This window comes from Drosophila virilis, unplaced genomic scaffold (assembly GCF_030788295.1).
Source record: "Drosophila virilis strain 15010-1051.87 unplaced genomic scaffold, Dvir_AGI_RSII-ME tig00001590, whole genome shotgun sequence".
Taxonomy (NCBI): Eukaryota; Metazoa; Arthropoda; class Insecta; order Diptera; family Drosophilidae; genus Drosophila; species Drosophila virilis.
In genome coordinates, this window is record NW_027212847.1 from 17,380 (window position 1) to 89,468 (window position 72,089).

General features: G+C 40.7%; 1 protein-coding gene and 1 long non-coding RNA gene across 2 annotated transcripts in view; both read right to left on the bottom strand.

Annotated features, from left to right (window-relative positions):
• The window catches only part of LOC138911562 (uncharacterized), a 2,312-nt gene extending 354 nt beyond the window's left edge, over positions 1-1,958 (bottom strand). Inside the window, exons 1-2 of the long non-coding RNA XR_011417304.1 lie at positions 58-1,958; positions 1-4 (exon numbers count right to left, since the gene is read on the bottom strand). The exon at positions 1-4 is cut by the window's left edge and continues 354 nt beyond it. This is a non-coding gene — a long non-coding RNA (uncharacterized lncRNA). The remainder of the gene's footprint in view (positions 5-57) is intronic.
• Positions 1,959-27,050: 25,092 nt separating this feature from the next.
• LOC116649975 (uncharacterized) lies at positions 27,051-33,027 on the bottom strand. The gene is made up of 2 exons (XM_032433301.2): positions 27,856-33,027; positions 27,051-27,795 (listed from the first exon to the last, which is right to left on the bottom strand). The coding sequence occupies exons 1-2, from the start codon at positions 32,642-32,644 to the stop codon at positions 27,344-27,346; spliced, it is 5,241 nt and encodes a 1,746-aa protein (XP_032289192.2). The 5' UTR covers positions 32,645-33,027; the 3' UTR covers positions 27,051-27,343.
• Between the last annotated feature and the right edge of the window lie 39,062 nt (positions 33,028-72,089).

A 72,089-nucleotide genomic window follows, 5' to 3' on the forward strand; every position in this document is an offset into this window, starting at 1 on the left:
CTTCCTATGGTAAATGATATTTACTTCTTGAGTTTAATTTTGCGTTTGCGGACCAACCTTATCTAGCTGGCTTCAGAATTAAAACGGTAATAAAAGCTATGGTAAATGATATTTATTTCTTGAGTTAAATTTTGCGTTTGCGGACCAACCTTATCTAGCTGGCTTCAGAATTAAAATGGTAATAACAGCTCGGAGTGAATATTCCGCTCTTTATCTATTTATTACTTCTTGAACTCATGCGAAGCACACCGCTTGTAAATAAGAAGTAAGGGCATTTTTGGTACACCGAAGATTTAATGCTCTTATAGACTTTGGCGTCTTCTGGCTTACGGATTTCCAGATATGTGAGAATAGGGAAGTTAGTCACCTCAAAGGTTGTCGCTTTTGCACTGAAATTGACTCTGATTCCGGAAGCATAACAAATACACACACACACTAAACATTGTAACACACGATCAGTAAATATAGACGAATGGGAATTCAAGCCAGAACAACGTGTTTTTTCTAAGTGAATACAAATTATATTATTTCAATGAAGAAAAGAGCCCACCATAGGAGCAGGAAATCGACGAAATGTGAACTGGAAGCTTAGTGGACGTCCTATTACAGCACATTCAAAAACTAATTTCAATAGTACTATAGATATGCCATATTGAAAACCGATTACTCATATGTAAGCAGCATTTATTCCGGCCTCGGTCTACATACATGTATATTGATAAACAAAACTGTTCTTTATACCCTGAACCCATTAAAAATGGGTATAAGGGTATATCGACTCGGCTATTGGTGCTGATCAAGAATATATATACTTTATGTGGTCGGAGATGCTTCCTTTTACCTGTAACATACATTTGCATTTTACACAAATACAATTTGCCCTTTTTACCCATTTTCAATGGGCTTAGGATATAAACACGCTTTTTAAATTACTTTTGTGTTTCGTTACCAAACTGAATGAACTTTTCAGCAGTAGTTTATTGTTTAGTAGAATGTTCTTATATTGTCAAAAAGACAAACGCATATAAATGGCTGCTCTATTATTTATAGCTAAGGGGTGGGACCACAAGAATATGTATCATGTATGGGGTCGGTGATGCTTTCTTTTGGCCGTTACTCACATCGCAGTTTAAGAATTTCTTATGAAATTGCTCTTGATTCTGGCAAAAAGTTTAACTTCGCTTTAAATTGGGTTATATATAATTTCTTTAGCATCCACATTCAATTTGTTGTCTTTTGTTACATTAGCTGTCATTAAATTGGTTTTTGCGACGTTATCCATTTTTATCTTTACGGTAACAATTGAATTGTTTAGTATATGTACTAGATGTGTAACTATCAAGAAAGAATATTCAAAACAAGTTACGAATAAGTTCATAAAGCTCTGAACCCGACAAATTTTCAAAAATTGCAATGGTACAACCAATAGTTTCACGTACGATAGCGGGCGTAAGAATTCTTCCCCATACCATATACAGAGATAATAAGGCATTCTTTAAATACCAAACTATCACCACACTACTATAAAATAAGTTCGAGATAAATTTTGTAAGCTCACTACAAATCCATAGTCCTTCAAATTGCCATGTAGAACGTTTGAATAGCACCCTACTAAAAAACGCATGATACCTTAAGATTGAGTGGAGGCTATACGACACAGTTGAACTAATCTTACACGCTACCTTAGAATAGAACCGATTCCTGCACTCCGTAACGGAGAAGGAAACAATCGAGATAGAACACAGTGCAAATAAGATAAGATAAAACTCAATCGACACAATTAGATACAAACAACCCAACAGAAGAGAAGAGTATTTGATGTGGGAGAAAAGGTATAGGTCAACACCTACAAAAGAATATGCAACAAACTGACTCCTTTGTGTATATGGAGTCAACTATTCAAGCAGACATATAAACGTCTGTTCTCATGAAGGGAAGGTCGGCCACACAGAAAAGGGTTGTTTCATCATACCTTAAAAAAAATTTTGAATAGATTAGTAATGAAATTATTTGGCACAATAGATTTAATTTCCTTTTTTATGGTAAGCGATTTTATTCTTACTAGCGATAGTAAATGCTTACCGATTATTCACATTCCAAATACATATCAGAAAGGCATGGAAACAGTGAGACCAAATACATATCAGAAAGGCATGGAAACAGTGAGACTATGTAAGACGCTCGAGGAACAAAGTTTTCAAACAAAGTAAAAGAAACAGAAAAGCTGTCCGAGTTATTTCATCAATCCCACATGCGAAAGCTGTTAGATATTGACGTTAAGCACAAAAGAAATATGTTATCTATACTAAAGTAACACCATAGAATCGCCGGAATTTTCGTTAATTTTTTTTTAGGCACAGCACTAATCTATTAGGCATTCAACTAGATGTTACAGCAATGTCCTAGCAGTAACGAGCTGTGCCACCGAGTCAATCGAGCGATGTCCGCCTGTCTGTCTGTCCGTCCGTCCGTCCATATGTAGGAAATCTGAGCAAATAACACTTGGAGACTTGAAATTTGGTGAGAATAGGTCCTCATAGTGCCTGCGCAGTACGAGTTGGTTTCTGATAATCGATAACTTGCCCCGTTTTCAAGTAAAAGATAAAAATCGATCGTGCCATGGGGTTAAATTAATCTTTATTACTACTAAATCAAAAATTGAATTGTCCCAAGCATATCGTAACTTACATATCTAACCTAGCCTTATAATGTTAACGGACAATATGCTCTGAGAAGGAGCGTAGTCATGCATATACAGATGTTTCCATGAAAGTGATATGTAATTCTTGCCCATGGATTTACCTCTGAAACTATTCAAGTGACCGGTCATATTATTTGATCTCGTCACTTACTTGTAATATTGATTAAACAAAGTGTTACAATGTGTCGATAGCTTGTCCCGATTCCTAGCAGTAGATATCGAAGTACTGTTTTTTGAGATAACCTTGTAGTATTTAGGATCTGGAATTGTTTTACATGTACAGTCACGGACAAAAGTATTGGCAATTTAATATTATCTTGTTTTATTGTCGGTTTTGTCCAATATACCGTCTAATATTTAATAATTTTATATTTTTCATACGATTATTAGCTATTTGTGCATGCAATCTAATTATTTTTATAAACTTTGGCGGCATGGTTAATTTTTAATAATTATTTAATTCCAAGTACCCGTAATTTTATAAGTATTGGCAATTTTCAATATAAAGTTGTTATTTTAATATTATTTTTATATGGTCACACTTTTCTTTGCAAAAATGTAACTCTGTAAGCACCGTTATTTGAATCTTAAAAAAAAAATACTTAGAAAAAATTGTTTAAGCATCAATTTATATATTATTTTGCAAAAATGGCCGGTAAGAAGTGTGAAACCACCGTAGAGCAGCGAAAAATTATTTTAAATTTACGCAAACAAGGCAAATCCTTTAAAGAAATTTGCGAGCTATTGGACAGAAGTCAATTTACCATTCGGAGCATAGTCCATAGATTTACAGACGACCCTACGGTAGAAAACGCTGAACGCACCGGCCGCCCACGAAAGTTAATCGATCGTGATTGCACCCAAATAATAAGAAAGATCAAGAAATACCCAAAAATCACATCATCCCAAATAGTATCAGAGGTTAAAGAAGAGACTGGGAAAGAAATTCACTCCAAAACGGTACGGCGGGTACTACACAAGGCTGGGTACAATGCGAGAATTGCAAGACGCAAACCACTCATTTCGAGTGTTAACCAATCGAAGAGATTGGCAATCGCCAAAGAATTTAAACCGAAGCCATTAACTTACTGGAACGATGTCCTATTCTCCGACGAAAGTAAGTTTAATATTTTTCGCTCAGATGGCCGCATTAAAGTGTGGAGAAAACCCAATACGGCATACAATAGTTGCAACTTAATGCCCACAGTAAAGCACGGTGGTGGAGGTGTTATGGTGTGGGGTTGTATGTCCGCAGCTGGTGTGGGTGAACTAGTTTTCATCGAAGGAACAATGGACAAGCGTGTTTACTTGGAAATATTGAAGGCAAATTTTAAAAAAAGCGCTGAAAAGTTGATGTTAAGCAGTCAGTTCACTTTTCAACAGGACAATGGTTCAAAGCACACGGCCCATGATGTGCGAATGTGGCTTGCATACAATACAGCTCATGTTCTTCCACATCCTCCTCAATCACCAGACCTCAATCCAATCGAGCACCTATGGGAGGAACTAGAAAAAAGGCTTAGAAAGCATACATTTTCAACAAAGACTGAGCTTAAAGAAGCCCTAATGGAAGAGTGGCACAAAATTGAGCCAAGTGTTGCCCGGAAATTGGTGCATTCAATTTAAAAGATCATAAAAAAATATATTTCAATAAAATGATAAGTTGGTTATTCTCAAATTTCGAATTTTTAGTTGACAACACCACAATTGCCAATACTTTTGTCCGTGACTTGCACAATAGTATTAATGAATAAAGTAGATCTTATTTCGGATGTAAAGTCGAATCGCTACAATTAGAAATAGCAAGGGGATCACATTTTTTACCATTTCCATTGGAATTCAATTTATCGACTTAAAAATATTTCGATTAAACGAGATTGAAAAAAATTAATTCGAGCAAACTGAGCTTTTATATATCAGATAATGTCTACATGTCTGCACATCAAGTGCAGCGCTCGTTTGTAGTAATAAATATATATTTTTAAAAAAGTTCCCTCGGAAAGTTTCCATTTTCGCAACAAACTTAACTACTACTACAACATAACAGTAACACCAATAACAATGTAAAAGAAAAAGAAAAAAAAACAAATAAAAATAGCAGCACAGAAAACAATACAATCGCAATTGTATTGAGGGATCATACACATGTAAACAGAAATTCGTGCAATTTGCGCTAGGTGCCGAAAACACACTAATTTCTTGATTCTTAGCCGATCCTGATTAAGTTTTCAACGTTAGATCTTATTTTACCATAGAATATTTGTATATTCGCAAAAAGTCAATTCCATTTAAATACTTATTTACTTGATTTATAGGTATGGGGTAGTAGCAGGGAGATGGTGATAGCTAAAAAATTGATGTATAATTAAGTTTTACACGTTTTGTTCAATTTCTGTTTTGTCTTCTTGATCTAATGTTCCAAATAAGTATTTATATACTGCTCCTACTATGTTAACTAAACCTCTTTTGCTGCGTTTGGCTATTTTTAAGCCGTTTATTTCTCTGTTTAATTTTTCTACTAGGTTATCGATTTGTATAAGGTTATTGAATTCTTTACTTTGATCAATTAAATTGTTAAAAGATTCTTCGGTTTTTGTTATATTAACTGTTAAGCAGTGGAATTCGTAATCTGTCGGAATGTCTATGGTTCCTGTTTTAACTATGAGATAGCCGTTATGGGCTTTGATAGGATTAATTTCAATACTTTGGGCATTTATATGGTTTACAGTTATTGATAGTAATATTATAATAATTAGTTTAAGCTGGTGCTTGTATGTTTTGATCGCTGTCTGTTGTTGACGGACGTTTCCTTGGTAATTCGTGTTGTATAAGCGTCTAAGGAGTTCTTCAAATGCACTTTGTATTCTTCAATCAATGCGTTTCTCACTTTCTGCCAAGTGTTGGCTGCTGTCCTTTGTGAAATTCTCTGAGCATCTCCAGTGACTTGCAATTCGATGGCTCCGTATAACATGCTGTGTTGTCTACCATCTCGGGTTGGATAAAGGTGTAGGATGTAATCGATCCTTTTAATGAAGGCGTTTAGATGATCCGTTGATCCGTCAAAGCTTGGCAGCTGTCTTAGTTGTGAAAGGGCCTGGTTGAGGTGTTGTTCTGATAATTCCATGCTCATCTTGGTGTAATACACTTCTTTTTTTGTTCGTTAGATGATTTTCTTTGTTTTAATTAGTTTTGAGTTTGTAGGTTTGAACTTTATTGTTCTTCGATTTGGCACTTTTATATTAGATTATAGTTTGTGATTATTGTTTAAATGTTTTTTTTTTGTGTGTGTGTGTCTTAAAAAGACTCAGTAATACGTATTGCAGGGATCAAACAATATGCAAAGCCAGTTGTTATTAACTGTAGTAGCTTTATTGCCCAAAGGGTCAATATTATTAGGCTACTAGTGACCCGAAGGTTCTTGTGCGGATACGTATTCGAGAAAATGTTTATTACACTCCGACAACACTTTCGGTCGCGATTGTGCGTTAGATCTGGGAATTAATTATCCTTCAGCGATCTTAACTTTTTCCCGACGTATCCTACCGGCTGCGCCAATTAAGTTTCACACGTTAAGTTACCATAAAAAAATATATTTCAATTTATTATTTTCACTTAACGGCTACTTTTGTTGAGTACATTCAGATTTGCTTCCCGAATATGAACTGATTTATCTAACTGTTGCGGTCGCTTAGCAAACTTCGCTTTGAGAGAGTTTCAGTCAAAATTGAGTGAAGTTTGAGCTGCCTCAGCAATTATGCGTGGGATAGTGCTCTGATGGGAACATTGACAGTGGCGTGATATTCAGGGTGAATTGTTTATGTCTACCAAAGGGGGACAGTTTGATCTTGACCAATGTCGATGTTATCACCAGGCTCTTTGTTTACAATATTAGAAATGTTTATACTTGTGCTTATGCTTATGTGCTAAGTTATGTTAAAGGGTGGGTGCGACTATAGATATGTCACTATATATATATATATATATATATATATATATATCTTATATATATATATATATATATATATATATATTTATATATATATATTTAATATATAAAATAAATAATAGTCGGTTTTTTCATTGTCAAACAATTGCTTATATAATTTTTACACAAGGCGCTTCTTGCGCCATAACTATGTTAAGAAAATAGCACACATAGATTGATTTCACTTTTCTTTTTGGACAGTGTATTCTCGAGAAAAGTTCTTGTCTCAGCCAATAGCGTGCGTGCACCTTTGGTTGTATGCGTGAATTATACATGCATAAGAACTTAAGAGTATGTATGCATGTGTTGTTATTCACTGCTCTGGCTTTAGCTAGCAAGAAATTAATTTTGTTAGTTTTCAAGCGCAGATCATGACCTATCCCAAATTTGTGTTGATATATGAATGCATTTTGTGTACTGAAGTTGGCTGGATAAATGCCATCGTAATTACCAAGAACTAGGTTAATTTTACGTAGAGAAGAACAAACGAACAACTTTATATTTATTTACAGGAGAGACTGGGTGCTCCAAAAACTAAAATGTACTCGATTTGTATATACTATACTTAAAACCTTGTGCCAAATTTTAAATGTACTTATTTATAAATCTGATCAGGTTAGGTTTTAGGACCTGGAGTTGCCAAATTTGGCATGAAGTTTTTTTATACCCTTGCAGAGGGTATTATAATTTTGTCGTGAGATGTGTAACGCATAGAAGGAGTCATCTCCGACCCCATAAAGTATATATATTCTTGATCAGCATCAACAGCCGAGTCGATAGAGCCATGTCCGTCTGTCTATTTCTATGCTAACTAGTCTCTCAGTTTTAAAGCTATCTTAATGCAACTTTGCAGAACTCCCTCTTTCTGTTGCACGCAGCCAGCTGGATCGGGCCACTATATCATATAGCTGCCATAGGCACGATCGGTCGAAAATTAAGTTTTTGTATGAAAAAACATTTTGTTTATCAAGATATCTTGACTAAACTCGGCATTTATTAGTTTTACTTCTCTTATATATGCACAATCCTATTAAGATCGGACCACTATATTATATAGCTCCCATAGGAACGATCGGTCGAAAATTAAGTTTTTGTATGAAAAAACATTTTGTTTTCCAAGATATCTTGACCAAACACGGCATTTATTAGTTTTACTATGCTCCTCATATATATGCAAAAACCTATTAAGATCGGACCACTATATCATATAGCTGCCATAGGAACGATCGGTCGAATATTAAGTTTTTGTATGAAAAAACATTTTTTTTTCAAGATATCTTGACCAAACTCGGCATTTATTAGTTTTACTATGCTCCTCATATATGCAAAAACCTATTAAGATCGGACCACTATATCATATAGCTGCCATAGGAACGATCGGTCGAAAATTAAGTTTTTGTATGAAAAAACATTTTGTTTATAAAGATATCTTGCCCCAACTCGGCATTAACTATTTTCCCTGTGCTCCTTAGATACGGGCAAAGCACTATAAGCATTATGAAAAGGTTGGGTCTGCAAGGGTATTAGATCTTCGGCGTGCCGAGGCTAGCTTTTCTTTCTCGTTTTAATATATAATTAATATATACAAATCGTGTACAGTATACGCAAATAAAATAAATATAAAATTGTTTCCTTTTTATCTCTACGAAAGTTTAACAAAGTTCGTGAAAATTATCATGGTCATTCGCAGCGAATCGATGGAATAGAATAACTTTGATCTTATAAAACAATATAATTATCCTTTTATCATTATCCTTTTAGAACCACACGAAAATAGCATATGTACTTTATCACAAGCTCCACCGGAAACTTAACGTAATAGCCTCTATCCACTAGTTTAAGAAATATCACATTTTCCAATTTCACATATTGGCGTTCCCCTGGTTGTCGGTAACATGTGAGTGGCAAAAGTACCACTTCATAAAATAAACAGCTGATCGAGTTTCTTTAATTTACATAAGCGTAGAGTTTTTCTTCCAAATCTCAAAAATTGCGCTCTCGAAGTAATGGCTATATTTAAGGTACTATTTTCGAGATTTCGCCATGTTTAAATTGTAAATACTGTGGATTTACTCTAATTTTAAATTTCTTATTTAAAGTTGCCGCTTGCCTTCTTTGATATATCAGCTGTTTATGCTTACGATACTTTACAATTTTTCACAACATCGATAGAAATCTTGATTATTTATCGCAAAAAACACGAAATGTTCCGAGCGAATTTACACATTTCTGAAAAATTTGCCTTTTTTGAAAGATGTGTGAAATGTTTTTTCTTATGGGGAAACGCACAGGGCGCATTTCACACATATGTCAAAAATGTGACATTTTCAGATATGTGTTCAGTGGACAGAGGCTATAAATCTACTTTTGACTAAATCGATATACTTGTGATCCCCAACCAGGAGATCCAGCCAGAATTAATGTTTGCAAATTCAATAGCTTTAAATAGTTAATTCATACCTGGCTATAATAAAATGATACATTGAAGCAAGATACTGCACGAGTTAAGGATTAACGAATTTCGCCCTGAAATAGAAAAATACGAAAATTTAAATTAAGAAACCGCACAAAAATCAAACTTTCCAATTCAATTCAAGCCAAAACTAACCAAAATATATGCAGAATTAATTAATTAATACAAAATAAATTTCAAGCCTTGATTTAATGTCTCTTTTTCATTAGATAGAACTAGATGAATGCCCAGAAGTATAACTGAATTTTCTACAACGTACTCGTTTATGCGCATGACTCTTGCATTCTCGGATCTGGAACCATGCATGCATTCCTTTATATGGATGATCTAGTGTTAATCAGAGGTTCTGAATGGCATGTATTCAACAATTTCTAAAATGTCTTTGAACCTTGCCGAGCTTAACCTGAAAACATCCCGAAAAATTTTCATAATTTTATCAGTAGATTACTTATCTCGGTCAAAAATGGACTGACAAAGGCATTTGCCTGATGAAAAAAATACCACATTGTAGAAAATTTTGCAATGAAAAAAGATTTACACATGATTTCGCTAGAACTCTAGGTTCGAATAGATCAAAGCATGCAATTATGTATTCTATACCATAAAAAGAAATTAATGTTGAATAATCACTAATGCAAAAGGATTTTCAGTTGCATGCGCCTCAAGTACTCTCAATAAGAGAAATGTTTTAAATCTACTACAGTGTAGTGTATTCATACATATGTAACTCAACTTGTAACACTTTGTTGCAAGTATAAGCAAATATAAAATATCACTACAAGCGCATAGCATAAATATAATCGTATATATGTATGTGTAGTGCTGCGCACATAAGTAACATCACTAACCAAACAACATATAGACTGGACAATCGGAGTACGGCAATGGGACCGCTCGTTTTCTGTGCGGCTGGTCCAAAGTCTTCTTCGCTTTTGTTCGGGTTCATAAAACGGTATTGCTGCTTCTCTTTATTCCCTCGCACTACAGGAAACTGCTTTGTCTGACACTCATTGCTCTTTCAATTTGTGTATTTATCGTTGAACTGTCTGTGTGTATTTTACCGCACAAGCAAAAATTCCCACAAATTCAAAAGTCGGTGGCTTTCTTCCCTTTTGAAGGGACGAGTAATATGAAATAATGAAAGTGTTTGCCATGTCGTTGCAAAATTCTGGCATTTTAGCTCGATGTCGTTGGTAAGGGTGCCTAACCGTTGCCATGTGTGCATTTAAAATATTTCGGACTCGCTGTTCACGCATACTAACATATTTACGTGCTAAATGTGTTTCTTCTAACATTCAATATAAGGCAACATCAATATATGATATTACAACAGAGTAGGAATAAGCTGCTTTACACCGATCAGTTGAACATTTCAGACCATATGTCGATGAGCTGTTTTCATAGTTAAAACAACTCATAAGCCAACACCACACCTCTTTTCAATGAGTATACGAGATAAGGTTCGAAAGAATAGAATTTTAGCATAAAATACCTGAAGATAATAATGTTCCTGATTTACTGTGGCGCTCAATAATGAATTCATATCTATTAATAGTTATTTTATATTAACAAGTAATCACAACCAGATTTTTAACTAAACCGGAAAATTATCGGTCGATTAAAATTGTTAAAACTAAAGAGAACAAAATAATACCCAAAGTTTACTTAGTCATTAGTATTAATTTTAAAGGGCAATTAAACTTGTTATACAATTACAATTTTATTGAATCTTACAAAACATTTAATAACAATACCTGCAAAAGTTCAGCAACCCGCAAGTCTTAAGGATTGTAAAGGAGACACTAGCCGAGATACATATGTGTGCCTGACCCAACACTTACAAGATATGTATTTAAAAATTTGCTGTGACGTGCTTAGACAGGGTATAGCGTCACACGTACAGAGGTCGCAAAACAAGTCAACACTTATTCTTAATCTGGTCGGCACTCAAATAAAAGGAAAAAAACCCTCTCCATCGAACACTTTATTTCGTTGGGATTGTGTACTCTATTCAGTGCTGATCAGCTCTGATGATATCGGCTGGGGCAGCAGAGGTTTCTCCATGTCCGTGGGCTTGCTGCTTTCATCGGCTTTTTCGTGAGTTGCTATCCTTAGTGATGCTGGGGTTTGTTAAGGCTTGCGACAGATGCAGTGCCGCTTCGCTCGAATATCCACCAGACATTCTTTTTCGGGAATCCTCGAGTTCTATCATCCTCCATCACCGTTCGTTAATATGCCAAGTCCCCGTAATATATATTTATTAGCTCTTCGTGCATTAATTGGTCCGCAATGGTCTATATGAAGCATCTCCCATGGTTTGTTTCCTTTCGGTCCTAGTCCTTCACTCTTGCCCGACTTGGGGGCGAAACCAATGCATTTTAAACAATTTCCTTTATGCCTTATTGATTTTTTCTTCATATGTGGGAACCAATAACTCTTTTCAATAGCATCAATCATCTTATCTCTTCCTGCATGTCCCAACTTATCATGATATTTGTAAAGGATATGTTTTTCCATATCCGTTGGTACATAAAAAACTAATCTGCTATCATTTGTCTTTCTGTAAATGACCCCATTTCTCATTTCCAATAGTTTATGCTCTTCTTTTTCTAAAAGCTTTCTAATATCCACTAGTTTGTCATCTTTTCCTTGGTAAATAACCAAATTATCCTCAAAACTATTTGATTCAATAACTAAAATATCCTCATCACATCTGCTTAACGCATCCACATGTTGCATTTGTCTGCATACTAGCATACTAGCATGCATACTAGCTTGAATACACAAGTTTTCGCAAGGTATGCCTCGAATAATACCCTCCATTAACTCCCCTACATCAATATTAATGTCCTGTGCCAATATTTTTTTTCGCTAAGGTATGTGGCGAACACCTCATCTGGTTTCCAAACCCAATCCTCAAACTTCTGTCGTAGTTCCAATTTTGAAAATCCTCCACCGAACGCCAAAACCCATTGGTTTAGTATCTGGTCAATCGGAGCAATGATGCGCATAGGGTCTGCATGGAACCACTTCAAAGCAACACCTTTCAATTTACTTATACAAAGCAAGTGCTGTTGCATCTCATTTAGCTAGTAGATTTTGGCCACATTGGAGTGTTGCATTACCCATTTACGCTCCTCACTGTCTCCAGTAAATTTTATTAAAATATCCTTGGCCAAATTCATCGCTCTAGTTTGAATGCAAGCATTTAAATTGTCTCCGATAGCGTTGCCAATTTCGTCGATTCTTTCAGCGTTACCGGCCGCTCCAGCGTGGCCAGCTGCAGCAGCGCTGCCAGCTGTACCCGCGTGATCAACTGCACCAACTGCGTCGCCATCTGTCGACCCTGGTCTTTTTTCAGTGTGACCACCTTCTAACTGCAACAAATCGCCGACATAACTTTCCTGCTCCTCCCCGTTGCTCCCGTCGATTTACTGGTTGTTGTACACCTTTACTTGAAGTTCTTCCAGGAATATTCGTGACGCCTCAATTTCTAGACGCATCGATTTCAGCAACTCGGTGCCATTTGCTATTTCGTCAAGCTGCTGTTGTATTGCGATTTTCAACCCATTTTGTACCTCAATTGCCTGCTACCGGTTTATTTGAAGTCCAAGTTCCTCTGCAGCATATCCACTGGGACTTGATTTAATATAGCCATCTGCTCAGTTTTTTTACCCTCTGTTGGCAAATTTAATAATGCCAACCAACTCTTTAATGTCGCTATTGATACGTCCTTTATATTTATTTTTTCCATTTTTTATTATTATTTTTTCTTTTCTATGCGAACTAGTCTCCAGTTTTAAAGCTATCTTAATGAAATTTTGCAGAAGTCCCTCTTTCTGTTGCACGCAGCACATATGTGAAAACCAGCTGGATCGGACCACTATATCATATAGCTGCCATAGGAACGATCGGTCGAAAATTAAGTTTTTGTATGAAAAAACATTTTGTTTATCAAGATATCTTGACCAAACTCGGCATTTATTAGTTTTACTTAACTCCTCATATATTTTTAAAATCCTATTAATATCGGACCGCTTTATCATATAGCTGCCATAGGAATGATCGGTCGAAAATTAAGTTTTTGTATGAAAAAACATTTTGTTTTTCAAGATATCTTGACCAAACTCGGCGTTTATTAGTATTACTTTACTCCCCATATATATGCAAATTCCTATTAAGATCGGACCACTATATCATATAGCTGCCATAGGAACGATCGGTCGAAAATTAGGTTTTTGTATGAAGAAACATTTTGTTTTCCAAGATATCTTGAACAATGTCGGCATTTATTAGTTTTACTATGCTCTCCATATATATGCAAAATCCTATTAATATCGGACCGCTATATCACATAGCTGCCATGGAATGATCGGTCGGAAATTAAGTTTTTGTATGAAAAAACTTTTTGTTTTTCAAGATATCTTGACCAAACTCGGCATTTATTAGTTTTACTTTACTCCCCATATATATGCAAAATCCTATTAAGATCGGACCACTATATCATATAGCTGCCATAGGAACGATCGGTCGAAAATTAGGTTTTTGTATGAAAAAACATTTTGTTTTTCAAGATATCTTGACCAAAGTCGGCATTTATTAGTTTTACTATGCTCTCCATATATATGCAAAATCCTATTAAGATCGGACCACTATATCATATAGCTGCCATAGGAATGATCGGTCGAAAATTAGGTTTTTGTATGAAAAAACATTTTGTTTTTCAAGATATCTTGACCAAAGTCGGCATTTATTAGTTTTACTATGCTCTCCATATATATGCAAAATCCTATTAAGATCGGACCACTATATCATATAGCTGCCATAGGAATGATCGGTCGAAAATTAAGTTTTTGTATGAAAAAACATTTTGTTTATCAAGATATCTTGCCCAAACTGGGCATTAACTATTTTCCCTGTGCTTCTTAGATACGGACAAAGTACTATAAGCATTATGAAAAGGTTGAGTCTGCAAGGGTATTAGATCTTCGGCGTGCCGAAGATAGCCTTTCTTTCTCTCTTTAATACATAGTCATGCTTGACTTGGTCTGGTTTTTGGTGAGACGAAAACGTATCATGATCTACCGATTTGATCACGAAGAGTAAAGTTAACGGCTCACCGGGAGATTCAATCCGCATTCTTCAGCCTGTAAGAAAGCCGACAAAACTCGTACTTCCCCCATTAAGAGGAAAAGATGTTTTTGCTCTCTTTCGTTCCGCATAAAAAATCTAATGGTAGCCGGTCTTTAAATCTAGCAAGCTGAAGTAGTTAACTTTCCTAGATTGGCCAATATCAATTAGATGTTCGGCTTTACGCTTTACGTCTCCTCTGAGCTTAAAAAAACGACTCTTCGTGTGATTGTTATGAGTCCCGCCCTCTTGATCCTGTGGCTTACTTTACTTTCCCCGTTGTCAATATTCTGGGACTTTTTTTTTTCTAAGTTTCGGGCGTAGCTAGTTATCATTATAGTCTTTCATGAGTGATTTTATTTGGTAATGCAAATCGAGTGGTTGTGGAGCGAAGAACACATCAGTGAGGATTTTGCGTAAGACCTAATATGAGGATTAGAAGCGCATCACTCACTGAATTTTTCACCCACACCCTTGTGAAAATTGATTGCTATTACAAGGTTACTTTATTCAAAGGGCTTAAAGATTTTATATGCGACGGTGGCTGACTGGCGCCGTGGTACGTAGATAGATAGATATATAAATTTGTTTATTGCTGGCTATTTGAGAAAATTGTGCTTCATTTGCAGGTCTCACTTGGCGTCATTGATATAAGAGAGAGTTCTCAGTTGAGAGTAAATGACGTGTTCTACTTGTGCACTAAGATTTTTTTATACATTTTTGCGCTTTCATCTTGCTTTTTATTTCAAAATTTTGCATTTTTCGGTGCTTTATTTAAAAAGCTTTTAAAAATTGTGCAAAGTATTATCTGTTGTGCAGCGTAAGTCTGTTAATTATTGCATTTATAAGACGCGGCGTCAGTACCGTGTTGTTTTTATTGCCTGTTTTGATTCTCGACTTTCGTCGGACACCACTTTTGAGTCATTGGCAGCATATATTGCTAGCAAATCTTCTGCTTACGTATCAATCACCAAATTTAATTTCTCCACACCTCGTAAAATATCATCATTCAAAATGAATGTTTCACATGATATGTTCCCAATCATTTGTGATCCCAAATTTTGGCCTCCACACATGATTGTTCACGAGTTCAAGCCTAAAAAGCGTAACCAGCCTGTCACTCATCCAGTCCCTTTAATGCAGGGTACCATTTCTGCCCCAAAAAACTAACTTCATCTTCTGACCAAATCTTGATTCATTATCAGAATGTTAGAGGTCTTATATCAAAGTTTAAAAATGTTTTTCTTCGATCCGGATATAAAAGCATTTTCAGAAACATGGTTAAACTCAACAATCTGATTTTGAGGTTTTATCAAGTAACTTTATTTTGTATAGAAATGATCGGCCGACTCGAGGTGGTGGGGTGTTAATTGCCGTTAAAACCACTCTCCAGTCAGAACTTTTCTGTTTTAGTACGCCTACTGATGCTGAGATTGTCTCAATTAAGGTGTCTTTTCCTACACGGAATATCTATGTAACATGCTCTTATGTCCCTCCTTCTTCTGATATTCAAGCTTATATGAAACATATTACTTGTATTAAAGAAGTTTCTTCACATGTGCGTGATAATGACTTATTTATGGTGTTGGGTGATTTTAATATGCCGAACATCTCTTGGACATTATTCACTGTTGAAAATTGTCTAATGCCCTCAGCACAGGACGATTTTATAGACTGCATGCTTGATCTTTCGTTGTTTCAAATCAATTCAATTTCTAATCATTTGAAAAGAACACTTGACCTTGTATTTGTTAACAACTACCTTATTTCTTGCTAAATTGTAATCCTTTCATTTCGTGGTCATCAGCCAATAAGCCCCGCTGTTGCTTTCGCAAAGGAAATTATTCCTTGCTGAATCAGCTTATTTATGCAACCGATTGGTCTTTCTTATATGACTCGGTTGATATGAATATTTCCATTTTTTTTATATCAACCTAAACTCCCTCTTAGATGTGTGTATTCCCCAGTCAATTCCTCCGACTACTTTTTCAAAACCACCCTGGTTTACTTATCACATCTAAAAATGTAAAATCTAAATAGTTTAAAAAATTTAAAAAGCCTGGTACAGACTTCTTTTTTCTTAATTCTGAATGCTATGAGAATTATCTAATTCGTTGTAAAAGGCAATTTGCCCAAAATCCGAGACAGTTTTATAATTTTGTAAACTTGAAGTGTAAATCTTCAAGTTCGCCATCTTCTTTTTCTCTTGGGATGGATAAAGCTAGCAATGACACTGATTCTCCTAACCTCTTTGCTAATTTTTTCTAATCAACTTACTCTTCTGTCTGTCCTAATACTAATTCTTACCCTTATACTATTTCTTCCGCTAGTTCTATAGCTCCCCCCATTATTTCACACTTCTCTCTCCTATTAGCTATGAACTCTTTAAAATCATCTTACTCTCCTGGGCCGGACAATATTCCTAGTTGTCTACTCAATCGGTCAGCTACAACCAATCTGCTTGAGTTTACTTCCTTGGTAAATGATGATTTCCTTTCGAAAATGCAAGCTGATGTCATTTACAGTGACTTCAGTAAGGCGTTTGACTCTTTGCACCGTGACATTTTACTTTTTAAACTTGACCGAATAGGTTTCCCTCTGTCCCTTTTACTTTGGATTAATTCTTATTTAAAAGGTAGGACCCAAAGAGTAATACTGAGGTTGACTACCTCTAAAAGGGTTCACGTTACTTCTGGTGTTCCTCAAGGTAGTCATTTTGGTCCTTTACTCTTTACTCTTTTTATAAATGATCTTCCCTCTGTTATATCCCATGCCCGTGTACTCATGTATGCGGATGATGTCAAACTTTTTCTATCATACACTAACCCCCTACAGTATTCTCGTCTACAAGACGATTTGAACGCTATGCAACTTTGGTGTTCGGCCAATTAATTGCATCTAAATTGTTCAAAGTGTATGCTTATGACTTTTAATCGTACTACACCTTATCTTGTCAGTTATACAATCGACAATATCCCTTTGCAACGTATACTAACAGATAAGGATCTAGGCGTTAATTTTGATTCTAAACTCTGTTTCAATCTTCACATAGATACCATTGGTAATGAGGCAAAAGGTGTACTTGGATTCATTAAACGATGGTCTAAAGAGTTTAACGATCCTTTTATAACAAAACTTCTGTACATCTCTCTTGTTCGCCCTATCCTTGAATACTGGTCTTGCATCTGGTCTCCACAGTATAACAACAGCCAGGATCGTATTGAATCTGTTCAGAAGCAATTTCTGCTTTTTGCCTTACGAGGTTTAAATTGGGACCCTAATCTTCGGTTGCCGTCCTACTCCAGCAGAATGCTTCTTCTCAACCTTCCGTCGTTAACCAACCGTAGGACAATTCTCGGTGTTGTCCTTCTACATAAGTTGATTATTGGCGACATAGATTCTCCTTTTCTGCTGGGCGTCTTCAATTATCTGTTCCGGCTAGACCAACCAGAAATTATCGCCCCTTATTACTATCTACGTGCACAACAGATAACGTGCACAATTCTTTTCGCGTGCTATGTAAAAATTATAATAGTTTGCATCACGTTTTCTCTACCGAACTGTCTCTACCCCTAATAAAATCGTTGCTTTCAGGATACCTACGGGAAGTGGCTGACCATTCCCAGCTATGAGCAGGGGCATAGCTTGCTAGACAGGCTGAAAAAAAATTTTCCCCACCGGATCGGTGATTTCCCATTACATTGTCCTATCTACTCAACAGTCTTTATCTAACTTACATTTCTTTACTTTATTAACAATCTTATTACTTTATTTTTTCCCATTTATTGTATATATTTTTATTAAAATAGCAAATTAAGATTATTTTTAATTTTACTTAAGAACACCTTTTTCCCACTTACAACCTTCTCCTCAGACGAAGGGTCTAATAGCGTCACTGACAAAATTAGCTGTGAAAAGGGGCACAGCTGGTCGGACTGGCAAATAAAACACCTCCATCGGTCGGTGATGCTATTTAGAAAATTGTATTCTTTAACTAGGCTTTTAGCATATAATTCTATTATCTTTTATATCATCTTTTGAATAATGAGGAAGACACTCGTATTGTCGACCATTAATAAATAAATTAATAAATAAATAAATAAAATAAATTGCTACCATTGCCAAGAAGAGCTGCGTCAGCTTACGTTCGTCGTAACCAGTATGCATCGACGACCAAAATCGTTAAAACTCAACAATGATACCAAGCGGCTGTCGAGTACTTGTATATGATCTTCAGTTGCTATGTAATTACAAATATGAGCCTCCACCGAATCGCCAGTCAGTGTCTTAATTTTATATCCTGAACCCATTGAAAATGGCTTAAAAGGGTATATTGTACTTGTGCAAAATGTAAATGTATGTGACAGGCAGAAGGAAGCATCTCCGGCCCCATAAAAAATATATATATTCTTGATCAGCCTCAACAACCGAGTCGATCTAGCCATGTCCCTATGTCTGTTCGTCCGTCAGTATGTATTAGCACAAGGATCTGAACAACTATAAGCGCTAGAGACTTAATATTTTAGCTGTAGGTCCTTCTAGTCCATGCGCACGTCGAGCTTGTTTCCTAAAATCGATAAGTTACTCCGATTCCAAGCAATCAATTAAAATCGATATCGAAATCCAGTTTTTTTAAGCAAATTGGGTTAATTATAAGAGCTAGAGCCACCAAATTGACATGTTTACTATAGAATAGTATATATAAATTAACATCCTTCAGTCCTGTAGTGGCTGAAGATTAGGCTGTGAGGCGACTGTGCCTCTTATTGCTGGCCTCAGGCTCAGACAATAAAACAAATTGTTTAACGGCCAAGTGCCGGAGTGAATATTTATTTAAGCGACTTATTGGAAGAGCGCTGAATTCAAAACTAAAGAAACTTAATGCACAGAAAGTCTTACTTAAGCTAAGCCAAAACTCGCATCACGCCACAATGTCATGGTCGGCAAGCCGACTCAGCAAATTCTTAGGCAATAACGGAAACTCTTGCAGCTGACCATTGCAGCTATTGCGCGCTGATACAAAGTATGCAGTGTCGCAATTGCGGGGGCTGTTCCTTAACTTATGAAGCACGCGATAGCGAGGGTTGATTATAACTTATGATAACTGTTATGTGTTAACTACTCCCCCTTCAATTATAAGGCCGTCCTCGGCCGACCCAATCCTGGCGACGACTTCTCGTAACTGCTTCGCAGACTTCTTTGCGTCGATGATCCGCCAAAGAGTGAGGCCAATGCAGATTAAAGCACAGCATATGGCTCCAATGATGAATGCCACACGATAGCTTGATCAGTTCCGGCGTCTTTCTTGAATTGCTGTATCACCTGCAAATTACGTTCACTCAAACGATGAAGGCAAGGGAGGCTGAGGACATCTTGGCTGGCAGTGATGTTCAGCAAGGGAGAATTGGCAATACCCGGGACTCTATTGCGTACGTTGTTGTGATTGTAAAACAGAGTCCCGTTAATTGCGACTCGGTCTCCTAACGTGATGAGATGCGTGCCTTGTACCTGGATCTCAGTGCCGTTGTCCACCTGAATCCTTGCGGACCCGTCGTTGAGGATGATGATTCCGTCATCTACATGGGTGATTATTTCCAGGTTGCTCAACTGGATCTCGCAGAGTGCCGTGCCACCTGCATGGAGCTCTTTGGCACATGAACTCTCTAATGCAAGACGACAAAATGTGGCTCCAGGTGAAGCGGCGCAACTCTGCAGTGTGTGGGTTTCTCCATCGCATTCGGCTATGACGTTGTCAAACAATCGCAATATGAAGTTCTTGTGGACGACAGGATAAATCGTAATTTTTCTGCAAGCTTTTTTAATCTTTGGGAATTTAATTATAAAATGTATAGTGTTAATGGATTGAAGAACTTTTACGGACGCAACGGACATAAGATCTTCTATGGGAGTGTTGGTGGGTTCCTCCAGCCAAATTGATTTCAAATTTGAGTGGTCCAAAATGTTTGGGCTAACAATGTTAGCCTTCGCAAGAGTAATAGCAAGCAGTAAATTTTGCAACTTCATCATCAGCATTCTGTTTCTAGTCAGTAGTGTTACAAATAAATGGCTAGTGTCAACTTGTGAGTGTTTGGTTATCTTGAGAATTTTATTGACAGTGATTGATAACTGGTTCAGCTGGTCTTGAACTCTAGTGTTTATTTCTATTTGTCTATTGTTGGCATTTATTAGTTGCCTTTCAGTGAAAAAACTATGCCAAGTGGCTAAAAAAAAGGTGTGAAAAAACAAAGGAGTCACCTTAGGTTGTCCTTGTGGACCACCCTCCCTCTAAGGAGGACCTCGGTCCGCAGGTCTGCTTCCACGGCCTTCTCATCACATAAAGGTGTGAGTTTGTTTCCGAGCCGTGGGTTGGACTTGACCAAAACTTTGTCACCAACGTCGAAGACCCTATTCTGCCGATTTGCGTTCTCCCTAGCTCTGAGCGTCGTCTGAGCGTTTCTGATCTTTTCTTGTATCTTTTCTTGTGGCTCATCTGGGTGCGCCTGAACCACATCGACTGGTCTCTGGTCGATGAGCGAATGCATCGACTTATTGTACTTAGTTGTAGCCAGTAAAATTACTTCTACGGTGTCACTTATGCCTTTATCGATCTTTAGGCATCTGGCTAGTTCTAACAGAGTGCTCTGAAAGCGCTCAACCTGTTCATTCGAGATGCTATGCAATGGTGGTGCATTTGAAATGCTGACCCCATAGTTGTTTGCGAGCAAAGTCACGATGGTCTCTGAATACAGTGACGGTTCATTGTCACAGTAAATGGATCTGGCTTTTGGAAAAAAATTCATTAGTTGCATTAAAGCTGGCTTCAGATCCGCAATGGTTCTTAAAGGGACCGGCTGGACAATAGCAAACTTAGAGAAATTGTCGATGCAAGTGAGAAAGTATTTCCTGTCAGTGGAGAAAATGTCTATGTGTAACATCTTTCCTACATGTGAGGGGGTCGGTGTCTCCCCAAGCTCTTGTTTTTTGGGGTGTCTATCATATTTAGCCCTAGCACATGTTTTGCAATTTTGTACTATTTCATTGGCTATTTTCGCCATCTTTGGAAGGTAGTACTCCGAGAGTTCCTGCTGAATATTTTCCTGTGCAGACCTATGGGCCCTATTATGCTGAGCTGTGAGGATTTCCCTTCTTTCTCCAACCGCAAATACGTCCACTACGCGATTTTTGCATTGCCAGTATTTTGTGGCCGGGTATCTTCGAACCAATGCATCTTGTATCATTGCAAGCGTGTGTAAATTACAGTGGAGAGCATTTACGCATTTGGGTGAAACTACATCTTCGAGCTCGTCTAGCAGCGATTCGATGCAAGTATAGCTGATCAAGTAGCGTTTCTTATTTCCAAAAAGAATAAAACTTCGTTTTAAGGGGAAACGCGCCTCTTTTAGTACTATTTGGTTTTGAAAACAATTCAAGGGTTTGTCTGTTGTCTCAATGGTGTTGGTAAGAGATACCTCACTGTGGATCGTTGCTGCGCAGGACTCAACTTCTTGTTCATTTACAGCGTTGAGCTGCTGTCTTGACATGGCATCCAGATTGTCCTTGCCAGGCTTATAGAAGATACGTGCATTAGACTCGTCAATGCGCGCTTTCCGAAACTGCGAAGGTCAAGGGTTGATGGTCAGTGAAGATATTAATGTCTTTCACCCCATACAAATAGTGCCTTAACTTGGCAAGTGACCATACGATGGCCAATAACTCTGTCTCATTTGTTGCATAGTTAACCTCGCTGTCCTTCAATGTTCTTAAAATCATTGTTATAGGACGACCCTCTTGAGACAAAACTGCACTTATGCCGTGAGCCGAAGCATCGGTCGTTAGATCGAATGGCTTCTTAAAATCGGGGTACCTGTGCATTACATTCTCGGATGACAAAATATCGCGCAACTTCTGAAATGCCCTTTGCTGCACTTCACAGAATTGAACCTTTATATTTCTTGACCTATGCTTACTGACTGTTCCATTTTCACCCTTTAAGATATTCGAGATGGGTCTTGCTATTGCGGCGAAGTCCCTAATGAAACATCTGTAATAACTTGCGAGGCCTAGAAATGATCTGACCTCGAACAGTGTTTTAGGTTCTGGATACTCCTGTATTGCCCTAACCTTTTCAGGATCCGTCGTGGCGCCAGTGCTGGTGACTATGAAACCAAGAAAGTTCACGCTTTTCTTAAAAAAACGTGACTTTTCGACGGAGACCCTCATGTTTGCTTCGTGTAAGCTTTTTAGGACCCAATCAACGTGTTTAATGTGGGATTCATCATCTTCTGAAAAGATGATTACGTCATCGACATAAACATAGCAAGATTTGCCAATCTGCTCTCGCAGTATGTCGTCGATGGTTCTTTGGAAGATGCTTGCTGCATTCTTTAATCCAAAGGGGAGTCTTTTGAACTCTTATTTCCCCCCGTTCATAGAGAAAGAGGTTTTTTCACGGTCGCGAATATGATCTGGTGATAACCAGACTTGAGGTCTAATGTTGAAAATAATTTGGCTCTCCCCAAATTCCCCAATATCTTTGATATATTTGGCATAGGGTATTTGTCAGGCACGGTTCTTTCGTTAAGTTTCCGAAAGTCCATTACCAACCTCATTTTCCTATTGCCTGCTTCATCAGTGCCCTTCTTGTCGACTACACATATTGGGTTATTGTAGGGAGAGACGGACTTTTGAATTATATCATTTTTTAGCAGATCCTTGATTTCTTTATTAACGAAATCAGCTGCTCCCATTGGATATGGGTAAAGCTTGGCATAGATCGTTTGTTCATCTGTGGTCCTAATGGTAGCCACGACTGATGTGTTATACGGCAACGCCTCGTCTGGGTCTGCAAAGGCCTTTTGTCTGGTCTTTAGCATTTTCAAAAAAGAATTTCTAGCTAATGGGGATGCCTCTGCACAGTCTACATTTGTGAAATTTACATTTTTGCACGTGTGGAAGGTGAATTGTTCGACCTCCGTACCCCACTTAAGTTGTCCTGAAGCTAGACAAAGTGAAGCAGCTGCCTGCTTTAGCAGGTCAAGGCCTACAATCCCATCAAAAGTGAGTCATCAAAAGCCATGACAAGTCAGGCAGAATAAAAAAGGTTGTCTTTAACCCAAACATTGAAACAAAGCATTTGTGTGTAATTTGTGTCTCGCCGTGAATGGAATGAATTTTGAAGGGGGACTCTACCGAGCGGAAGGTCAACCCTTCATGTGGCCGAATGAAATTCTTGGCCGCGCCCGTGTCTATGAGGAATCGCATGTGAGTCCCTACTACTCTTCGTCTGATGACGGGTAGCAGGGATTTGCTCCTAAAAAATTGAGGGCATCAGAGTCATAACTAGCATCGACATTGAAATGTGCCTTTGCGCTGGAGGCGGCATCAGCATACGCCTCTGCCCCCTGTCCCGCGTCTTGCGTGACGTGATTCAACCTCTGCTGATTTCTCTGACCGCTTGTGTGTTCAGATGCGGGGTGCTTCCTATTCGCGTAAGCAGGGGCCTGAGTGGGCTGCAAGACCCTTGAGAAGGAAGGATCGACCTCCATGGGCACCGGTGCGCCATTATTATTGTGCTGCCTGCTGCTTCGTTGGTCAGTCTGCACTGGGGCGTTGCTTTGCTTGCTAAAGTGCGGATTCTTTGTACCGCTAGCTTGTGCTTCGGCTTGTTGTGAATGCCTCTCCTGTTGGTGACCCTGCGCTTTTGCATGCGGCTTGCGCTCTTTGTCTTCTAGACTTCTTGCGAAATTAGCCGCGAATGCGTACCTTTCATGATTTGACTTGACTTCTTGCGCGAGAGCTAGCGCTGAAGGCAAATCTCTGGGCTTTGCTGCAAAGAGCACATCTGTAAGACTGCGCTTGAGACCCGATATGAACACACGCAACGCATCGTCGCGGAATTTTTCACATAGGCCCTTTGCTAAAGCCGGCTCGTATGACATGTTAACTTTGTTAGTGAGAAGAGTGAGTTTCTTCTCTACCTCATCTTAATATTGAAGCAGGGACAAGCCACCTTGCCTCAAGGTACCTAATTCCTGTTCAATGAGATTGGTCTTTTGTCACTGTATGTGAAGTCTAGGCGATTTATGATCGCATCAAAATTCAATACAGTACCAAATGAGGCCAGCACCGCGTCTGCGGGGCCCCTAATCTTGCTTCTTATGATGATAACAGCCTGATAATGTCGAGAACTGCCATTATGTGGTCTGAAGATCTCGTAAGCGGCTAATGCTGCCTGCCTCCAAGATACATAAGATTCCTGTACTTCTGCAAGCTCAGGTAAGCACTTGACGGCATCTAGCGGCTCGTCACAGCGGATGTCTTTTCTAATTCCTATAGGCGCATATGCTACTACTTGTGGGGCGGCAACGTTTGCTGCTGCTATTTGTTCAGCTAACTCATTAATTCTTTGAGTCAACGCATGCTCCCTCTGCTGGTTTGCTGCGGCCTGTTCGGCTAAAGCATTGCTGATAGCCGTCCTTACTATTTCCCTAAGCTGCTCTGGATCCATTTTACCTGATGGTGGGGGAACTGCAGGGAGAAGTCTTGTAGCCGGGACTCTGATGTGAATGTCACAGTCGGAATCTGAGTCGCTAGACTGCTTACGAGGGTTTCTATATAATTTTTTATCTGATCTGTTGCAATATAAAATACTCACTAGTACTAACTAAAATAAAAAAAATTGTTGTGTTTGAAGAAAAATTTTGGCTAGAGTATCCACTTACATGATTCAATTAACACAAAAAAATTTTCTCTATAAAATTGGTCACTCACAGCTCCCGCGTTGCTGTCTTAATTGTTGTTGGTTGTTGCAGCTCCTGTGCTGCTGTTTTACTTGTTTTGGTTGTGGAGTCCGCCCCACGTTGGGCGCCAATTAACATCCTTCAGTCCTGTAGTGGCTGAAGATTAGGCTGTGAGGCGACTGTGCCTCTTATTGCTGGCCTCGGGCTCAGACAATTAAACAAATTGTTTAACGGCCAAGTGCCGAAGTGAATATTTATTTAAGCGACTTATTGGAAGAGCGCTGAATTCAAAACTAAAGAAACTTAATGCACAGAAAGTCTTACTTAAGCTAAGCCAAAACTCGCATCACGCCACAATGTCATGGTCGGCAAGCCGACTCAGCAAATTCTTAGGCAATAACGGAAACTCTTGCAGCTGAACATTGCAGCTATTGCGCGCTGATACAAAGTATGCAGTGTCGCAATTGCGGGGGCTGTTCCTTAACTTATGAAGCACGCGATAGCGAGGGTTGATTATAACTTATGATAAGTGTTATGTGTTAACTTATATATGTATATGTATCAAGTATCTTTAATTTATTACCTATCACCACCTCCCCTCTACTACCTCATAGCTATAAATCAAGTTAATAACCCAACTTCAATTACCCACAAAAAGCTACAATTTTAATGCAATTTACTTTTTGAGAACACACAAATTATTTATGGTACAATAGTGTAGAACATTTCATGAAGATCGTTTAAGAATCACGTGTTTGCAGCACCAGCTCAAATTCGAAGAATAACTGCATGTACACACACACATTCAAGCGCGTCTGTTTCGTATTAAATTTTATATTTGCGATTGTACTGTTTTCTGTGCTACTAATATAATTCGTTTTTTCTCAGTAATGGGTGGCTGTTGAGTAAAGGCGGGGGCAAGTGGTGTTATCCCGGGGAAGCTATTTTTATTTTTTATGTGGCTGGTAAGTAGAGACGGCGACAAGTAGTGCGGTTAGTTGCAAGTTCGAACACTGCCAAAGAACTTATTATTTTTTTTAAATTATCTTTCTTACTACTAAAGCAAAAGAGCAAGTAGCGTTGGAATAAGAGGGTTCAGGATATCCCCTAGTCGGGAGCTTCCAACTAGGACCTTTTTTTTTTGTTTCTTTTTTTTTTTAATTTATCTGTGTTACTACTAAGGCAAAAGAGCACGTAGCGCGAGCTGAATTTGGTATTGGAACCTCTTACTTATTAAATTTGCCATCTAGATCTTCCCAACTACCTATGCCGTGTTTTGTCTGTGCCGAAAATCACTTCTGTGTTATCCGTTGGAGCTATTCCTGTAGATCCTGTCTTAAAGCCTGTCCCTATATGCGAAACTGCTTTAGCACCGTCAGCATTTGCCCGCAAAGTAGACCTGGACGCAATCTAGCCCAGTTTGTTAACAGCAATCCCAGTACCCCACCAGCTCCTACTTTACCTTCAGCTCCATCAGCTAATATTTCACTGTTGTTGACCATCGTTTCTCGTTTTTCGTCTAACACTACTTCACGATTTAAAACTAATGTTTCACATGATTCGTTCTCAATCATTCGTGAATTTTTGCGTCCTTACATGATTGTTTGAGCGTTTGAGCAAAAAACACGTAACCAGCTTTTATCTGTCGAAGCACCATTTAATACAATGCCCTTCTTTTACTGCCACAAAAACCTAGCTTCGTTTTCCGACCTATTCCTTTTTTCGTAATCACAGGCCTTATTTCTAAGGTTACACATTTTTTTATGGCTAGCATATTCTTAAATTCGGATCGCATCTTCAGAAACATGGTTTAATTAATGAATGTAGTGATGTATTGATTGCCGTTAAATCTACACCGCCAAAAATTATTTGGTACCCTATGCATAGCATTATTCTATTGATTATGTGTAGTTGCAAGCTTTTTTGCAACCAATTAATTCTAACTGCTTGTGCAGCGAAATTCAAACACTTAGATTAGTTTTCAAATGGATTTATTTGCCGCGCAGGGCACTTATTAGAAATTATAAGTTTTAAATTGTTGCTTGGCAGCCAACTCGAATTAGTTGTGCCTAGGTTGCGATCAAAACGAAAGACTGACTGGTTATGACAATATGTAAAGCGAATCGAAACGAAACTCCAATAAGACGCTCGCCGGTTAGAGCGAAGGGCAGCAATGCAAGCAAAGCAATTCAGAAGGAGAGTGGACAGCAGCTTACAAAGAGCGCGCAAAAAAACTATTTGCTCTTAGGCTGTAATTATGATTGTTATTTTCTGCTGTTGGATGATGTCCGCAGCCGTCGGTGTTATCTCTGCTGTTACTTGACCAAACATTCTCCCCCCGTTGGAAGGCAAGGGCTTTCAACATCATCCTGTTTGGGCAGCAAACACAGCTTTCGTACAGCTCTACGTATGACTCCAGTCGCAGTTTGAAGCACAGCAACTCTGGATACCCCATCAGATCCAGAGATCAGCTCTTGCACTCTGGCGAGTGGCCACTTCAGCGGCGGTAGATTCTCATCCTTTACAAGGACAACATCGTTAATGGAGAGTCCAGGCTGAGGAGTGCGCCATTTGGAGCGCTGTTGAAGAAGCGTCAAATACTCTTCGCGCCAACGGGCCCAGAATACTTGTTGGAGATATGTGACGCGCTGAAAATAATTAAGCCGATTGAAGTTAAGCTGCCTTAGATCGGGCTCAATGTATGATGAAGATGGCGCTGTACCCAGGAAGTGTGCGGGTGTCAAGACGTCAAGATCACCTGGATGCTCTGAAAGTGGAAGTAATGGTCGAGAATTAATAATTGCCGTGATGTGGCAGACGAGCGTACGCAGCGAATCGAAATCCAAAATGGAAGAGCAAACAGATCGATAAAAGTGGTGCTTAGCAGTCTTCACAGCGGCTTCCCATAGTCCACCAAAGTGCGGAGAGCGAGGAGGGATGAACAACCATTCAATTGATTCGGTTAGGCAAAACTCGTTAACGGCCTTGACATGCTCGTCTCTCAGGAACAGGCGGTTCAGATCTGCTAGTTCGTTCTTGGCACCTACGAAGTTTGTCGCATTGTCAGACCAGATCCTTGAAGGTCGAGAGCGAGTCAGGATGAAACGTTTTAGGGCGTTTAGAAACGATGTTGTGGACAAGTCCTTTACAAGCTCTAAGTGCACCGCCTTTGTAGCGAAGCATATGAACAGACTGATATAGCATTTCACTGGTGGCCTGTTGCGCACTTCGTTCTTGTAGTAAAATGGTCCACAGTAATCAACGCCAGTGACCATAAAGGGATACGATGTATTAAGACGATCAGCTGGTAGGTCTGCCATTATATGCTCGGCCAATCGTGGCTTGGCACGAAAACAGATTATGCATTTGGCAACAATACTGGAGACTGTTTTTCGACCGCCAATGGGCCAGTACTGGAGCCGAATCGAAGACAATAAAGCGCGAGGTCCAGCGTGTAAGTTTCGTTTATGAAAGTAAACTATGATTGCTCGCGTCACAGGATGCTGACGGGGCAATATAATCGGATGTCGCGCTGAGAAGTCCAACGACGAGTTTTTCAGCCGTCCACCGATGCGAAGTAGGCCGAAGTCGTCAAGGAATGGTGCAAGAGAGGCCATTGAGCTAGACGGTTTGACATGCCTTCCTTCCTTCAATGCCTTGTAGTCATCGCTGAGAGTAGCCATTTGCACTGACCGCAGCAACCAATGTGTGCCATGATGCAAGTGGTCAACGGTTAGTTCAGCTCCTCGGATTCGATTTACAAATTTGTAAACATAAGCAAAGACCCGCTGCAGCTTGGAAAACGAATTGATGAACTTGCAACCAATCGAGAGATCCGGTTGCGCTGCAGTTCCGAGGAGTACCTTGTGTCGAAGTTCTGGTAAGGATTCGACAGGTACACAGGAGGCAGGCCACTCTTCCTTTCCCTTACTGAGAAAACTCGGACCATGGGCCCATAATGGAGACCGGAAGAGCTCACTAGGCAGCGCTCCTCGTGAAATTATATCCGCCGGGTTTAATTCGGTGGGAATATGATGCCATTCCATTCCAGTGGTGAGCTCTTGGATGGCTGCGACTCGGTTGGCAACGAAAACATTGAATTTCGAAGCATCATTGCGAATCCAAGCCAAAGTCACGGCAGAGTCTGACCAACAGTAATACCGACAGTCGAACACTTTCATTTGGCATATTTCGCTGAGAAGTTGAGCCAGTAATGCAGCTCCGCAGAGTTCCAGCTTTGGTACCGTGATGGTTTTCACAGGCGCGACACGCGATTTGGAGCATAAGAGACGCACGCTGGTGTTGCCATTGCACTTTGAGACTGTATAGACGCATGCTCCATAAGCGCTTAGGCTGGCATCACAAAATCCGTGAATCTCCACTGTACTGTCTGATGAGAGTGCTCGACGGGGATACTGGAATTGCTGAGTATACTCAAAATCAGCGCAGAAGTTGACCCAGGCTGTGCTTAAGTGTACGGGCAGGCTCTCATCCCAGTCCAGCTTTTCTCTCCAGAGATCCTGCATAAAAATTTTCGATTTTGTTATTACGGGACCAACAAGACCAAGGGGGTCGTAAAAGCGAGCAATTGCGGAGAGTATTGACCGTTTTGTCAGTCTGGAGGGCAACCTCAGTGGAGAGAAGGAGAAAAGGAAACAGTCTGAAGCGGGATCCCAAACGAGGCCTAACGTTTTCGTGATGTCACTGCCATCGTCAAACTTAAGCAGCGTTTCTCTATCCTCTTCCGGTATGTTTTGGAGTACAGATGTGTCGCTAGAACACCATTTGCGCAGCCTAAAGTTCCCCTTGGCGAGTAGTCCAGATGTTTGTTTCAATATCTCAATTGCTTCTTGAACACAGCTACCACCAGAAATGAGGTCATCCACGTAGAAATCTCTTTTAACAATGTCAGAGCCAATAGGGAAAGTTTTCTGCTCATCCATGGCCAGTTGGTGCATAGCTCGCACTGAGAGAAACGATGCTGGTTTTGTGCCGTAGGTGACGGTGTCTAATTTGTAAATCTGTATCTTCTGATGCTGAGACTCACGCCACAAGATACATTGAAAATAACTGTCTGCGGGTTCGACTCGTACGCATCGATACATTTTGCATATATCGCCTGTCAGGGCGACTGCAAATGTACGAAACCGCATCAGTATCGAAAACAGCTTCGGTTGGATGGTAGGACCTGCCATCAGTGCATCATTCAGCGAGTGTCCAGAGGTAGTAACTGCTGAGCCATCAAACACGACCCTTAGCTTGGTTGTAGTGCTATCCTCCTTCAGCACGCAGTGATGTGGCAGGTAGTACTTGCATTGGCCCAGTGCAGCTGAGGTAACAAGTGACATGTGACCCAAGTCAAGATACTCCTTGATAAATGCTGCATACTGGGGTTTCAATAGTGGATTACGGTCTAGTTTTCTTTCTAAGTTCAGGAATCGACGAACCGCCTGTTGATAGGAGTCACCCAGCGGATACATGCCTAGACGTAGCGGTAAACGAACTGAATAGTCGCCAGTCGACAGACGTTTAAAATTGGCCTGAAAGTGTGCCTCACAGTCGCGTTCCTCCTTGTTTGGTAAGGACTCAGGGTCGGTGCAGCATTCCAATTCCCAAAAACGACGGATTAATTCATCAATCTGTGTATTAGGCTGCAGATGCGAGTCAACCAGCAGATCTGGATTCTCCATTGATCTCATGGCCATGAATGATGATTTTCCAGCATGTGAGGCACCTCCCGTAGCCACCCAACCAAGGCGAGTCTTTTGCAATATCGGCAGTCCAGCAGCTAGTTTAATCTGGCCGACGCATAGCAGATCGAAGAACAGACTGGCTCCAATCAACATGTCGATTTGCTGAGATTTAAAGAATTCAGGATCAGCTAGTTGTATATTTGATGGAATGTTCCATGATGCAGGGTCAAGAGTGAAGCCAGGCTGATTATCGGTGATGGATGGTGCAATCAAGGCCGGGATGCATGTGGAGTACTCCGACACTCGAGATTTGACATTGATGTTGACCGAAAACCCATCGGACGCAAATGCTGCATCACCAATGCCAGAGACGATTGCTGTTGACTTGAATTTGCGCAGCTGGAGCTGATGAGCAAGACGAGAGGTGATGATGTGCAACTGCGACCCAGAGTCGAGCAACGCACGGCAAGGCACCAAGGAGCCAGCGCGATTTTTCACGTTGATGACGGCAGTGGCAAGCAGGACCACATCGTGCTTGAGATGCTGGGCGGTAGTGAGAGGCGAAGATAAAAGTGCCGCCAAGGTGTTTTGGGATGACGAATAAGTTTCGGTATCTTGAGCATTGTTTGGGCTAGAAGCAGCGATGTGACTGCTTGTGTTGCCAAGATGCAACAAGCTATGATGTTTGCTTCCACAAACTCTGCAAGCGCTGGAGCCGCAGACTCTCAGCTGATGTCCCCTTTGCAGGCAGTTTAGGCACAGCGCAAGCCGCTTGGCTTCGTGAAGGCGCAGCAAGGGCGATAAATTTGCGAATTGCAAACATTTATAAATAGAGTGGCCTGCGACTTCACAAAACACACAAGCACTCGTTCCATTCCTAGTCACTACAAACGTTCTTCTACTACTGTTGTTCTGGCCCACCTGGGAGCTAGGCGTGTACATTGCCGTAGCGTGATCCGCATTTTCCAGCCTTTGGCAACGCCTCTCTATGAAGGTTGTAAACCGCTCGCATGATGGTATGACGTCCAACGGCGCATCATCCTCCCAGCTAGCCTGCGTAACGCTATCTAGTTTTTGCAGCAACGTATGTACTATGACGCAACCGGCGATCTGTTCCACACTGCCCATCGATTTTAAAGCACGTAGATGAGAGTTGAGCTTATCTGAAAATTCGCGCAGCTGTGCAGTCGCGCCCTTGTCCACCTTTCTCAAACCCAAAATTTCAGAGATGTGTGCCTGAAAAATAAGACGCTTGTTATTAAAACGCTTATCAAGCAGTTCTAAAGCGGCAGCATAATTTGCGTTTGAAATTTCCAATGAGCGAATTGTATCCAGCGCTGTTCCTTTAAGGCATGACCGTAGATGCTGGAGTTTTTCAATGTTGGTCAAATACGGATCCTTGTCAATGACCGTGGTGAACAGGTTCGAGAAATCGGCCCATTCTGTGTAGCCTCCACTAAACTCCGGCAATTTAAGTTGAGGCAATCGAGAGTGGTTTGGAACAACAAAGGTAGAACGCGAGTCATCGGCTGCGGCTGAATTGAAGGTGGAACAATGCGGAATCTGCTGAACCTTGCTTCGATTTCCGCGCTCGCGTTGAAGGGACAGCCGTAGCTGCCTAATAGTTGACTCAAAACTTGTCTGAAGATCCTCATCAACGCTGGCATGATCCACCTCCAACAAACCATCACAGACTATCTCAAATTTCGCCTGCAAGTCAGATGCCATGCTTATGTAATCTTGCAGCTCGTAGTCATCAACATCGCGAAGTCGAGCGGGATCAAGTTCCGAGGACAATCTATTGAGTCGATCAGTTAAATTCTTGATCTTTATTTTAAAAACAGCAGCCTGGGTTCCAACCGCCACTTGACTAGCTGATGTCGCCTCATCATTTCCATTTGCACTTGCACCTTCATCAAACATTATGAATGTAGCGCACAACAAGGTTCACACAGCCGAACTACAATACAAGTCTGATCGCGCAAGTGTTCGTTCGAGCGAGATAGCGTATAGCGGGTTATAGCGCGCAACGATTAGCGGGGATTTGCTACGGCGTTTATGTATAACAACCAACTGTATGCAGATGCGCAAGCAAACGGCTCACCACACAGCTTTGCCCGAACTGATAACTGTCCGTTGACACGACAAGAACGAAGTACAAGAAAAAATAGAAAAAATGAAAGAAAGAAAAATTCACGTCGGGGTCACCAAAATGTGTAGTTGCAAGCTTTTTTGCAACCAATTAATTCTAACTGCTTGTGCAGCGAAATTCAAACACTTAGATTAGTTTTCAAATGGATTTATTTGCCGCGCAGGGCACTTATTAGAAATTATAAGTTTTAAATTGTTGCTTGGCAGCCAACTCGAATTAGTTGTGCCTAGGTTGCGATCAAAACGAAAGACTGACTGGTTATGACAATATGTAAAGCGAATCGAAACGAAACTCCAATAAGACGCTCGCCGGTTAGAGCGAAGGGCAGCAATGCAAGCAAAGCAATTCAGAAGGAGAGTGGACAGCAGCTTACAAAGAGCGCGCAAAAAAACTATTTGCTCTTAGGCTGTAATTATGATTGTTATTTTCTGCTGTTGGATGATGTCCGCAGCCGTCGGTGTTATCTCTGCTGTTACTTGACCAAACAGATTACATGATAGACCTTTCGTTGTTTAAAATCAAATACATTTCTCATCATCGTGTTCACTTGATCTTGTATTTGTCAAAGATATTGCTAATGTGTTAAGGTCCCCTCCTTTGTCGGCTCCTGAGGATGTTCATCATGCTACTTAAGAGGTTGTAATGCAATATCTATCCTATTATTTCCCCCGCCGTCTGTTGCTTGCTCAAAGGAAACTTTTCCTTGATAAGCAAGGAGCCTTTAAAGTAGGAAGCTGTACATCCTTATTATATCAACGTATTCATGCATGGTCTTTTTAACATGACTCGGTTGATATGTATATTGCTCTTAATTTTTTTTGATAACACCTGAATTTCCACTTAGAGTAATGTATACTCAAATCAATACAATCAATTGATTCTTTTTAGCCACCATGGTTAACTCCTAGACTATCAAAAATTAAAAATATTTTTAAGTCTAAATATTTAAAAGAGTCTGGTCGACTTGGGTAAATACTCTATAGCTTCCTTTTTCTTTATTCTCAGGACTATGAAAATTATCTTACTCGTTGCAACAGACAATTTGCTGAAATCCGAGAAAGATTTACAATTTTGTAAGCTTGAATCATAAATTTCGAAGTTTGCCATTTTCGTTTTTCCTCAAATTGGATCAAGCAATGATTCTGATGCTGCTAAGCTCTTTTCTAATTTTTTCATATCAACTTACTCCTCTGTCTGTCCCATTTATTATTCTTACCCCTATAATATTATTTCGTCAAGTGATTTACTTGCTCATATTATTTCTCATTCCAATATATTTTTAGCTATAAATTCCTTAAAATCTTCTTACTCTCCTGGGCCTTACAATATTCCAAGTTGTCTACTCAAGGAGTGCAGTGCCTGGAATCTTCTGTCTCTCCATCTCTTTCCTCATAAGAAAGGTGCAAAAGTCTGATATAAAAAATTACAGGGGAATCGCAAGACTTTTTGCTATCTGTAAATTATTTGAAAAAATAATCGCATAAACTTTGCAGCATGTCTGCAAATCAATTGTCTTCCGCGTTCAACATGGATTCGTACAAGCTCAGTCAACTATGACCAACCTTCTTGAATTTACTTCTTTGGTAAATAATGCTTTAATCTCTATAACGAACACTGATGTAATTTATACTGACTTCAGTACGCGTTTGACTCTATCCATCATGAACTTTTACTCTCTTGAGTTACTTAAGTTTTTAGCAACAGTTTGGAGCCTAAGCCAAGAAATAAGTAAATATTTGGCTTTTCACAACAACACGTATGATTCAGTTTATTTCATTGAATTTATATAAATTAAAAGGTTATTTGGCTGTGGGTCAGAAAAAGTTCTTCGCTTCGCCTCGATTAACAACGAACTGAGCTGATAAAAGGGATATGCAAGTTTGTAGAAGCTGCGATAAGTGCAAGAGGGGCTTGCCAACATTGTTCATAATAAACAGCTGTTTCTCTAGACTAAGATTACGACCTCTTAAAAGCAGCAGACACAGCTTGTTTACGGCTCTTCGGATGATTCTAGCCGTGGCTTTCAGATCAGCTACACGATTTACTCCATCCTTCCCAGGAATCAAGTTAATTACCCTACAAAGCGGACACCGCGTGGTAGAATGATTATCGTCTTAAACAAGCAACTTGTCGTTAATTCACAATGCTTTTGTTTGAGTGCGGCATATGACTGGGTTTGCCGCGAGTGGCGATGAATCGTTTTAGGGCACTCAGAATTGTAGCAGTCGATAGGTCCTTGACTAGCCCTAGGTTCATTGCCTTGCTGGTAAAGCAAATTAAGACGCTGACGTAGCACTAGATGGACGGCCATCTACTAACTTCCGATTTATACAAGAACGGTCCGCAATAATCGACTCCAGATACGGTGAAGGCTCAAACGACTTACAGACGCACCCTTGGAAGACTTGCCATCACAGGCTCGACGAAAATAGGCCTCGTTCTGCAGCACCTCAAACAAATACTGACTGCTTTAGTGACTGTTCTCGATCCATCAGTCGCCCAATATTTAACTCGAATTTTTGCTAGGAGTGCACGGGGACCAGTGTGTAGATTCCGCACATGAAGCTGAACAATGATTGCATGACGCCGAGGCAGTGTAATATAGTCCAAGGACGAATTGCAAAGCTGGCCACCCACCCGGACGAGATCACCTTCATCCAGAAATGGTGCAAGAGATGCAACGGTGCTGGATTTTTTCACATTTCCATGAGAAGGAATCTTGATGTCATCCTACAGAGGAAGACGAGTGCCGAGATAAATGTCTGCAACAGTGAGTCAATGATGCCTTATACGCTTTATAAATTTGTACACATAGCCGAATGAACGTGCTTGCATCCCAGAGTTAAATCTGCAAATCTTTTCCTCAATTTAATGGTTGGAGTTTCAGGCAGCCACTCGATTTGCCACGAAAACGTTGAATTTGGAGGGTTCATCTCTTATCCAGGATAGGACAACGGTCGAATCGCACCAGCAATAAAACTGGCTGACAAAGATGCCTGTGCGCTTCGCTCCGAATAATTCCAGTTTTGGGACGGTCAATGTTTTTAATGGCGCAACTTGAGACTTGGAGCAAAGGATACGATTTGTGGCTAGTGTACTTCTGGCCACCACGTAGATGCAGGCTCCATAGGCCTTCACACTGGCATCCATGTATTTCATGGAAAGAGTAGCACTTTGGGAAACGATACATGGCAAATGTTGCGAAAACTGGTGCATAGCTCTCTCCAGGTCGTATCACGTGCAATCGGCAAGCTTTAATCCCAATTTGATTTGTCCTTACAAAGCTGTTGAACAAATATCTTTTCCTTAGTTATGACTGGTCCCAAAGTCCAAGCGGATCTTAAAGCCGGGCAACAATAAGCCGAACTGAGCGGGTGCAGGGCTTAACAGTAGAATCTAGAACAGAAAATAATGGCAACTGATCGATCGCTGGCACCCCGCTATCAGTACATCAAGAGAATGTCCAGAATCAGTCGTTGCTGATCCATCAAAATCTTGGTTGTGGTGCTGTCTTCCTTCAGGACGCAATGATGTGGGAGGAAGTTTTTACAACACCTACTCAACTCAGGACCAGCTCGCGACATGTGATTCAGACCAAGAAACTTTTTGATGAAAACTGCTCATCCAGAAGCAATTTCCGACGCAATTTTCGATCAATACTGCGAAAGCGACGATAAGCCTGACCTCTGCACTCCGCTTCAGAGGCAACCGCACTGAATGCTCGCCGGATCGTAAGCGGGAGAAGTTATTGGCAAATTGCTGCTCCCATTCCAACTCTTCTTTGGTGGCTTTTAATACGGCTCTTCCAAGTTTTCAACTTCCCAAAAACGCTAAATAAACTCATCCAGACGAAAGTCCAAATAGCTAACATCGCTAGGCCAGCAGTCAACAACGAGATTCTGCGCACAGTATCTAACCCACCGCCCGCAACCCAACCAAGACGAGTTTTTTGCAGAAGACGATTCCTGGGAATAGCACAATTTGCCCAACAGAAAAAAGCTCATAGAAAAGACTCGCTACAATTATTTAATTGAATTCAACATTATATTAGAGGGAATTTTCTAGTCTGATGTAGCGATGATGAAACTATGCTGACTGTTGTTAATTGGAGTCACAAGAGTATCCACGGTGGCTGAATAATCTGAGTTTTGTGAATTAATCTGAATTTTAACAGCTGATCCTTCAATAAAGATCTCTGTATCTCCGTACCGATGACAAATGTCGACGACCTGCTTTTCCATAACTGAAGTCTCTGTGTGAAACGGTATGTGATCATGTGCACCAGCGAGCCTGAGTCTAGTTAGGCCCTACAGGAAACCAAGGAACCAGAACTATTCCTTACCAGTATCAATGCAGTGGCCAGGAGCACAACACCAGACTGCATACCTTGGACAGCAAGGGACGTTGTGGAGTGAGAGTGTGTCGAAGTGGCGGCGCCCAAATCAGCCGATGTATGTAATGGTGTCGACGCTTTTGCTTCTCTTGAAGCAGTAAAATGAAACAGTGTATGATGCTTTCCTCCACGACAATGACTACTACTGCTAGACCGAGTTTGGTGTCTCTTCTTTAGGCACTTGTAACAAAGGGCCAGTTTCTTAACTTCCTTATACCGACGGGATGAAGACAAGTTTCCAAATTTACTACATGTGTAGATCGCGTGATCAGATGCATCACAAAATTTGCACCTATTTTGGGGTAGCCTGGCTGGATTTGCCCACCTGATAATTGGTTATTTGCGATGACATGGCATGTTTCACACTCTCTAGACTTTGACTATGCCTTTCCAGAAGTGTGAAGAACTTATCGGCTGTCGGGATTTTGTCAATGCCTCCTCCCATTTGGTCTAAGTCTGGTAGTCCAACCTTCGAAGCAGCGTGTGCACAAGAGTGCATCCTGAAATTTGCTCCAAACTGCCCAAAGTCTGTAAGTCACGCATATGCGAATTGACTTTGTCCGAGAACTCACGCAGTTTTGAAGCCGACTCCGCATCTACCATCTTAAGCCCAAGACTCCCATTGATATGTGGCTGGAAAAGAAGACGCTTGTTACTAAATCTTTAGAATATCCAGAGCCACAGGATAATTGGCACCGAAAAACTTCAAACATCTAACCGAATCCAACGCAGGGCCAGTTAAACATGAGCGAATATGCTGCAACCTTTTAATATTAGACAGCTCGGTATCCTTGTCGGCAACTGAGTCAAACATCGCGATGAAGTTCGAATATTCGGTAAAGCCACCAGAAAACTTTGGTAATTTAAGCTGGGGCAGGCGTGTTCTGTTGGCCAAGATAATGGTTTGGTTTGACAAGTCCTCATGACGAAGAAAGGTTGAGTGGGGAATATTAAGCGAACGCGAGCTTCAACTATGGCAATAAACTCGTCAAAATCATAGCGAAATTTGCTGCCAATTTCATCGAAATATAGCTCCTCTAACGAGCTATGCGCGGCATCACTAACCAAACAACATATAGACTGGACATGAGTACCGGAAAGCAGTCACAAAATGTATCGGAGGCATCTGGTCCAAACTCGCGAGTAAGGGATTAAGATATACATATGATGTATTTTTGAACCGCTTACTCTACAGGAAAGTGCTTGGCGCACTCTCTTCCATATGATTTGTGCGATAGAACGGCAACGCTGTTAACTTTTATCTCGCTCGCACTTACTCTCAGCTCTCAATGCTCTCTCTATGTTTAGGGATCGTTTCAATGTGTGTGTGTGCTTGCCTGCATGCCTGTCCCCGATGCAAATTTAACAACATTTTAGGATTTCTGATTTTGGACCTCAACACACAGACACAATGAAAATATCAATATTGGGACGCGTCTGACGCCCGCCCTTCTTTTTTATGATTTTGATGAATGAAATTTGTGTTAAAATAAGAATGTTTAAAATATTAAAATATACCAAATTAAAAAAAAGAAGCGATTATATATTTATAGTTTTAATAATTTTGGTGATCAGTCACTTGACCTCCATATGCAGGTGCATGCCAAAAGTTGACCCATTCGACCCAACGAGCTGCCGCAGGGAATAAGAGGTCAACATTCATTCATCAAAATCAAAAAAAGTCAGACGCGTGCCAATAATGATATGTATGTATTTTCTTTAGCACCCATGATCAGCCCATGTCTGTGTGTAGAGAATCCAAAACCTAAAATTTTGTTAAATTTGCATCGGGGACAGGCAGGCAGGCAAGCAACAGGCACACAAGCGCATAAATGCTTATATTCATACACAAAATATGCAAGTATGCGTGAATAGCGAGTCCAAAATATTTTAAATGCACACATGGCAACGCTTGGGTACGCTTACCAACGATAGCGAGCAAAAATGCAAGAATTTCGCATCGACGTGGCAAACCCTTTCTCTATTTCATATCAGCCGTGCCTTCAGAAGGGTAGAAATGCCTCAGCATTTGAGAAAAATTGAATTTGTGCCCAGTTTTGCTCGTCGGAGAAATACACACACACACACATTGAAACGATCCCTTAACATAGAGAGAGCATTGAGAGCTGAGAGTAAGTGCGAGCGATATAAAAGTTAACAGCGTTGCCGTTCTATCGCACTAATCATATGGAAGAGAGTGCGCCAAGCACTTTCCTGTAGAGTTAGCGGTTCAAAAAAACATCATATGTATATCTAATTCCCTTACTCGCGATTTTGGACCAGATGCCTCCGATACTTTTTGTGATAACGCTGTTTGTATGTGATGTCCAGTCTATATGTTGTTTGGTTAGTGGCGGCATTAAAGGCAGACTTTGTTTGTTCAATTTGCATTAAGCGCACTTTTAATTCCACAGCACAAGAGCTGTTAATTTTATTCTCACTTGGCTCGCTCAATCAATGCAGCCGCCTTGCGCTTAAGAAAAGACACCCTGTTTGCCCGCATATCATTTGTGTTCTCGGCTTGCACCATTTTTTCACAAGCACAAAATCAGAGCACCAACTGGGGACCAGCATGTGACGAATTGTGCAGCTGCTCACAACGCCTCTACAGGGTTGACGCTTCAGATTTCTTGTGGCTCGCCAATACGAGTATTCTGAGTCATATGTGTAGATCATGCTACCAGCATCAGTGGAGACTTCCACACTCGAATATTGGTAAACACGATTCGCAACGTTCAATTGCGGAAATTGAAGTAAGTTACACTCTCGATAGCTCGGCTCATGTCCTTGATGGCAGAGGAATGTCCTTCATCGTTTCCAGAAATCTGATGTTGCTCTTGGTGCGCGGTCAGCCTCTCCTGCTGCTTTTCCCTGGTGGTCCTTCTTGCTGGCTTTAGTCTTTTTCCTGGTGCCAACGGCGTATTAAAGCCCTTTAAATTGTTCAATGGGTGGTGTACGGGGGAAGTCAGTAGGTGTAGGCTTGACTCGGTGGAAGATTTTTCATATTGGTAGGCTTAGTTCCGTACGCTTTGTATTTTCGATGAACCACTCGAAGCATTTAACGCATTTTTGTAGTTTTCTATAGTCGTGTGCCCGTACTCCTGACATCTATGGCATCGCACCACGTCCTGGATTCTTCGAGCATTCTTAACCTTGACCACTTGTTTTCACAGCTTGCGGCGGCTGCCTTTACTGTAGAATCCAACATACTCCCCCTGTTGGAAGCCTGACTTTTAACAGAAACCTTAAGGGCAGCAGGCACAGCTTGTTTACGGCTCTTCGGATGATTCTAGCCGTGGTCTTCAGACCAGCTTTACGATTTACTCCATCCTTCCCAGGAATCAAGTTTATTACCCTACCAAGCGGCCACCGTATGGTAGCAAGCTTTTCGTCTTAAACAAGCAACTTGTCGTTAATGCACAATGCTTTTGTTGGAGTGCGCCATTTAGCTCGCTGTTGTAGTAAGGTGAGGTACTTTTCACGCCATCGGGCCCAGAAGCTGTTGTAGCTGCGGCACACGCTACCAGCCATCCAAGCGGTTGTATTTTAATTTAGTCAAGTCTGGCTCGATGTTGGCTGTTGAAGGACCACTAAGCAGTAGATGAGCAGGGGTCAGGACATCTAGACTTGCTTGGTTCTCTGAAAGTGAGAGTAATGGACGTGAGTTAACAATAGCTGTGATTTGGCAAACAAAAATACGAAGCTCTTCAAAGGTAAGTAAAGAGCGGCCGACAACGATAGATGTGGGGATCGCTAAGCAAGAGATGTTTCAAATCAACCAAGTCATTCTTCGATCCAACGAAGTTTGTTGCGTTGTCGGACCAAATTTGACTGGGTTTGCCGCGAGTGGCGATGAATTATTTTAGGACACTCAGAAGTGCAGCAGTCGATAGGTCCTTAACCAGCTCTAGATGCATTGCCTTGCTGATAAAGCAAATTAAGACGCTGACATAGCACTAGATAGACGGCCATCTATAAACTTCCGACTTATAGAAGAAGGGTCCGAATCGACTCCAGTTACGGTGAAGACTTGGCATCACAGGCTCGACGAAAATAGGCCTCGTTCTGAAGCACCTCACACAAGTACTGACTGCTTTAGTGACTGTTCTCAATCCACCAGTCGCGCAATAATTAACTCGAATTTTTGCTAGGAGTGCACGGGGACCAGTGTGTAGATTCCGCTCATGAAACTGAACGATGATAGCTAAGGTGATTGCATGACGCTGAGGCAGTGTAATATAGTCCAAGGACGAATTGCAAAGCTGGCCACCCACACGGAGGAGGTCACCTTCACCCAGATATGGTACAAGAGATGCGACGGAGCTGGATTTTTTCACATTTCCATGAGAAGGAATCTCCTTGATGTCATCCCACAGAAGAATACGAATGCCGAAATGAATATCTGCCACAGTGAGTCAATGATGCCTTATACGCTTTATGAATTTGTACACATAGCCGAATGAATGTGCTTGCATCCCCGAGTTAATGATTAGTACTCTTTTCCTCAATTTAATGGTTGGAGTTTCAGGCAGCCACACGATTTGCCACGAAAACGTTGAATTTGAAGGGCTCATCTCTTATCCAGGATAGGACAACGGTTGAATCGCACCAGCAATAAAACTAGCTGACAAAGATGCCTATGCGCTTCGCTCCTTCACACCGGCATCGCAAAATGTATTTCATGGAAAGTGTAGCACTTTGGGAAACGATACATGGCGAATGTTGCCAAAACTGGTGCATAGCTCTCTCCGGCTCGTATCACGTGCAATCGGCAAGCTTTAATCCCAATTTGATTTGTCCTTACAAAGCTGTTGAACAAATATCTTTTCCTTAGTTATGACTGGTCCCAAAAGTCCAAGCAGATCATAAAGCTGGGCAACAATAAAGCCAACTGAGCGTCTGCAGGGCTTAACAGTAGAGTCTATAACAGAAAATAATGGCAACTGATCGATCGCTGGCAGCCCGCTATCAGTACATCATTAAGAGAATGTCCAGAATCAGTCGTTGCTGATCAATCAAAAACTTGGTTGTGGTGCTGTCTTCCTTCAGGACGCAATGATGTACTCAACTCTGGACTAGCTCGCGACATGTGATTCAGACCAAGAAACATTTTGATGAATACTGCTCATCCAGAAGCAATTTCCGCCTCAATTTTCGATCAATACTGCGAAAGCGACGATAAGCCTGACCTCTGCACTCCGCTTCAGAGGCAACCGCACTGAATGCTCGCCGGATCGTAAGCGGGAGAAGTTATTGGCAAATTGCTGCTCCCATTCCAACTCTTCTTTGGTGGCTTTTAATACGGCTCTTCCACGTTTTCAACTTCCCAAAAACGCCGAATAAACTCATCCAGACGAATGTCCAAATAGCTAGCATCGCTATCAGGGGTTAGGCCAGCAGTCAACAACGAGATTCTGCGCACAGTCTCAAACCCACCGCCCGCAACTCAACCAAGACGAGTTTTTTGCAGACGACGATTCCTGGGAGTAGCACAATTTGCCCAACAGACAATTATTCAATTCAATTCAACCTTACATTAGAGGGAATTTTCCAGTCTGATGTATTGATGATGAAACTATGCTTACTGTTGTAAATTGTTGGAGTCACAAGAGTATCAACGGTGGTTGAATAATCTGAGTCTTGTGAATTAATGCGAATTTTTACAGCTGATCCTTCAATAAAGATCTCTGTATCTCCGAGACCCATGACAAATGTCGACGACCTGGTTTTCCATAACTGAAGTATCTGTATGAAACGGTATGTGATCATATGCAACAGGGAGCCTGAGTTTAGTTAGGCCCTACAGGAAACCAAGGAACCAGAACTATTTTTTACCAGTATCAATGCAGTGGCCAGGAGCACAACACCAGACTGAAGACCTTGGACAGCAAGCGACGTAATGGAGTGAGAGTGTGTCGAAGTGGCGGCGCCCAAATCAACCGATGTATGTAATGGAGTCGACGCTTCAGCTTCTCTTGAAGCAGTAAAATGAAACAGTGTATGATACTTTCCTCCTCGACAATGACTACTACTGCTAGGCCGAGTTTGGTGACCCTTCTTTAGGCACTTGCAACAAAGGGCCAGTTTCTTAACTTCGTTAAGCTGAAGGGATGGAGACAAGTTTCCAAATTTACTACATGTGTAGATCCCGTGACCAGACCTTTCAATATTAGACAGGTCGGTATCCTTGTCGACAACTGAGTCAAATATCGCGATGAAGTCCGAATATTCGGTATAGTCACCGGAAAACTTTGGTAACTTAAGCTGTGGCAGGCGCGTTCTGTTGGCCAGGATCACGGTTTGGTTTGACAAGTCCTTATGACGAAGAAAGGTTGAGTAGCGAATATTAAGCGAACGCGAGCTTGAACTATGGCAATAAACTCGTCAAAATCATCGCGAAATTTGCTGCCAATTTCATCGAAATTTAGTTCCTCTAGCGAGTTATGCGCGGCATTAAAGACAGACTTAATTTGCATTAAGCGTACTTTTAATTCCAAAGCACACCTTCCTTCTTAGCTGTAGGCTCCAATAACGTCCCCGGACGGGAAAATAAAACACCTTCATCGTGTCGGTGATGCCATTAGAAAATTGTGTATTCTAATTTACATTTAATTTTTATTATATAATAGCATATATAATAAAGACGACACTAATTTTTGTTGTCATTAATATATAAATAAATATATATAGTAATTACGTTTAAACAATGTTTAGCAAGTTCGATCAGCGAGGTAAAGACCCAAAAGTTTTAAAGTTAATCTGCACGAACAATACATATGGTACTTTTCCCCTTTCGAGCCTAAACACCCTCATCAGTCTTGGTATATTTAATCGCAAACTTTTGAAACACGATTCACCGATTAACCCATGTAAGGTCCAAAAAACTTTCAAAATGTAGATCCTCCACATGGTTAAAAACAACCACAAATTGTTAAAACAGAGATTTTGTAATATTATTGCTTATGGTACTGGATCAAAACTAGCATACATGTTTATTACAACACAGTTGGCTTAGGTTTTGTTTCGCCGAGCCTTTTTGTGAAAAGCGGTTTTTTTAAATAGGGCTGCATCGCCACGTGGGTAGATGATCCTGAAGGATGCCATGTGATCCATAAGCCTTGCAAGTCGGCTGTCAATCATTAATTCCCAAACCTTCGACAAGGAAGGTAGGAGACTGATCGGTCTATATGACTCAGAGTCAGATTCCGTCTTGCCCGACTTATGGGTACTCGCTAACTTTCCCTAGGCGGGAAGTGTTGCGTGCTTAATATGTCGTTGACGATCAACGTTATAAAAGGGTGCGCGCGTATTGGCTGGGCCTTCAGGGCGGTGTGGCATATTCCATCATGGCCCCTCCTCCACGCGGATGGACCGATAGGTGGTGCCATCAGTCTGCAATGCTTGAGTAGTCTCATCGAGCTCTTCGGGGTAGGCCGAATCGAATGGTGAAAACCGTTCTTCAAGGTAAGCAGTATGTAAGGCAGTAGAGTGGGGATTTCTAGTTCAATTTGCTTAATAAGTTCACTCGTTCATTTTCTGGGCCGGTCATTTATTTCACTCGTTCAGTTATTCAGTCGGTCACGAACGATAAATTCTGCTCAGCTATTCTGCGGTCAAGAAATATTTGCCTAGTTCAGTTATGCAGTGAATGATGACCGATTATATTTCTGTTCAGTTAGTTTTCATGGTTTCAGTTGCAAAAAATATGTTTCACTTTCTTATTAATTAATTAATAGATACTTATAAGCTGCAAGTTACAACTCAACAAAACAAAAGTGAAATTAAAATCCCGCTATCTTTTATGTTTATTAAAAACTGAACATATCAAAGGAATGTATCGTTCAGGAACGGCTGAGCTGCTGAGTTTTATATATCGTTTATGACCTACTGAACGAGTTTCAAATATATATGTATCGTTCATGACTGACTGAACGATTACAGAATACATCGTTCATGACCGACTGAATAGCTGAACGAGTGAACTAAATGATCGATTTAGTTCACTTATTACTGAATAAGTTCAGTAGTTCATTTTAATGACCCGTTCAATCGAACTTGGTCTGAACTAAACGACACAACTCTATAAGGCAGTCTTTACCATTATTGCGAAGAAGGTGAACGGCTCTACAGGGTTGACGCTTCAGATTTCTTGTGGCTCGCCAATACGAGTATCCTGAGTCATATGTGTAGATCATGCTACAAGCATCAGTGGAGACTTTTACACTCGAATATTGGTAAACACGATTCGCAACGCTCAATTGCGGAAAGTGAAGTTACTCTCTCGATAGCTCGGCTCATGTCCTTGATGGCAGAGGAATGTCCTTCATCGTTTCCAGAAATCTGCTGTTGCTCTTGGTGCGCAGTCAGCCTCTCCTGCTGCTTTTCCCTCAGAAGTCTATGTAGCCTACCTGCGGTGGTCCTTCTCGCTGGCTTTAGTCTTTTTCCTGGTGTCAGCGGCGTATTAAAGCCCTTTAAATTGTTCAATGGGTGGTGTACGGGGGAAGTCAGTAGGTGTAGGCTTGACTCGGTGGAAGATTTTTCATATTGGTAGGCTTGGTTCCGTACGCTTTGTATTTTCGATGAACCACTCGAAGCATTTAACGCATTTTTGTAGTTTTCTATAGTCGTGTGCCCGTACTCCTGACATCTATGGCATCGCACCACGTCCTGGATTCTTCGAGCATTCTTAACCTTGACCACTTGTTTTCACAGCTTCCGGCGGCTGCCTTTACTGTAGAATCCAACATACTCCCCCTGTTGGAAGCCTGACTTTTAACAGAAACCTTAAGGGCAGCAGGCACAGCTTGTTTACGGCTCTTCGGATGATTCTAGCCGTGGTCTTCAGACCAGCTTTACGATTTACTCCATCCTTCCCAGGAATCAAGTTAATTACCCTACCAAGCGGCCACCGCATGGTAGCAAGATTTTCGTCTTAAACAAGCAACTTGTCGTTAATGCACAATGCTTTTGTTGGAGTGCGCCATTTAGCTCGCTGTAGTAAGGTGAGGTACTCTTCACGCCATCGGCCCCAGAAGCTGTTGTAGCTGCCGCACACGCTACCAGCCATCCAAGCGGTTGTATTTTAATTTAGTCAAGTCTGGCTCGATGTTGGCTGTTGAAGGACCACTAAGCAGTAGATGAGCAGGAGTCAGGACATCTAGACTCGCTTGGTTCTTTGAAAGTGAGAGTAATGGACGTGAGTTAACAATAGCTGTGAATTGGCAAACAAAAATACGAAGCTCTTCAAAGGTAAGTAAAGAGCGGCCGACAACGATAGAAATGGTGCTTGGCTGCCGAACTGCTTCCATGTGGGGATCGCTAAGCAAGAGATGTTTCAAATCAACCAGGTCATTCTTCGATCCAACGAAGTTTGTTGCGTTGTCGGACCAAATTTGACTGGGTTTGCTGCGAGTGGCGATGAATTGTTTTAGGACACTCAGAAATGCAGCAGTCGATAGGTCCTTAACCAGCTCTAGATGCATTGCCTTGCTGATAAAGCAAATTAAGACGCTGACATAGCACTAGATAGACGGCCATCTATAAACTTCCGACTTATAGAAGAAGGGTCCGCAATAATCGACTCCAGTTACGGTGAAGACTTGGCATCACAGGCTCGACGAAAATAGGCATCGTTCTGAAGCACCTCACACAAGTACTGACTGCTTTAGTGACTGTTCTCAATCCACCAGTCGCCCAATAATTAACTCGAATTTTTGCTAGGAGTGCACGGGGACCAGTGTGTAGATTCCGCTCATGAAACTGAACGATGATAGCTAAGGTGATTGCATGACGCTGAGGCAGTGTAATATAGTCCAAGGACGAATTGCAAAGCTGGCCACCCACACGGAGGAGGTCACCTTCACCCAGATATGGTACAAGAGATGCGACGAAGCTGGATTTTTTCACATTTCCATGAGAAGGAATCTCCTTGATGTCATCCCACAGAAGAATACGAATGCCGAAATGAATATCTGCCACAGTGAGTCAATGATGCCTTATACGCTTTATGAATTTGTACACATAGCCGAATGAATGTGCTTGCATCCCAGAGTTAATGATTAGTACTCTTTTCCTCAATTTAATGGTTGGAGTTTCAGGCAGCCACACGATTTGCCACGAAAACGTTGAATTTGAAGGGCTCATCTCTTATCCAGGATAGGACAACGGTTGAATCGCACCAGCAATAAAACTAGCTGACAAAGATGCCTATGCGCTTCGCTCCTTCACACCGGCATCGCAAAATGTATTTCATGGAAAGTGTAGCACTTTGGGAAACGATACATGGCGAATGTTGCCAAAACTGGTGCATAGCTCTCTCCGGCTCGTATCACGTGCAATCGGCAAGCTTTAATCCCAATTTGATTTGTCCTTACAAAGCTGTTGAACAAATATCTTTTCCTTAGTTATGACTGGTCCCAAAAGTCCAAGCAGATCATAAAGCCGGGCAACAATAAAGCCAACTGAGCTTCTGCAGGGCTTAATAGTAGAATCTATAACAGAAAATAATGGCAACTGATCGATCGCTGGCAGCCCGCTATCAGTACATCATTAAGAGAATGTCCAGAATCAGTCGTTGCTGATCAATCAAAAACTTGGTTGTGGTGCTGTCTTCCTTCAGGACGCAATGATGTACTCAACTCTGGACTAGCTCGCGACATGTGATTCAGACCAAGAAACATTTTGATGAATACTGCTCATCCAGAAGCAATTTCCGCCTCAATTTTCGATCAATACTGCGAAAGCGACGATAAGCCTGACCTCTGCAGTCCGCTTCAGAGGCAACCGCACTGAATGCTCGCCGGATCGTAAGCGGGAGAAGTTATTGGCAAATTGCTGCTCCCATTCCAACTCTTCTTTGGTGGCTTTTAATACGGCTCTTCCAAGTTTTCAACTTCCCAAAAACGCCGAATAAACTCATCCAGACGAATGTCCAAATAGCTAGCATCGCTATCAGGAGTTAGGCCAGCAGTCAACAACGAGATTCTGCGCACAGTCTCAAACCCACCACCCGCAACCCAACCAAGACGAGTTTTTTGCAGAAGACGATTGCTGGGAATAGCACAATTTGCCCAACAGACAATTATTCAATTCAATTCAACCTTACATTAGAGGGAATTTTCCAGTCTGATGTATCGATGATGAAACTATGCTTACTGTTGTAAATTGTTGGAGTCACAAGAGTATCAACGGTGGTTGAATAATCTGAGTCTTGTGAATTAATGCGAATTTTTACAGCTGATCCTTCAATAAAGATCTCTGTATCTCCGAGACCCATGACAAATGTCGACGACCTGGTTTTCCATAACTGAAGTATCTGTATGAAACGGTATGTGATCATATGCAACAGGGAGCCTGAGTTTAGTTAGGCCCTACAGGAAACCAAGGAACCAGAACTATTTTTTACCAGTATCAATGCAGTGGCCAGGAGCACAACACCAGACTGAAGACCTTGGACAGCAAGCGACGTAATGGAGTGAGAGTGTGTCGAAGTGGCGGCGCCCAAATCAACCGATGTATGTAATGGAGTCGACGCTTCAGCTTCTCTTGAAGCAGTAAAATGAAACAGTGTATGATGCTTTCCTCCACGACAATGACTACTACTTCTAGGCCGAGTTTGGTGACCCTTCTTTAGGCACTTGCAACAAAGGGCCAGTTTCTTAACTTCGTTAAGCTGAAGGGATTGAGACAAGTTTCCAAATTTACTACATGTGTAGATCCCGTGACCAGACCTTTCAATATTAGACAGGTCGGTATCCTTGTCGACAACTGAGTCAAATATCGCGATGAAGTCCGAATATTCGGTATAGTCACCGGAAAACTTTGGTAACTTAAGCTGTGGCAGGCGCGTTCTGTTGGCCAGGATCACGGTTTGGTTTGACAAGTCCTTATGACGAAGAAAGGTTGAGTGGCGAATATTAAGTGAACGCAAGCTTGAACTATGGCAATAAACTCGTCAAAATCATCGCGAAATTTGCTGCCAATTTCATCGAAATTTAGTTCCTCTAGCGAGTTATGCGCGGCATTAAAGACAGACTTAATTTGCATTAAGCGCACTTTTAATTCCAAAGCACAAGAGCTGTTAATTTTATCCTCAGATAATTCATTTTCACTTGGTTCGCTCGAACAATGCAGCCGCCTTGCGCTTAAGAAAGGATACCCTGTTTGCCTGCATATCATTTGTGTTCTTGGCTTGCACCATTTTTTCACAAGCACAAAATCAGAGCACCAAACTGGGGACCAACATGCGATGAATTGTGCAGCTGCTTATGACCAAGCGTATCTATGTATATAAGCTGAGCCGAATGACCGCGCAAGAGAAAGAGGACGAAAACTATCGGCGTTTATGTATTAGCGAATATTTGGGACCTATAAGTTGTCAGCTCACACAGGGGGTTTGCACTTGCCTAATTATAACAAGTTACGATGATTGTTTCACTTGAATAATCACAATTTTAATTTTGTAATACATTTATTTTGCTTATATACACTGCAGTGTTGAATCTCGCCGGGGCCTCTAAACGTTGAGTTACTAAGGTTTTTTAGCAACTGTTTGGAACCTAAGCCATGCGATAACTAAATATTTGGCTTTTCACAACAACACGTATGATTTAGTTAGTTTATCAAATTTATATAAATTACAAGGTTTTTTGGCTGTGGCTCAGAAATAGTTCTTCGCTTCGCCCCGATCAACAACGAACTGAGCTGATAAAAGGGAATATGCAAGATTGTAGAAGCTGCGACAAGTGCAAGTGAGGCTTGTCAACCTTGTTCATAATAAACAGCTGTTTCACTAGACTAACTTAATGACCTCTTCTTATGATTGCATGAATGTTTGCTTATGCTGATTTGATACGGCTGCTGCAGAATCCAACATAGTCCTCCAGGTTAACCCTTTAGGTTTTCCTCCGTCTGTTTTGCTATGAATTGGTTCTTATTGAGGCTGACTACCTCACAACAGGTTCAAGTTACTTCTGGTGTCCCTCAAGGTAGTCATCTTGGACCTTCACTCTATACTCTTTTTATAAATGATCTCCTATCGGGTTTAAAACATGCGCATGTATTTCTTTCTGTATGTGGACGATGTGAAACCTATTCTTTCATACACTTATTCCCTGCATCATTCTCATATACAAGAAGTATTTTAACGCAAAGTAACCTTGGTGAGCGGACAATTAGCTGTATCTAAATTTTTCAAGGTGTATGTTTATGACCTTCAATCGTACCACACCATTTCTTGTCAGTTATATAATCGACAATGTTTCATTGTAAGAGTTAATGACCAAGACATTCTTTTTTATTCCAAGCTCTGAGTCAATCTTCATATAGATACCATCGTTAATGAGTCCGAACGTGTTGAACGTCCCCTTCATAGCCTGTCTTGTTCGTCCTATCCTTAAATACTGCTCTTGCAGCTGGTTTCCGCAGTATAACAATAGCCAGAATCGTATTGAACGAGCTTAAAATTAGGACACCAATATTCGGTTGCCATCCTACTCCAGCAGGCTTCTTCTTCTTGATCTTCGGTTTTGAATCCACCGTAGGACAATCCTCGGTGTTATTTTCCTACATAATTTGATTGTTGGCGAGATAGATTCCGTGTATACGTACCAGGAATTATCGCTCTTTGTTCCTACCAACATACGTGCACGACAGATAATGCTATGCACAATTCTTTAAGCGTGTTATGCAATATATGCACAAATTTATAACATATTTTCTTCATACCTACCTTTATGAACTCATTGACCATGAGTAGGGGCTTAGCTTGCCGGACAGACTATAAATTTCGCCCACCGGGTCGGTGATTTTCAATCACTATCCCACTATAATACTTTACATTCTATATATCTAGTATAAATTTCCTTACTTTATTAATAACTTTCTTATTTCTTTTTTGCTTTTTATTTTATTTTCCTAAATAATATAGTGAATAAGGAATATTATGAATTTTTACTTAAGAGCACTATTTTCTCTACTAACACCTTCCTTCTTAGCTGTAGGCTCCAATAACGTCACCGGACAGGAAAATAAAACACCTTCATCGTGTCGGTGATGCCATTAGAAAATTGTGTATTCTAATTTACATTTAATTTTTATTATATAATAGCATATATAATAAAGACGACAGTAATTTTTGTTGTCATTAATATATAAATAAATATATATAGTAATTACGTTTAAACAAGGTTTAGCAAATTCGATCAGCGAGGTAAAAACCCAAAAGTTTTAAAGTTAACCTGCACGAACAATACATATGGTACTTTTCCCCTTTCGAGCCTAAACACCCTCACCAGTCTTGGTATATTTAATCCCAAACTTTTGAAACACGATTCACCAATAAACCCATGTTAAGTCCGAAAAACTTTTAATATGTGGATCCTCCACATGGTTAAAAACAACCATAAATTGTTAAAACAGAGATTTTGTAATATTATTGTTTATGGTACTGAATCAAAACTAGCATATATGTTTATTACAACACAGTTGGCTAAGGTTTTGTTTCGCCGAGCCTTTTTGTGAAAAGCGGTTTTTTTAAATAGGGCTGCATCGTCACGTAGGTAGGTGATCCTGAAGGATGCCATGTGATCCATAAGCCTTGCAAGTCGGTTGTCAATCATTAATTCCCAAATCTTCGACAAGGAAGGTAGGAGACTGATCGGTCTATATGACTCAGAGTCAGATTCCGTCTTGCCCGACTTATGGGTACTCGCTAACTTCCCTTAGGCGGGAATTGTTGCGTGCTTAATATGTCGTTGAAGATCAACGTTATAAAAGGGTGCGGGCGTATTGGCTGGGCCTTCAGGGCGGTGTGGCATATTCCATCATGGCCCCTCCTCCACGCGGATGGACCGATAGGTGGTGCCATCTTAAGTAGAGTCTGCAATGCTTGAGTAGTCTCATCGAGCTCTTCGGGGTAGGCCGAATCGAATGGTGAAAACCGTTCTTCAAGATAAGCAGTATATAAGGCAGTAGAGTGGGGATTTCTAGTTCAATTTGCTGAATAAGTTCACTCGTTCATTTTCTGGGCCGGTCATTTAGTTCACTCGTTCAGTTATTCAGTCGGTCACGAACGATAAATTCTGCTCAGCTATTCTGCGGTCAAGAAATATTTGCCTAGTTCAGTTATGCAGTGAATGATGACCGATTATATTTCTGTTCAGTAAGTTTTCATGGTTTCAGTTGCAAAAAATATGTTTCACTTTCTTATTAATTAATTAATAGATACTTAAAAGCTGCAAGTTACAACTCAACAAAACAAAAGTGAAATTAAAATCCCGCTATCTTTTATGTTTATTAAAAACTGAACATATCAAAGGAATGTATCGTTCAGGAACGGCTGAGCTGCTGAGTTTTATATATCGTTTATGACCTACTGAACGAGTTTCAAATATATATGTATCGTTCATGCCTGACTGAACGATTACAGAATACATCGTTCATGACCGACTGAATAGCTGAACGAGTGAACTAAATGATCGATTTAGTTCACTTATTACTGAATAAGTTCAGTAGTTCATTTTAATGACCCGTTCAATCGAACTTGGTCTGAACTAAACGACACAACTCTATAAGGCAGTCTTTACCATTACCAAAATATGTATCGTTCATGACTGACTGAACGATTACAGAATACATCGTTCATGACCGACTGAATAGCTGAACGAGTGAACTAAATGATCGATTTAGTTCACTTATTACTGAATAAGTTCAGGAGTTAATTTTAATGACCCGTTCAATCGAACTTGGTCTGAACTAAACAACACAACTCTATAAGGCAGTCTTTACCATTATTGCGAAGAAGGTGAACGGCTCTACAGGGTTGACGCTTCAGATTTCTTGTGGCTCGCCAATACGAGTATCCTGAGTCATATGTGTAGATCATGCTACAAGCATCAGTGGAGACTTTTACACTCGAATATTGGTAAACACGATTCGCAACGCTCAATTGCGGAAAGTGAAGTTACTCTCTCGATAGCTCGGCTCATGTCCTTGATGGCAGAGGAATGTCCTTCATCGTTTCCAGAAATCTGCTGTTGCTCTTGGTGCGCAGTCAGCCTCTCCTGCTGCTTTTCCCTCAGCAGTCTATGTAGCCTACCTGCGGTGGTCCTTCTCGCTGGCTTTAGTCTTTTTCCTGGTGCCAGCGGCGTATTAAAGCCCTTTAAATTGTTCAATGGGTGGTGTACGGGGGAAGTCAGTAGGTGTAGGCTTGACTCGGTGGAAGATTTTTCATATTGATAGGCTTGGGGGCTCCCGTACGCTTTGTATTTTCGATGAACCACTCGAAGCATTTAACGCATTTTTGTAGTTTTCTATAATCGTGTGCCCGTACTCCTGACATCTATGGAATCGCACCACGTCCTGGATTCTTCGAGCATTCTTAACCTTGTCCACTTGCTTTCACAGCTTCCGGCGGCTGCCTTTACTGTAGAATCCAACATACTCCCCCTGTTGGAAGCCTGACTTTCAACAGAAACCTTTAGGGCAGCAGGCACAGCTTGTTTACGGCTCTTCGGATGATTCTAGCCGTGGTCTTCAGACCAGCTTTACGATTTACTCCATCCTTCCCAGGAATCAAGTTAATTACCCTACCAAGCGGCCACCGCATGGTAGCAAGATTTTCGTCTTAAACAAGCAACTTGTCGTTAATGCACAATGCTTTTGTTGGAGTGCGCCATTTAGCTCGCTGTAGTAAGGTGAGGTACTCTTCACGCCATCGGCCCCAGAAGCTGTTGTAGCTGCCGCACACGCTACCAGCCATCCAAGCGGTTGTATTTTAATTTAGTCAAGTCTGGCTCGATGTTGGCTGTTGAAGGACCACTAAGCAGTAGATGAGCAGGAGTCAGGACATCTAGACTCGCTTGGTTCTTTGAAAGTGAGAGTAATGGACGTGAGTTAACAATAGCTGTGAATTGGCAAACAAAAATACGAAGCTCTTCAAAGGTAAGTAAAGAGCGGCCGACAACGATAGAAATGGTGCTTGGCTGCCGAACTGCTTCCATGTGGGGATCGCTAAGCAAGAGATGTTTCAAATCAACCAGGTCATTCTTCGATCCAACGAAGTTTGTTGCGTTGTCGGACCAAATTTGACTGGGTTTGCTGCGAGTGGCGATGAATTGTTTTAGGACACTCAGAAATGCAGCAGTCGATAGGTCCTTAACTAGCTCTAGGTGCATTGCCTTGCTGGTAACGCAAATTAAGACGCTGACGTAGAACTAGATGGACGGCCATCTTCGAACTTCCGACTTATAGAAGAAGGGTCCGCAATAATCGACTCCAGTTACGGTGAAGACTTGCCATCACAGGCACGACGAAAATAGGCCTCGTTCTGAAACACCTCACACAAGTACTGACTGCTTTAGTGACTGTTCTCAATCCACCAGTCGCCCAATAATTAACTCCAATTTTTGCTAGGAGTACACGGGGACCAGTGTGTAGATTCCGCTCATGAAACTTAACGATGATAGCTAAGGTAATTCCATGACGCCGAGGCAGTATAATATAGTCCAAGGACGAATTGCAAAGCTGGCCACCTACACGGAGGAGGTCACCTTCAACCAGATATGGTACAAGAGATGCGACGGAGCTGGATTTTTTAACATTTCCATAAGAGGAATCTCCTTGATGTCATCCCACAAAAGAATACGAATGCCGAGATGAATATCTGCAACAGTGAGTCAATGATCCCTTATACGCTTTATGAATTTGTACACATAGCCGAATATACGTGCTTGCATCCCAGAGATAAATCTGCATGTGCAGACATAATGATAAGTACTCTTTTCCTCAATTCAATGGTTGGAGTTTCAGGCAGACAGAACGCCGGCCAATTTACGCGATAATCTAAAAGATACGGTGGACCATGCAACCAGAACTCCGACTGGGCTAGGATGTAGGGAGCTGTGCCTCTAGAAAGAATGTCAGCTGGATTTCTGTCCGTCGGAACATATCGGTACTCCATACTGGCTGTGAGTTCATGTATGACAGCCACACGATTTGCCACGAAAACGTTTGAATTTGAAGGGCTCATATCTTATCCAGGATAGGACAACGGTCGAATCGCACCAGCAATAAAACTGGCTGACAAAGATGCCTGTGCGCTTCGCTCCACATAATTCCAGTTTTGGGACGGTCAATGTTTTTATTGGCGCAACTTGAGACCTGGAGCAAAGGATACGATTTGTGGCTAGTGTACTTCATGCCACCACGTAGATGCAGGCTCCATAGGCCTTCACACTGGCATCGCAAAATCCATGTATTTCATGGAAAGTGTAGCACTTTGGGAAACGATACATGGCGAATGTTGCGAAAACTGGTGGATAGCTCTCTCCAGGTCGTATCACGTGCAATCGGCAAGCTTTAATCCCAATTTGATTTGTCCTTACAAAGCTGTTGTACAAATATCTTTTCCTTAGTTATGACTTTTGAGACCAGTCCAAGCGGATCATAAAGCCGGGCAACAATAAACCGAACTGAGCTTCTAACAGTAGAATCTAGAACAGAAAATAATGGCAACTGATCGATCGCTGGCACCCCGCTATCAGTACATCATTAAGAGAATGTCCAGAATCAGTCGTTACTGATCCATCAAAATCTTGGTTGTGGTGCTGTCTTCCTTCAGGACGCAATGATGTGGGAGGAAAATTTTACAACACCTACTGAACTCTGGACTAGCTTGCGACATGTGATTCAAGCCAAGAAACTTTTTGATGAATACTGCTCATCCAGAAGCATTTTCCAACGCAATTTTCGACGATAAGCCTGACCCCTGCACTCCGCTTCAGAGGCAACCGCACTGAATGCTCGCCGGATCGTAACCGGGAGAAGTTATTGGCAAAGTGCTGCTCCCATTGCAACTCTTCTTTGGTGGCTTTTAATACGGCTCTTCCAAGTTTTCAACTTCCCAAAAACGCCAAATAAACTCATCCAGACGAAAGTCCAAATAGCTAGCATCGCTATCAGGAGTTAGGCCAGCAGCCAATAACGAGATTCTGCGCATAGTCTCAAACCCACCGCCCGCAACCCAACCTAGATAAGAGGGAATATATACGAGGGAATTTTCCAGTCTGTTGTATCGATGATGAAACTATGCTGACTGTTGTTAATTGGAGTCACAACGGTGGCTGAATAATCTGAGTTTTGTGAATTAATGTGAATTTTTACAGCTGATCCTTCAGTAGAGATCTTTGTATCTCGAGACCCATGACCATGATGTCGACGACCTGCTTTTCCATAACTGAAGTCTCTGTGTGAAACGGTATGTGATCATGTGCAACAGCGAGCCTGAGTTTAGTTAGGCCCTACAGGAAAGCAAGGAACCAGAACTATTCTTTACCAGTATCAATGCAGTGGCCAGGAGCACAACACCAGACTGAAGAGAGTGTGTCGAAGTGGCGGCGCCCAAATCAACCGATGTATGTAATGGTGTCGACGCTTCAGCTTCTCTTGACGCAGCAAAATGAAACAGTGTTTGATGCTATCCTCCACGACAATAACTACTACTGTTAGACCGAGTTTGCTGACCCTTCTTTAGGCACTTGTAACAAAGGGCCAGTTTCTTGACTTCCTTATACCGAAGGGATGGAAACAATCTTCCAAATTTACTACATGTGTAGATCCCGTGACCAGACCTTTCAATATTGGACAATCCGAATATTCGGTATAGTCACCGGAAAACTTTGGTAACTTAAGCTGTGGCAGGCGCGTTCTGTTGGCCAGGATCACGGTTTGGTTTGACAAGTCCTCATGACGAAGAAAGGTTGAGTGGGGAATATTAAGCGAACGCGAGCTTCAACTATGGCAATAACCTCGTAAAAATCTTCGCGAAATTTGCTGCCAATTTCATCGAAATTTAGCTCCTCTAGCGAGTTATACGCGGCATTAAAGACAGACTTAATTTGCATTAAGCGCACTTTTAATTCCAAAGCACAAGAGCTGTTAATTTTATCCTCAGATAATTCATTTTCACATGGTTCGCTCGAACAATGCAGCCGCCTAGCGCTTAAGAAAGGATACCCTGTTTGCCTGCATATCATTTGTGTTCTCGGCTTACACCATTTTTTCACAAGCACAAAATCAGAGCACCAAAATGGAGACCAACATGCGACGAATTGTGCAGCTGCTTATGAACAAGCGTATCTATGTGTATAAGCTGAGCCGGCGAATGACCGCGCAAGAGAAAGAGGACGAAAACTAGCGGCGTTTATGTATTTGCGAATATTGGGGACCTATAAAATGTCAGCTCACACAGGGGGCTTGCACTTGCCTAATTATAACAAGTTACGATGATTGTTTCACTTGAATAATCACAATTTTAATTTTGTAATACATTTATTTTGCTTATATACACTGCAGTGTTGAATCTCGCCGGGGCCTCTAAACGTTGAGTTACTAAGGTTTTTTAGCAACTGTTTGGAACCTAAGCCATGAAATAACTAAATATTTGGCTTTTCACAACAACACGTATGATTTAGTTAGTTTATCGAATTTCCAACATACTCCTCCAGCTTAACCCTTTAGGTTTTCCTCCGTCTGTTTTGCCTACATAATTTGATTGTTGGCGAGATAGATTCCTTTTTTCTATTAAGGCGTCTTTAATTCTCTGTTCCGTGTATACGTACCAGGAATTATCGCTCTTGTTCCTACCAACATACGTGCACGACAGATAACGCTATGCACAATTCTTTAAGCGTGTTATGCAAAAATTGCAAGAATTTAAAACACATTTTCTTCACCGATCCCTCTCTCCCCTTAATAATATCTTTGCTTTCAGGATACCTTTATGAACTCATTGACCATGAGTAGGGTAAGCCCCTACTTGCCCTGCTTGCCGGACAGACTTTAAATTTCCCCCATCGGGTCGGTGATTTTCAATCAGTATCCCACTATAATACATAATTTTTAATACACTTAATAATTACTTAGTTCACCGATTAACCCATGTTAAGTCCGAAAAACTTTTAAAATGTAGATCCTCCACATGGTTAAAAACAACCACAAATTGTTAAAACAGAGATTTTGTAATATTATTGTTTATGGTACTGAATCAAAACTAGCATACATGTTTATTACAACACAGTTGGCTTAGGTTTTGTTTCGCCGAGCATTTTTGTGAAAAGCGGTTTTTTTAAATAGGGCTGCATCGTCACGTGGGTAGGTGATCCTGAAGGATGCCATGTGATCCATAAGCCTTGCAAGTCGGTTGTCAATCAGACTGATCGGTCTATATGACTCAGGGTCAGATTCCGTCTTGCCCGACTTATGGGTACTCGCTAACTTCCCCTAGGCGGGAAGTGTTGCGTGCTTAATATGTCGTTGATGATCAACGTTATAAAAGGGAGCGCGCGTATTGGCTGGGCCTTCAGGGCGGTGTGGCATATTCCATCATGGCCCCTCCTCCACGCGGATGGACCGATAGGTGGTGCCATCTTAAGTGGAGTCTGCAATGCTTGAGTAGTCTTATCGAGCTCTTCGGGGTAGGCCGAATCGAATGGTGAAAGCCGTTCTTCAAGGTAAGCAGTATGTAAGGCAGTAGAGTGGGGGTTTCTAGATCAATTTGCTGAATAAGTTCACTCGTTCATTTTCTGGGCGTGAACTAAATCGGTCATTAAGTTCACTCGTTCAGTTATTCAGTCGGTCACGAACGATAAATTCTGCTCAGCTATTCTGCGGTCAAGAAATATTTGCCTAGTTCAGTTATGCAGTGAATGATGACCGATTATATTTCTGTTCAGTTAGTTTTCATGGTTTCAGTTGCAAAAAATATGTTTCACTTTCTTATTAATTAATTAATAGATACTTAAAAGTTGCAAGTTACAACTCAACCTGTTGTTCAGTAGGTGGTACGGGGGAAGTCAACAGGTATGGCCCCATTAACTTTATTGCTGCTGCTTCGGTTCGCTTGACTCGGTGGGAGATTTTTATATTTGTCAGCTTGGGGGCTCCCGCACGCTTTGTATTTTCGGTGAACCACTCGAAGAACTGATAGTTGGCATTGGATTGAGCCCGCATTTAATGCATATTTGTAGTTTTCTATAGTATGTGGTCGTGTGCCCGTACTCCTGACATCTATGGCATCGCACCACATCCTGGATTCTTCGAGCATTCTTAGCCTTGGCCACCTGCTTTCACAGCATTCGCCGGCTGCAAGTTTGTTCCTTGATGATTTTGCTGCTGAAATTGTGTACGTGGAGAACGGTTTGGCTCTGGCTTCGCAGTTCGTCGATGACCTCTCGGTTGTGTGCGGAGTGGTGGAGGCCTTTAATTACTTTGTACTAGGAGTTGCATAGTCCTCTTTAAGTTGGATTTGATGGCCACTACTTCGGATAGTACGAGTTCCATGTCGGTGATGTCGTTGATGCCATTGAGGATAACAGTGTGGGCATTATTATTGACTTTTTTTTCGGGCACAGAGGAGCTTGTTTAGGGCATATTGAGCCCAACGAATTTCAAGTCTCCAGTGTTGATAATTCCACGCTCTGAAATTTTACGCCATCAGTTGATATTCGTTATAAACTAATTGAGTGCGGTATACTTAATAAACCCCTATTCAGTGAGTACAATCTTATTTAGCTACCGGCCATCCATTGCGCAACCACGCCTTCGTGTATTCTTATATATATACACATACAAATTCAGCGCGGCTGGTCGATCATAGCCAACTTGGAAATTTTCAAAGCATACGTCCGCCCAAGGGAGCGACAGCCTTACGGGTGTGGAGAAGGTCAAGAGGACTTAAGATATCTGTGGGGTAGTTGCAAACAAAGACTGCGGCAACACCAGTACATTGCGGCTGAGCCTGCATCCAGCACTTATCCATTTGTGACCAAGCTACATCCTGGTCGAACTTACCGTTCCAGCCCGATGAACGGAGCGTCGCTTGCAAGGAATTGAACCGATTAGGTGTCCGCATACCAAGATCAAATACAAATTGCCAAGGAAATGGCCTCAAGGAGTTCGCACTTGGTGTGAGCGTAAACGTGTTCGGTTGGATTTCTTTTGTGTACCCGCGTCGATCTAAATGCTCATGAATTAGTATTTTTAAACCATTTTCGCTTTGCTTAAATGAAATTATAATAGTTTAAAAGCGACTGTCTTAGAAACTTCCTTTCTTTGGCAAAACAATAGAGCCAAGCTATTTTGTAATTTTGAAACATAACCTTTAAAAATATGTTGCTAGCGTAAGAATGTTAAACTTAAAGTAATCTGAAATCTATGTGCCATGAGAATTGTGCGACGAGTGTACGGTATATCGCAAATTATTTGTAAATAGATTAACTAATGTAAATTGCTCCGCAGATATTACCACAATGCAAACGATGGGCCCAACGTACGCATCGATGGATTTATTTGTTTCAATTTGTGAGTATGCAATGGCCACATAAGCCAGCAGAAGAGTTTGAAGTATAAAACGATAATTGTAAATCGGCGAGCCTTCAGCACTACCCGATATAGGAATCTCATGTAATTTGAATGTACCGTATCCAAAGCCCATTATCAGTTGCCAGGCAGTATGATTTCTGTGTTTTTAATTATCTCATAGAGTTATAATCAGTTATATAGTTTATCTTGTAGCCATGATACAGTTTTGACTGATCGTTAGTGCTTTCCGCATAACCATGTCCTATACGAAACAAATAGGCAATAAATAATATGGAAATCGAAATTAATATGGTTCGTTGACAGAACTTAAGGTTCAAACCAGTGCAAACCAGTAAATTAATGAACAAGGGGTGGCCGTGACATTCGCCGTGCCACCAAGGTAGGGTGGGTACAGACTTTGTTACATCCTTGTTACCCCACAACCAAATCAAACGCCGCCAACGACTGACAAAATACCGGTTACCGTTCCCAATTTCGACTTTTTTTGAACTTGTAGTTTTATCTTTGTGAAAGTGCACTTATCATTGTGCTAGTGTGTAGCATAGCAGCATGAAGAAGTAACCCATACCCCATCCGACGAGCTAATTAGAAGTACACGACTTCTGATTCCGCTATGCACAAGTAGGCGAGATAAAATCTATCTCCTCAGTACGCACACGCTACAGAGTATACAATTTTCTAATAGCATCACCAACCGATGGAGGTGTTTTATTTACCAGGCCGGCTAGCTGTGCCCTTATTCACAGCTAATTTTGTCAGTGACGCTTTTAGAATCTACAGAAGAAAGGTGTTAGTAGAGAAAATAGTGTTAAAAATAATCTTGATTTGCTACATTAATTAAGAAAATACAATACAAAATATTAATGAAGTAAAGGAATTAAACAAGATGTATGGAATGTTAAATAGGTAGGATAGAGAGATAGTAATGGGAAATCACCGAACCGGTGGGGGAAAATTTATAGCCTCTCCGGCAAGCTATGCCCCTGCTCATAGCTGGGAATGGTCAGTGACTTCCCGAAGGTAGCCTGAATGCAACGATTTATTAGGGGTAAAGAGAGTTCGGTAGAGTAAACGTGATGCAAACTATTGTAATTTTTACATATCACGCGAAATAGAGTGAGCATACTGCAGTCTGTTGTGCACGTAGATAGGAATAAGGGGCGATAATTTTTGGTTGGTCTGGACGGAACAGAGAATTAAAGACGCCCTAACAGAAAAGGAGAATCTATATCGCCAAGAATCAACTTATGAGGGGCATTGTCCTACGGTTGGTTAACGACAGAAGATTAAGAAGAAGAAGCCTACTGGAGTAAGATGAGAACCGAAGATTAGAGTCCCAATTTAAACCTCATAAGGCAAAAAGCAGAGACCAGATGCAATAGCAGTATTCAAGAATAGGGCGAAAAAAAACTCTTGTTGCAATCGAAGCGAACAGACGTGTTTTTTTTTTGTGCTCTTTTGTTATGATTTTAATTAAACACCGACCTTTAAATATTTATATTTAAAATATTTTCATTATTCTGTTTGCCTTTTCGGTTTATATTTTTTATTCTATCGCCCGTGCATGCTTGTGGCCTGTGCATATTATCATTTAAATATTGTTACTTGTAAATGTGTTTTCTTGTGCATTTTTGTTTGTGCGCTTGCGCTTTTAGGTATTATTCTGTAGGTAAGCTTCTTGTTTAACTGCACATCGCCTATCTTGGTGTGCAAGACTTTGTGAGCAGGCAAGCAAACTAAACGTTGACTATTTTCGCACTCCCGCGCTCTCTCACTTTTATTTTCAACTTCCGCTTTGATATTGTTCTACTTTCTGCCGCTTGGTGCTCTATACGCTATTAATCTAAACTGCTCTATTTTTTCATTTGGCTGCGTTCTTACAGTAGAGACCCACGATAATGGACCATAAAATTGACTGCTTCAAGAACACTTGCCAAATGCATATTACGGCAAGTCAATCCAGCATACCTTGTTGGCTGTATCTAAATGTCGTGCATTCAAAATGTACGGGTTACACTGGCCTAGTGGGGGTTGCTATTGCCAAACGCAATGGTTTGCACTAAAGTCTCGACTTGTTTAGGGAGATATATGATAAAATGTGGGCTATTATGCGTCAGACCAGAAGTGGCTTTAAGTGTCTGATTGTTGGTGTTCGTAAACTAAACGATAAGCCCACAACCCTGGATACCCAATTAAATAGCCCAAAACTCTTGGATGAGCCTCCTGGGACTAAAAAGCCCATTCCTTGTGATTTTACATTGCCTAAAACCCCTCAGCCTCCGAATGCACATCAGCAGTCTACATCTCGTTTATAACTCCGGTAACTGGGAGGTCTGCTGTGGACACTGATTCTGACCTAAGCTGTGTGAAATCGGCACGAAAAAACCAGTCAATTTATCCGTGTCGTCCGCTGTCATAGAAGTTACGAAAGGGCGATGGCAACAATTAAATTTACAACAGCCCCTAGAAGGCTCGTCGTCCGGACTACCGTCTGCTTAAGGTACCACAGCTAATAGTGTAGTGTGTGTTTTGTTTCTAGGCTTTCCCCTTACTTCTCATGAGATGGTGTAAAATGTAAAAATGCAAGCCCAAGGTATAAAGGTCGAGAAATTTAAACTCGCCCATGAAAAGGATATTGCATCCTTTAATTTTCAAATTAACGCCTTTACTGAGACCTGGCTGAAGCCGGACGTCTCAAAATCTTAAATTTTTACCTTCAAATACACAACTTACAGATGTGATCGAGCTTCCCGTATCGGTGGAGGAGTACTCACAGCTGTCGATTTTGCTCTTTCGTGGGAACGCACTGATCTTTCCTTCTCAGAGATTGAGCTGGTGGCTGTAAGAGTTGTATTTGGAAGTTTTTCTGTCTTTATTTCATGTTCTTATATGCCTTATATCTAACTTGTCTACCTATCAAACCCATATTAATGCTATTAAATCTATCTCCTCCCTATTTTCTGATAGAGACCTTTTAGTAGTTCTTGGGGACTTTTATCTTCCATATGTCGAGTGGTCATCGCCATCAGACTTAAACTTTCTGTTGCCGTCTTCGTCTAACAAATTTATTGATGGTTTACATGAAATGTCCTTACGGCAGGTTAATCGTGTGCATAATTCAAGAAAAAGATCTCTTGATCTTATTTTCGTGTTGAATTCGTTCAACAGTGTTGTGCGCAGGATCAATAAGCTTACACTTCCTGAAGACCCTTTTCATCCAACTCTGGAAATGGTCATTGGTTTACCAGCCCGAGTCCCTATCAAGGATATGCAATTAGTTGAACGTTTGCGTTGTTTCCAAAAGGCTTATTTTCATAAGCCAAATGATCTTATATTGCAAGTCCACTGGTCCCAGTTGTACAATTGTGCAGACATTGATGTTACCATTAAACTTTTTTATGATACCTTGAACCTCTTGATCACATAGCGAGGCCTGATAGGCCTTCCTGGCTCTCAAAGGAACTTATGAAGTTAAAAAATATGACGTCGAAGTGTTATAAAAAGGTTAAGAAATCGGGAAATCACTCTGATTGATTATACAGTTGCCCGTTCAAATATTTCCTTCTTCGGCGTTGTCGGCTTCAATTTTCACACAATCTTTGTCAATTCTAAACGAAAGACGTATATTTTGCCTTCTTCGGTTAAGTTTGCAAATGAGAGCACGAACACTGATCCGGGCATAGCCGATCTGTTTGCAAACTTTTTATACCCTGAACACATTAAAAGTGGGTATAAGGGTAAAGTACGCTTCTTAGCGGCCTTAACACTATCAAACCTGGTGGTGTTCCTGCTTGCGTGCTTAGGTACTGCGCTGCAGCATTATGTAAGCCTGTTTTACCACTTTTTGAATTGTCCGTAAAAACATCATCATCCGACCATTTGGAAGGAATCATACACTATCTCTCTCCAAAAGAAAGTGACTAAGTCCTATGTTGAAAACTAAAGGTTTTTTCAAAGTATCCGCTATACCTAAAGCTATTTAGCCATTTATGTAGTTCTATTATTTCACCTTCTCAGCATGGGTTGGTGAAGCGCAGATCTACAACCACTAACCTTCTTAAGTTTACTTCGTTTGTAATTGATGGGTCTAAGAAAAGAATGCAGACTGACGCCATCTACACTGATATCAGTAAGGCTTTCGACTTTGACAACCAATCCTTGCTGCTTCATAAATTATGCCTTCTCGGCTTCCCAGTCAATCCTTTGAACTGGATTTCAGAGTATTTGCGTGATAGAACCCAAAAAGTTCTTTTCAGAAATTCGTTTTCTAAACGTATTCTGGTGACTTCCGGTGTTCATCAAGGTAGTGATCTTGGCCCGCTACTCTTTTCATTAATGATCTTCCCTCGATACTGTCTCACTCTCGAGTATTAATGTATGCTGATGATGTAAAATTATGCTTTGCGCATAAAGACATGGCATCATGCTATCTCTTACTAGCGGACATTGATGCGTTTCAGGGTTGGTGTCTAGCCAACCTTTTAAACTCATACTGCTCTAAATGTAGGGTAATAACCTTCTATAAAAGCCCTCAATTGGTTCCCTACATCCTTGGTAGCTTACCGGTCGAGCGTGTTAACGGTACTTCTAATTAAGTTAATGATCTAGGTGTTATCCTTGCTCATAAACTTAAATTCGACATGTGGCCGTGGTCAATAAGGCCAGAATAGTAATGGGTTTCATCAAGCGATGGTCGAAGGAGTTTGACGATCCGTACATATATCTTTGGTACGACCTATTCTTGAGTATGCCTAATGTAACTGGTCACCACAATATGCCATCCACCAGGATAGAATTGAATCCGTTCAGAAACAATTCTTGTTGTTTGCCCTTCGTGGTTTAAATTGGGATCCTCGCGTGCGGTTACCGTCATACTCAGCATACAGCAGACTTCTGATGATTAACCTTCCTTCTTTAATTAATCGTAGAACCATGTTGGGTGTAATATTTATTCATAAACAAATTACTGCTGAAATCAAGTCTTCTGTGCTGACTAGCCAATTAAATTACTCTATACCTAATAGACTAACACGTAATTTTGTACCCCTATCGCTTTAATTTTGGCTCAACTAATTATGCTTTGCATGAACCGTTCAGGGTTCTTTGTGATGACTATAACAAGCATTACAGAGTAATTTGGTCAGTATCTTCACTTCCTCGTATAAAGTCTTCTATTCTAAACTATTTAGCAAGTAGATAGTCTTATTTTTATTTGTAATTGTATTTTATGTATTTTTTCTTATTTTTTTCTTTATTTAATTTTCATATCGTGTCGTAAGTTATACGACTTAGCCCCCCGGTCGGTTGGGCTGGAGGTGGGATGCACATGAAAAAAGCATGATAAAAAGATTATTAAACTCTTTAGACCAATGAATCCAAGTACACCTTTTGCCGATTGAAGCTGTCAAGCTTAAAAAGTAAAATGCCATGGTGGACAGAGTCAAACGCCTTACTGAAGTCGGTGTAAATGAAATCAGATTACATTTTCGAAAGGAAAGCATCATTTGCCAAGGAAGTAAGCTCTAGTAGATTGGTCGTAGTTGACCGATTCTTTAAGAATCCATGTTGATTTGCAAAATAGCTGCAAATTCGTAGTGATTTTTTTTTAGGTATAGCGGACAGTTTTGCAATGCCCCTGTAATTTTGTATATCAGTCTTTTCACCTTTCTTGGGGAGAGGTATGATATAAGATTCTTTCCAGAGATGGAAAGCCTGAGGTTTCAAGTTAGAGATTAGAAATGGATGAAAAATGGAAGAACTATACGCCTTGAGAATACAATTAGAATCATTGTCAGATTAAGAAGAAGAAGCCTACTGGAGTAAGATGGCAACCGAAGATTAGGGTCCCAATTTAAACCTCATAAGGCAAAAAGCAGAGACCAGATGCAAGAGCAGTTTTCAAGAATAAGGCGAACAAAAAACTCTGGTTGCAATCGAAGCGAACAGACGTGTTTTTTTTTGTGCTCTCTTGTAATGATTTTAATCAAACACCGGACTTTTAATATTTATATTTAAAATATTTCCATTATTCTGTTTGCCTTCTCGGTTAATTTTTTTTATTCTATCGCGTGTTCATGCTTGTGGCCTGTGCATATTATCATTTAAATATTGTTACTTGTAAATATGTCTTCTTGTGCACTTTTGTTTGTGCGCTTGCGCTATTATCTTCTATTGGTAAGCTTCTTGTTTAACTGCACATCTCTTAACTTGGTTTGCAAGAATTTGTGAGCAGGCAAGCAAACTAAATATAGACTATTCTCGCTCTCGCGCTCTCTCACTGTTTTTTTCAACTTCCGCTTTGATATTGTTCTACTTTCTGCCGCTTGGTGCTCTATACGCTATTAATCTAAACTGCTCTCTTTTTTAATTTGACTGCGTTATTAGAGTAGAGACCCACGATAATGGACCATAAAATTGACTGCTTCAAGAAAACTTGTCAAATGCAAATTACGGCAAGTCAATTCAGCATACCTTGTTGGCTGTATCTAAATGTCGTGCATTCAAAATGTACGGGTTACACTGGCCTAGTGGGGGATGCTTTTGCCAAACACAATGGTTTGCACTATAGTTGTGACTCGTGTAGGGAGATTAATGATAAAATGAGGGGGATTATGCGTCAGACCAGAAGTGGCTTTAAGGGTCTGATTGTTGGTGTTCGTAAACTAAACGATAAGCTCACAACCTTGGATACCCAATTTAATAGTCCAAAACTTTTGGATGAGTCTACTGGGACTAAAAAGCCCATGCCTTGTGATTTGACATTGCCTAATACCCCTCAGCCTCCGAATGCGAATCTGCAGCCTACATCTCGTTTATTACTCCGGTAGCTGGGAGGTCTGCTGTGGACACTGATTCTGACCTAAGCTGTGTGAAATCGGCACAAGAAAACCAGTCAATTTATCCGTGTCGTCCGCTGTCATAGAAGTTACATAAGGGCGAAAGCAACAATTAAATTTACAACACCCCCTAGAAGGCTCGTCGTCCGGACTACCGTCTGCTTTAGGTACCACAGGTAATAGTGTAGTGGGTGTTTTGTTTCTAGGCTTTCCCTTTACTTCTCATGAGATGGTGTAAAAGCCTTTATACAGGTAAAAATGCAAGTCCCAGGTATAAAGGTGGAGAAATTTAAACGCGTCTATGAAAAGGATATTGCATCCTTCAATTTTCAAACTACCGCCTCTACTGAGACCTGGCTGAAGCCGGACAACTCAGACTCTTCAATGTTTACCTTCAACTACACAACTTACAGATGTGATCGAGCTTCCCGTATCGGTGGAGGAGTACTCATAGCTGTCGATTTTGCTCTTTCGTGGGAACGCACTGATCTTTCCATCTCAGAGATTGAGCTGGTGGCTGTAAGAGTTGTATTTGGAAGTTTTTCTGTCTTTATTTCATGTTCTTATATGCCTTATATCTAACTTGTCCACCTATCAAACCTATTTTCTGATAGAGACCTTTTAGTAGTTCTTGGGGACTTTCATCTTCCATATGTGGAGTGGTCATCGCCATCAGACTTAAACTTTCTGTTGCCGTCTTCATCTAACAAATGTATTGATGGTTTACATGAAATGTCCTTACGGCAGGTTAATCGTGTGCATAATTCAAGAAACAGATCTCTTGATCTTATTTTCGTGTTGAATTCGTTCAACAGTGTTGTGCACAGGATCAATAAGCTTACACTTCCTGAAGACCCTTTTCATCCAACTCTGGAAATGCTCATTGGTTTACCAGGCCGAGTCCGTATCAAGGATCCGCAATTAGTTGAACGTTTGCGTTGTTTCCAAAAGGCTTATTTTCATAAGCCAAATGAACTTATTCTACAAGTCCACTGGTCCCAGTTGTACAATTGTGCAGACATTGATGTTACCATTAAACTTTTTTATGATACCTTGAACTCTATTTTAGATGTCTGCGTACCTCTTGATCACATAGCAAGGCCTGATAGGCCTTCGTGGTTTTCAAAGGAACTTATAAGGTTAAGAAATGTGACGTCGAAGTGTTATAAAAAGTTTAAGAAATCGGGAAATCACTCTGATTCATCACGTTATGCAGTTGCCCGATAAATTTTTTCCACTCAAAATTCCATCTGTTTTAAGGATTACCTTCGGCGTTGTCGGCTTCAATTTTCACACAATCTTTGTCAATTCTAAACGAAAGACATATATATTGCCTTCTTCGGTTAAGTTTGCAAAGCGCAAACACGGATCCGGGCATAGCCGATCTGTTTGCAAACTTTTTATTCCCTGAACACATTAAAAATGGGTATAAGGGTATATTGTATTTGTGCAAAATCCAAATGTATGCAACAGGCATAAGGAAACATCTCCGACCCCATAAAGTATATATATTCATGATCAGCACCAATAGCCGAGTCGATCCGTCTGTATAAACGCAATGATCTCAGAGTCTATAAGAGCTAGAGACTTGAAATTTTAGATGTAGGTTCTCCTAGTGCCTGCACAGATCAAGGTTGTCTCCGATAATCGATAACTTACTCAGTTTCCAAGCAATCGATAAAAACCGATATCGATATCCTGTTTGTTGGGCAATTTTGGTAAATAAGAAAAGCTAGAGTCACCAAACTTGACATATAGCTTCTAAATAAGAAAATAGAAGTTGATGTTGAAGAAGAGGGTTCAGGGTATCCCCTAGTCGGGAGCACCCGACTAGAACCTCTTTCTTGTTTCAAACTACCTACTCCTCCTTTAGGTATAATAAAAATCAGCCTTATCCTTACCAGCTACAGAGGTCTGCATCTTAAATCCCATTATTACCGAAAGTTCGCTTCTTAGCGACCTTAACACTATCAAACCTGGTGGTGTTCCTGCTTGCGTGCTTAGGTACTGCGCTGCAGCATTATGTAAGCCTGTTTTACAACTTTTTGAATTGTCCGTAACCACTTCATCATCCGACCATTTGGAAGGAATCATACACTATCTCTCTCCAAAAGAAAGTGACTAAGTCCTATGTTGAAAACTATAGAGGTTTTTTCAAAGTATCCGCTATACCTAAAGCTATTTAGCCATTTATGGCTAAAGCATGGGTTCGTGAAGCGCAGATCTACAACCACTAACCTTCTTAAGTTTACTTCGTTTGTAATTGATGGGTCTAAGAAAAAAATGCAGACTGACGCCATCTACACTGATATCAGTAAGGCTTTCGACTCTGTCAATCCTTGCTGCTTCATGAATTATGCCTTCTCGGCTTCCCAGTCAATCTTTTGAACTGGATTTCAGAGTATTTGCGTGATAGAACCCAAAAGGTTCTTTTGAGAAATTCGTTTCTTAACGTATTCTGGTGACTTCCGGTGTTCCTCAGTTAGTGATCTTGGCCCGCTAGTCTTTTCATTAATGATCTTCCTTCGATACTGTCTCACTCTCGAGTATTAATGTATGCTGATGATGTAAAATTATGCTTAGCGCATTAAGACATGGCATCATGTTATCTCTTACAAGCGGACATATTTGCGTTTCAGGCTTGGTGTCTAGCCAACCTTTTAAACTCATACTGCTCTAAATGTAAGGTAATGACCTTCTTTAAAAGCCCTCAATGGGTTTCCTACATCCTTGATAGCTTACCGGGCGAGCGTGTAAACGGTACTTCTAATTAAGTTAATGATCTAGGTGTCATCCTTGCTCATAAACTTAAATTCAACAGGTGGCCGTGGTCAATAATGCCAGAATAGTTATGGGTTTCATCAAGCGATGGTCGAAGGAGTTTGACGATCCGTACACGACAAAAACACTTTATATATCTTTGGTACGAGCCATTCTTGAGTATGCCTAATGTAACTGGTCACCACAATATGCCATCCACCAGGATAGCATTGAATCCGTTCAGAAACAATTCTTGTTGTTTACCCTTCGTGGTTTAAATTGGGATCCTCGCGTGCAGTTACCGTCATACTCAGGATACAGCAGACTTCTGATGATTAACCTTCCTTCTTTGATTAATCGTAGAACCATGTTGGGTGTAATATTTATTCATAAACAAATTACTGCTGAAATCAAATCTTCTGTGTTGACTAGCCAATTAAATTTCTCTATACGTAATAGACTAACACGTAATTTTGTACCCCTATCGCTTTAATTTGGCTCAACTAATTATGCTTTGCATGAACCGTTCAGGGTTCTTTTTGATGATTATAACAAGCATTACAGAGTAATTTGGTCGGTATCTTCACTTCCTCGTATAAAGTCTTCTATTCTAAACTATTTAGCAAGTAGATAGTCTTATTTTTATTTGTAATTGTATTTGATGTATTTTTTCTTATTTTTTTCTTTATTTAATTTTCATATCGTGTCGTAAGTTATACGACTGCGCCCCCGGTCGGTTGGGATGCAGGTGAGATGCACAGTACGTTGCATCAGGATTCGCGTAATAAAAAGCATGAAAATAGGATTATTAAACTGTTTAGACCAATGAATCCAAGTACACCTTTTGCCGATTGAAGCTGTCAAGCTTAAAAAGTAAAATGCCATGGTGGACAGAGTCAAACGCCTTACTGAAGTCGGTGTAAATGAAATCAGATTACATTTTCGAAAGGAAAGCATCATTTGCCAAGGAAGTAAGCTCTAGTAGATTGGTCGTAGTTGACCGATTCTTTAAGAATCCATGTTGATTTGCAGAATAGCTGCAAATTCGTAGTGATTTTTTTTTAGATATAGCGGACAGTTTTGCAATGCCTCTGTAATTTTGTATATCAGTCTTTTCACCTTTCTTGGGGAGAGGTATGATATAATTTTCTTTCCAGAGATGGAAAGCCTGAAGATTCAAAGGAGAGATTAGCAATAGATGAAAAATGGAAGTACTATACGCCTTGAGAAGACAATTAAAAACATTGTCAGATTAAGAAGAAGAAGCCTACTGGAGTAAGATGGCAACCGAAGATTAGGGTCCCAATTTAAACCTCATAAGGCAAAAAGCAGAGACCAGATGCAAGAGCAGTTTTCAAGAATAAGGCGAAAAAAAACTCTGTGGCCTGTGCATATTATCATTTAAATATTGTTACTTGTAAATATGTCTTCTTGTGCACTTTTGTTTGTGCGCTTGCGCTATTATCTTCTATTGGTAAGCTTCTTGTTTAACTGCACATCTCTTAACTTGGTTTGCAAGAATTTGTGAGCAGGCAAGCAAACTAAATATAGACTATTCTCGCTCTCGCGCTCTCTCACTGTTTTTTTCAACTTCCGCTTTGATATTGTTCTACTTTCTGCCGCTTGGTGCTCTATACGCTATTAATCTAAACTGCTCTCTTTTTTAATTTGACTGCGTTATTAGAGTAGAGACCCACGATAATGGACCATAAAATTGACTGCTTCAAGAAAACTTGTCAAATGCAAATTACGGCAAGTCAATTCAGCATACCTTGTTGGCTGTATCTAAATGTCGTGCATTCAAAATGTACGGGTTACACTGGCCTAGTGGGGGATGCTTTTGCCAAA

Bases quoted from the DNA above. Each gene is read 5' to 3' on its own strand.
- LOC116649975 (XM_032433301.2), bottom strand. From the start codon at position 32,644: ATGTTTGATGAAGGTGCAAGTGCAAATGGAAATGATGAGGCGACATCA. The intron at 27,796-27,855 runs GTACGCTCGTCT...TTCCACTTTCAG, and splicing joins TTTGGATTTCGATTCGCTGC to AGCATCCAGGTGATCTTGAC.